Genomic DNA, 72,089 nt, shown 5'->3' with positions numbered 1-72,089 from the left:
GACCATATACAGTTCTGACTGCTGTGAAGTGGCTTTATATATGAAATGCTGTGTTAAAGACAAGTATTACTGTCTATGCTGGCATGCTCAGGATACCTCCTTCAATGAAACCTGCAGTAGTGCTGACCAAATTCCAATGTAGGATTTTTCATTTGTATAAAAAGTGTAGTAAAAGAGAGAAGAATAAATCATGATAATTTTAAATTTCCCATTGAATATTCCCCTTTAAATATTCTAATTCTATGATCCTTATTCATATTTGTACGTTAAAGCCATATTAAAATCACTTAGGGGGACTATAAAAACTCTGATATAAAAATATGAAAATCAATGATTCTCATCCTTGTCTATACATTAAAACCACTTAGTGGAGCTCTGAAAACTTTTAGAAATGCAATCTACTAAATAAATTATATATATGAGGGTGAGGTTGGGTATCACTCAGGGGTACTCTCCCTAGGACTTCCAGTATACAGCCAGAGTTGAGAATTACTGCTTTATAGAATAAACAAACAAACAAAACCCAGTCAAGGAATTATTTTGAAAATAATTTAAAACAACCCAAAATATTAGCTATGAAAAATTAAAGGAAATTAATTAAAATACACATTGGGTACATAGTTAGAATGGGAGAATTTCAAGAAAACTTTGAATAAAAAGAAAACCAACTGCATTTAGTTTTTCATTGCAAAAGGAAAATGTGTCATCTTGTATTGTAGACAAAGCTTAATAGGAAAAGAATGATTACACAAAGGGAAGAAACAAGAATGAAAAAATACATAAACAGAAACTATAAAATGGATTGTAAATCTTGTTAAGAATAAACTGGAGACTCAAATAGTTATTGATGTGCCCCACATTTCTGACTCCACACAAGCCTAAGATTAACAACAACAATGACAACAAAGAATGGTGGTATTTTTAAAGTTCTTGCTTCACTGTCTCATGCAAGGTCTAAAAGTGTCTCATGCAATGTCTCCCTTGTGTCCTTTTTTTTTCCCCTTCCCTCACCACCAACAGTTATCAGGTATGACCAACTATATAATCTACTCATTACAGCTGTCATTTGTTCCCTTTTCTATATTAACTCTCTATAATAGGATTCTGAGGCCATTTATGTTAATGACTGTGCACTGTCAAATTCTGCCATCTTGCACAGCCATCAGCAATCATACCTGTGCTACCTGGAAATCAAGCCACACAGAACAACTGTGTTTATTCTTTCTGCAAAACCAACTATACATTCAAGTTAAATCCTGTGCTAAATTGTCCTACCTCTGGCTTCTCTTCAAGTAAGACCACTCTACTCCCACTCCTCTGCATGTGGCACACAACACAGCTTCCGCACGCTAGCACCTAAACTCTGTGCCAATTCACAAGGTTCTTATGGCCATACTCTGGTTTCTGCCTACTGTCATGAGTACCCACCACTGTAAGCCAAGTGGAAAGGAACACCAAGGCCACACTAGCGAATCATCCAATATCCTCCATAGCTGAGCACTAGCTGAGCATTGTGAACCAGGAATACTCCCCAGTCTCCAGGTGATGACCAGTTGTAAATCCACCAAGTGTCACATCCCTGTTTACTTCAGCATCATTTCCCCTTGCCAAGAATTTTCCCTCTTGCATTCTCATATTTACAGTGCTCTGTTTCTTTTCCCTACCCTAATACCATGCTTCTCTTTTCCAACACAAACCCATTGACCATGCCCTTTGGAACTCCTGTTCCATAATTTAAAAGACTCTTTTTCTTATTCAGCTTTTTGCCTTTCCAAAGGCTCACTGAAACAATAGATTCATTTTTATATCCAAGTTTCTCTTTCTCTTCATTCTTTTACCTATTTAACTTGGATATATAATCCTTGTTCCCAGCACACTCTTATTTTTGTCTGGTAATTCTGAGATGCAGATATAAATTTACCATATAAATGAAAGTTGAATACAAAGGACTAGATGAGGTCTCCTAAGGAAAGGGAAAAATGCAAAAAGAAGAGAAAATGAGTGCATTTTGGGTTATAATTTGTAATTCTTCTATATTATATAAATTATATACACACACATATGGGGAGGGGTGTCTCTTTCTGTACAATGCAAGAATTTTATAGTTACAATGCCATTTATTAGTCAGCAACGTCTCTCTACAATAGGTTTATTACCACATTGAACAAATATGCAAACTATCAGATATGTTAAATAAATAGCCCTAAATAACACAACTATAACATGAAAGATTATTTCTCTGTGGCTTCAAAGATTCACACTTTTCCACTATACTCTGTACAGGAAAATTTGTGAACTAGTTTGTATATGTCTTCACTTTCCCACACAAGGTACATGAAAAACAAAATAAGTCTACCTGTTGAAAGACAAAAGCAGTACCAACCACCCATTCTTTCCTTTCCCCTTTTTGGTTACAGGAAATTTGCTTTTATAAGCAGCCATTCCCTCCCAGGAAAGTCATGATTTTAAGATCCTAGACTATGACTGTACTGCAATTAATTTCTACTAATCAGAATCAGAGGGAATTGGTGATATTAGCAAAACACTGAAATGGGAAACATGTGCCAACCAGAACAACTATAATCTACAACAAAGGCTAAGATCTTTAACTGGTCCCATTTATCAGCTCATATAGATAAAGATGGGTAAACCCTTGGTGGTTCTAATGTCCAATTCTCTTCTATAAGGTATAGGGGGTGCTTTAATATTGTTAACTTTACTACTAAGACCAATTTAGAAAAAATCGAAACCTAATAAAATTAGCCTACATGGATTACTAGTGAGGCAAAGCCTACTAATAAATAGATATAAATTACTTTTATGGCCAAGCCTCATAAATGATAAAAAGCAATCTCTGATATATTATGTACTATATTATTCTAAAATATACTCACTTCTTTAAAAATATTAAACATTATCCAGTTACTTAATGCTATGTAAAAATTATTGGGGTGCCTGGGTGGCTCTGTCAGTGGGAGTCTGACTTCAGCTCAGGTCATGATCTCATGGTTCTTGAGTTCAAGCCCTGCATCGGGCTATGTGCTGACAGCTCAGAGCCTGGAGCCTGTTTCTGATTCTGTGTCTCCCTCTCCCTCTGCTCCTACCCCACTCACACACTCTCTCTCAAAAATAAACAAACATTTTTTAAAAATTTTAATTTTTTTTCTTTTTTTTTTTCAACGTTTTTTTTTAATTTATTTTGGGGACAGAGAGAGACAGAGCATGAATGGGGGAGGGGCAGAGAGAGAGGGAGACACAGAATCGGAAACAGGCTCCAGGCTCCGAGCCATCAGCCCAGAGCCCGACGCGGGGCTCGAACTCACGGACCGCGAGATCATGACCTGGCTGAAGTCGGACGCTTAACCGACTGCGCCACCCAGGCGCCCCTAAAAATTTTAAAAAATAAAAGTAAATAAATAAAAATTACTCTAAAATTCAATGGCAAAAAGCAACCATTGATTCTGTGGCTGGAATTTCACATCAGCACAGCATAGTTTGCCTTTCCTCTACAATGTCTGTAGCCTCATGCATGAAACCCGAAGACTGGAACCTAAAATCTGTTGAAGGATAATTTATTCACAAATCTAATGGTTGATAGTGACAGTCATCTAAGAGCCTCAGTTTCTATCCATTGTGCCTGTCCATGTGGTCTCTTCAGATAGGTTGGTTCAGGCTTCCCCTCAGCACAGTAACTGGATTCCATCTCCATGTGTCCTAGCAGAGAAAAAGCCAGATGGAACCTGTAACATTAAGATCTAGCACTGAAATCACATAGAATTTATTTTCACCATTTTCTATGGAGACAAACACTATTCCAACCCAGATTCAAGAGGAGGGAACATAAATCATGGATTCAAGAATGCCAGTCACATGGCAAGAACAACATGTGAAAAGGGATATGTGGCCATCTCTGGAAATTACAATATGCTACAAACAAGGTTATGAATTTACAATTCACCAAAGAGGAGAAACTTCTTCATTTACTTCTCTTTTCTTCATCCTTTATCATTAGATATTCACAAACAATTAATTAAGAAATTTCCTATATACTAAATCACTTCTCTAATTATAAGGAATAGGTAGGTATTATAAAACTTGACAATAATAAAATCTCTACATTTTATGAATAAATACCTAATTTCAAAAAAAATTCAATTTGTGTTGATGTTTAAATCATATTATTTAACAAATCTGTAAGCTATCTTGTTATGAGATGTACTGTCATCTCTACTTAGGGGTCATAAATGCATTTGGAAGAAAATTAAGCCACCATTTCTTGAAAGATCTAAATCACAATAAATGTAGGAAAAAGAAACTACCAAATAACTTGTCAGTGATAATGGCCTTACATAATATCATAGTTGTGACACAGTGGTAAGGATATTTCTTTATGTTTTTTTTAATGTTTATTTATTTATTTTGAGAGAGAGGGAGAGAAAGAACCCCAAGCAGGCTCTGTACTGTCAGCACAAAGCCCAGCTTGAGGCTTGATCTCACAAACCGTAAGATCATGACCTGAGCTGAAATCAAGAGTCAGATGTTTAACTGACTGAGCAATGCAGGCACCCCTAGATATTTCTTTAAATTAGAGCTTATTTATAAAGACACCTTTAGGAACATATGCTAGCACTACAGAAAATTTATCGAAAAACTTAGAAGAGGTAATCTAGAGGTAGTACTCAACAATCCCTACCGTTTTATTGTCTATTTTTCCACATGAATTAATTCTATGTGATTTTATGTTATTATCAATCTTTCTACATTATTGTAGTTCTCATCAATTTACTTTGGCTAACACAATCCCCAAAGGGAACTATACTAGAATATATATTTCTTGTAGTTATGAGAACATAAATGGCCAAAACCTACTTTAAGAAAATAAACAGGCAAAAATGGCACTTTTGATTAGACTTACTGGCAATATGTATAATTCAATACACTGCCTTTTCCTAAAATAATTCGACTAAAATTTCTTTGGATTTACCTAAAAATTCTGAAATAGAAAACTGTTAACATAAAAAGGAATGTGTATCTTTACTCTCATATACAGACATCAATGTACAAGGTAAAAAAATAGGAGAAAACATCTGAGAATTAGATTAGGCTGAGATTTTTTTTAAAAAAACAGAAAAAACAAAATGTACAAAAATTGATAGAATAAATTTCATCATTAAAAAGTTTTGCTTTTTGAAAGATAAAACTAAGGAAAAAACAAAGCAAATTACAGACTGTGGGAAGTTTTCTTTTCAAATCCAACAATGGGTTTCTGTATAAGATATGTAGAGAGCTCTTACAACTCAAAAATAATAAGATGGCCTAATTAAAAAATCAAAGATATATACAGACACTTCACAAAGGAAGATAAACACTGGAAAATTTTCATGTGAAAAGATGCTAAACATCGCTAGCCGTCAGAAAAATACAAATCAGAATGACAATGAAAAACAACTACACATACATATACTAAAATAGCTAAAGTGAAAATACTCAGGTTTGGTGAGTATGGGGAATAAGTGAAACTTTCACACACTGGTCGGTGTCCAAAATGTTAGGCACTTTAAAAAACAATATAGCTGTATTATATAAAGTAAAACATACACTTACCCTACAAACCAGTAATTCTACTCTTTGGTACTTATCAAAGGCACATAAAATATATGTTTACACAGATGTGTATGTGAATACTCCCAGATGCTTTATTCATAACAACTTAAAGCTCAAAGCAACCCATATGTCCATCTACTAGTGAATGGAAAGCAAATTGTGGCTAAACATACTGTAGAATATTACACGGTGATCAAAAGGAAAGAAAGAAAAAAATGATACATACAACAACCTGGATAAATCTTAGACATTACGCTGAGTAGTAAAATATAAAATATTATGTAAGTCAATTTATATAAAGGGAAAACTATAGTGATAGAGAGCAGATTCATCTTCTCTGGTATGATGGGTATAAGTTGGTATCCACTGCAAAGAAGGAGAAAGCATTTTAGGGAAATGGAACTTATCTACATCTTAGTTGTGATGTTGGTGGGTACATGTTTATAGAGAGTTTCCCAAATCCGTCAAACTGTACATTTACAATGGGTCAATTTTATTGTATATAAATAATACCTTAATAAAAGTATGTTTTATTTAAAAAAAAAGAAAAAAAATAAGTCTATGTCACAATTTTGACATTATTCTTCCCAATCCCAGAGAAACAACCACTTATTAAATGGTTTCAGTGAAAATTCAGAGTATTTCCAATTGTACAACTTAAAAAAATTCAGGCCTGCATACAATAACTGTCCCTCCTTATTAACATAAATCATCAACAGAAGTTGCACAGTCTGTGCTTGTCATAAAACTCTATAGACATTAAAATCCAAGACTATTTTTAACAGCACTATTACTGGTAAGGTGCTAGAATACACCATGAGTTGAAAATTTTAGGCAACCAGTAGTATAACCTAGTAAATCTGTAATTTTTTAACTTGAAAATTTTCTCTGAATAAAAAGGAATGAAGATTATAAGTCTATTTTAGTCTTAATTCTATTATAGTAAGTCTATGTTAATCTTAATTCATATTTTGAATTAGAAACACTAGTTCTGGTTTCTTGAAGCACACTGATTTCCTGAAGCATATGAATTTCCAAGTAAATTTGATTATGATAGTTTTCTTTCAGGAAAACAGAATGTGACTTTAATATTTTGTTTCCCATATATTTTTAGTCACACTTATATATAATGTGAAAAATAAATATGTATTGTCTTATATAAATATAAGGCTGTTATAATTAATACATTTTACTAAATTTTTAAATAATTATTTTTAATGGCTTTCCTATGATACTATTTGATTTTACCAGGTTTTGATCAGAAAATTTATATATATATAGAAAGACTTAGTAAGATTTCTTCCATATAAAGCTTAAATGTGTAATTTTCAAAAAAACCCTGAGTTTTCTATTTGATATAGATTCCATAAAAGCAAATAAAAATTAAAAATAAGAAGCTTAATTACTTCTGTTGAAAATAAGGAGAGACTTTTCTTCCCTTCCTTTTCTTATTTACTTTAGAAAACTTGTAATTGAAAGTTCTTTTTTCTGTGTTTCATATGTATGCAAGCCTTTTTTAAAAGTTAAATAAGTCTCTCTCTTATCAGCTTTCAGACTTCAGAATAACTTTCTCTAACACTAGTAACCGTCTCTTTGAAGTGTAAACATCAAAGAAAATAATGTCCCTCTCTCCAAGTTTCTCTGGAAGGGTAGGAACCTAACTTCAGTGGGCACTCATTCTAGACTGCAAAATTACCTCCTGTCATAAAGATATGAGAAGTTTTTTGTTCTTTTAGATAAAGCCGACCAGCTAACATAGAGGTTCACCCCAATTACCAAGTGAATTTAGGATGAACTGTGTGTGACAAATGGTGCTGTCAAATCCTCTTAGTTGATAAGTAATTATTGGTTATCTTGAGAATATATATGTAATGGGTTGGTATGCTTGGCTACATTCAGGAGTGAGATTTCTTTCTGTCCTTGCAATACCTTAGAGATTGGCAGTGATGTGCTTGACATTCTGGTACACTGCTTATGCAATTTTTAAATTATTTTCTTTCTTCTTTCTGTACATTTGTCGAGAGGTATTCTGGGTTGGAAGGAGATTTTTTAAAACACTGTATGTCCCCAATAATTCTTAGCTATGATAAATTTTCTAATTTCACTATTTTGGTAGGCTTTAAGTAGACCACGTACCATAGTTTAGAAAACATACATATAAACAAGTGGTGCATTTCCTATTTTAATTTTCAATTTATGTTTTCATTTTGTAAGAAATAAATTTTTTTCATCAATCATAATATATTGTATATATTACACATATTTATAATGTTAATTTAACCCCATAATTTAATAATAACACATTATAGAATATATATATAATTGTATTATAGTAGATATATTATACATTGAGCAAACTATTAATTTGACTGCCAAAAATCATATATATATATACACATATATATGTGTATGTATATATATATATATATATATATATACACATAACTACAATTGAATTCATTTTTATTATTTAATTATTTCATTTTAGTTTAATGGAATGTTTTTTTGCCAATGTTCATTTTAACATTTCATTTTAAAATTCTATCCTTCAGTATGAGTTTTTAAAAATTGTATTCTTTTAGCAAAATTAAACAAACTTTGACCACTTTGACTTTTAAACACTATATCTGAATGTAAGTAGCAATAAAATCTTCTATAACAGCTTATTTGATTATGAGATCTTTTTCTTCCCCACCAGCATTTTTTTTCCCAAGAGAACCTGCCACTCTGGCTCTCAGGTATTATTAGATTTAACCTATGGGATTTTTATTGTTTTGATGTCAAATACTTTAGAAAGAAAAAATACATTCCCTTAGAGTTATTTTCTGATTTGAATTTTTGTTGTATTCTAATTGTTTCACTCTCTCATCATATTCACTATTTTGCATATATAGATATCCTTTAACATCTCTCCCTCATTTTTCTTTTATATGTGTGTGTATATGTTTTCTGTTTATATACTTACTGTTTACTCACTTACTCTTGTCCTTCTTTCTAGATAACTCCAAATAGTGTATTAGCAACTTGTTTTATCTTACTATTTTCTCATTATGTGTGTCTACATGATCTTTTTTTTTTTCTCATTTGTTCTTACTTTTCACTAATTCTACCTTTGTTTGAATACATCTTAACTTTCAGTGAAGAGGTATTCAGTGAAGAGGTAAATGTTGGCATGTTTTCAAAAAGATAAAATTAAGCAACGTGACTAGAAAACTCAGAGGGGAATAGGAGACATGCGTAAGGATGTCTACTGCAATATTCTTCTTCTTCTTCTTCTTCTTCTTCTTCTTCTTCTTCTTCTTTTTTTAGCAAATAGAAGAAGGCTACCTAGATGTTTATCATGGGGACAATATTAAAATAGTGGTTGTTATATGTGTAATAGGATACTACACAGTGATGAGAAGAAATGAACTATATGTAGATACTGAATGTAAACATGTGAAAAAAATAACATAATTTTGAATTTAGAAAGAAACAGAGATTTATAGCAAAATGTCTTTGTAAACTTATCAAAAACATAAATTAATAGTCCATATGGTCTTATAAATACACATATAAGAAAAAAAACATGGCAGTGCATTGAAAAAAAAACAGTTAAATAAGAAAGGATGTTTACGTGGAGGAGGAAATGGTACTGGGGTTGAAGGATGAAGGGTAAAGATAAAAACACAATAAATTAACAACAAAAATCATGAGTAAATAATATGTATAGCACCATGAAGCCATGAATTCAATCAAGTCAATTCTGTGCTTCTGGATACTAAGTAAATTAATAATCTACAGTAAAAAGTACTTTTTATTTGGCTTTATGCAATGCTTAGAAATTTTCACTTTAACTGTTAATGTGTGTGCATTTTCCATCAACTTTTATGAGCTGGAAATAGGAAACAAGTGTCTTACTGGTTTACCTATTACACCTCACAGCACATATTCTCAGCCTCCCTCACTTATAATTCATGTGGATAAGTGTCCTAGTGGCTTTTAATTTATTCTCTTCTTTACAGTCTAGATTCTTGTATCTGGACACCATGTGCCTAATAAGGTGTTTTAGTTGAAAAGTCTAAATTAATTTATTTGAATTTCTTTATTTTGAAGGAGCATAACTGTGTCCTCATAGTTCTCACTTAAACCATTTTCAAACACAAAGGCATTATTAATAAAGTAATAAAACTTTTATAAATAAAATTTAATTTTGTAACTATAAAGAATTCTAGCCCTCTTTGACAGATAACATTTAAATAAATATCAATTTTACAGTTTCTTCCCCACAGCAGCTGAAATTATTTTATTTTTTATTTTATTTATACACGTTTTTTTTTAAGTTTATGTATTTATTTTGAGAGACAGAGAGAAAGAGAGAGAGAAGAGAGTGAAGAGAGGGAGAGAGAGTGAATTCCAAGCAGGCTCTGTGCAGTGAGCGCAGAGGCCAATGGGGGGGGACTCAAAATCACAAACCACGAGATCATGGCCTAAGCCGAAACAAGAGTTGTACACTTACCCTATTGAGCCACCCAAGCACCCCTGAAATTATTTTATTGATGTTGTATATTAATGGATTCACCAAAAAACACCAAAATATACCTTGAATTGGGCAATAAAATGAGAATAATCTAAAATCTGGATTCATATGCCCTCATAAATTTTTACTCAGCACAAATGATTTATTCACATGAAAAAACCAACAATCAAAGAGATGATCATAAATCAAATGTATATAAGTATGTGAGACTGTTTCTGGGCTTTGCATTATGCTCCATGAATATGTTTTCCATATTCAGCACAGTTATCCCTGTGTCTTTGTCTTATCATATGTCTTTCCATGTTGACTTATCTACCCTTCTATTCATCTATACTGAGAAACCAAGTTTTGAGAGCTTGTTATTTAAGTGTCTCTTGACCATTTTTAACCTTTACATTTCCATGTAAGTTTTGGAGTCAGCTTGTCATATGTTACATACCTGTTCATACACACAAAAAACACTCAGAATTACACTGAATCTACACCTGAATTTGGGAAGAATTTATGTTTTTATAGAATGTTTTCAAAATCATCAATGTGTTATATCTTTCTACTAAGTTAGGTCTTTTTAAAGTGAATCTTGATAAAACTTTTACAACTTTTCTCATGTAGGACATTACACAACCTTTGCTAGATTGATTCAAATGACCTCATATTTTATATTAATGTATATGGTGGCTTATTTTATTTCATTTCAAACTGTATGTTCCTGGTAAAATATAATATAGTTGTTTTGTACATATCAATTTTGTATCCAGCTACCTTGCTGAACTGTTATTAAATGTAATGATCTCTTTATGAATTCCTTTGATCCCAGAAAACCTTATTGCTATGTTTTGTTTTTGGACAGGTTATATTATCTATATTTATACAACAATTACTCTGTTGGTTGCTTTAAATGTTTTCATATCAACATTTCTGAATAAAAATCATTTTCCTTCTACAAAAGAATGCTCTTTTTTTATAAGATGAATCTCACGGTGACAAATTCTGTTAGGTTTATGTATTTGTGGGAATGCCTTTATTTCTTCTTCATTTTAGAAACATTTATTTTCCTGTAGGAGAATTCTAGGTTGGTTCGTATTTTCTTCAGTGCTATTTATATATAATTTCATTGTCTTTTGAATTTCCTTATTTAGATTGTTTCCTTTTATAATAATATTTTTAGGTTTTTATTTAAATTTAGGAATTTATTTAAATTCAATTCAGAGTATATTCTAAGTATTGAAATTATTGTTGAACTAAAGCCTTTATTATACTGTATGGAAATATTATACTGTATTATATGAAAAATAGTAATTCATAATTGTTGTGGGTTGGTCATACTTTGCTAATCACAATATTTGGTATAATGATTTTGAATTCGTATCTTTCCTTTCCTATTATACATGTGATTAAAACTCATTTAAAAGCATTGTAACATACATAAAAGCAGAAAAAGAATTTGCCCAACTGCCATCTTCCACAGATAATCACTGTGTTTTTTTTTTTTTTTTAGTGATTTTCTTTCTAGCATTCAGTGTATGTATATTTTTAGAGAAAACTTTGATACTGCTCTATGTACAATTTTATATTTTTTTCATTCAATATATACAATTACCTCACGTTATTATGAAATCATTATTAGCCATAAAATTTTTAATTCTGCATAATATTCCACCAAATGTATCAAGTGTCAATCAAAAATTGTAAAGACGCAATAATTGAGCAAAAAATGTTTATTCAAGATCAAAGAATTGCAATCTTGGGAAGATTTGGGCAGCAAAACGATTAGTATGCCACCAGGGAACAGAAGTCAGAAGTTTTAAAACAAATAAGGAACCTTTTACAGACGTCGCTTACAAAGATTTTTGATTGGTAATGGTGTCTCAAAGCTAATCTTGGCTGAACATAATTGGTTCCTAAGGCTAACATTAAGCAAAAGTCTCTTACCAGAGCAAGTTGCACGTGTTCTTGTAGGATCCTTGGAATTTTTGTGACTTGGCCCAGTTCAGAAGTTCCTGGTTCCAACTGGTGAAGACATACATAATGTCCATCTCCTTAATGGCCTCCCAGCTCCATTTGATTCCACCTTTCACAAACACAACATAGTTAAGGAGTTACCTACAGGTGAATGTTCCGTTTTCTTTTTCCATTTTAGTTACAAGGTACTGTTATAATTAACACTTAGTATTTATGTTTTATAGGTTCCCCATCCCCCATATTCTGTCTTCTTTTTCCTTGGGATAAATTATTTAATTGAATTGTGATATTATAGGACATAAACATTTTTAAGGCTTTGCGAAGTTGAAAAAAGGCAATCTAAGAACTATGATTTTACTACAAAAGACATCCAGCAAATCCTCCCCAGGTTTTGGCTGTCCTGCTTGCTTTTCTGATTCACTACAGATAGAGTGGAGTCTGTTTATTTTATTGATGCCATCAAGAGGCATTCAGGTGGTCTGATAATACGTTTTTAATTTTATTGAGATTATTGTCAACGGACACGCAGTTGAAAGAAATAGTACAGAGAGATTTCCTATACGCTTAAGCTAGTTTTCCCCAGGGGTAACATCTTGCAAAAGTATGGTACAATTCTCATACTGATAATACTCTGTGAAACCTTGAATTCTGTTAATGATCTAATTCCTAACAGGTCCTGCATTATCATGCGGCAGGAGAGCCAAAGTCAGCATGTCCTTCTTCTGCCCACCCCCTCCCTGGAATGTACACTGTTCACCCCAAATCTGGCTATGAGCTCCTAACACACAGAAAATTACCAACAAGCCCTCCCTAACACAGGGTTTACTGGTTTGAAGGGGAAGATGTGGCCAACTCTAGAAACTGGAAAGCATAATTATCCATTTATCTGTCTCTCCACCACCCCTGAAGGCAGTTATCATGTGACCTTCAGGAAGCACTAGAATTCTGCTGAGACGTAAGACTGAACCATCAGCAGCAAAGGTACTCAGGTGCAAATATGGTCACCAGGAGGGCTTCCATCCAGGATAGGAAATTACTGCTAAAGTAATTAAACAGGGAGGCCATTAGACTGGGTGGCTCTAATGCCTTGGTACCTTTCCTAAGGAAACCAAAACCTAAGTCAGAGTCAGTGCACTCGAATTCAAGGAAGTGAAACTAAGGAACAACCCACCACAGCCAACTAAGCTTTCCCAAATAAGACAACCACTAAAGCTATAACCAATGAAATAATGCCCTTGTTTTGCTTCTTTACTTTCTCTATAAGATCCTTTCCCCTCGCTCCTGTCTATGCAGCACTACTAACCACTTTCAGTTTGACACTACTCAATTTCAACCGATGCATGTTCAAATAAACTACTGAAATGTTCTATTTAGCCTCAGTTTATTTTTTTAAACATCCAAAAGGCTTGCAACAGGTTGCACCAAGTATCTACCCTTTAGGCTCCTCTGGGCAATTTCCCATCAGACACACCTTCCCCAGGTTATGACACCAGCAAAATCCCTTCCCCCGCCCTGCGCAAGCAGGACCCTGTTATCGCATATGTGGCACATTTCAGGGCCACAGGTAAGTGAGGCCACACAGAACACAGAACAGCATGAGCCAAAGGGTAATCTTAGCTTTACCCCCGGATTTTCAAATGTACTGTAAATACATCTAAATGCATTGTTACACCTAGTTAAATTTATTATTACTATAATTACATGGTAAATTTAAGGTGTTACTTTTAAGACTTGTAGACTTCACGAAATACCTTAGCTATTCCAACATGCTTGATGTTGGAAAATTTGAGAGCTAGACAAGACCAGTAATTTCAGAGAATTATGTATCTCCCATTCAGCACATCCTTGTCTTAGTGTCCACATCCTTTCTACCACTCATAATCTTAGTGGAATAAATGGCAAACACCTGCTGCAAGCAACCTCAGCATCCTTCACAAAATTAAACAAGTGGCTATCAGAGAATCAGAATACACCTCCAGTATGCTAGGCTTTCTGATGGAATTTTATTTTGCCCATCTCCCCATTGCCATCAAATTTGTCACATTTCTGTTAGTCATTTAGCATATGGACCAGTAATAATGCTGCCTTGCTCACGACAAGCACAAATTTTAAATTAGTATTGTGGTCAGATTTGGTAGAGTAATTTTCTTTGAATGATATGTCCTTCTCACAATGAAAGTAGCAGTTTCTGGAAGTGCCAAATAACCTGTGAATTTAGTTAGTTTGGAAAAAAAAAAGTGGCCATAAAACTATTACAGTTGATAAGAATTCCAAACTACACACACACTAAGCTCATAAATTATCAGATGTCATGACGCTTCTTCTATTCATATGACCTCTATCAGGTCCTATCATTCCAGATAACAAATCTGGGTGCTACCTAAAAGTTTTAAAAATGAGTTGCTGTTGTTGTTGTTGTTGTTATGGTAGTGGTGAAACAGTTCCATATAATTTTTGATTGATTCTTTCCTCAAGATGCTCCATCATATATCCTCTTCGGTGCAACAACAAAACACAGAGGCAAAAGAGAAAGAACAAGTTTTCCATAAGAAGTACTCCCATGGTTATCAGTATTCTATGAATACTTTTTTTTTTCTGCAGAATGATGTCTTTTATTTTTCAGCCTTTACTTTTATGTTGTTTTATTGACATGAAAAGCCCAACTCATATTGGTTTTAGTGCATCAAGAGAGTCATTTTATATACAGACCACTGAGGTGTCTTGCTGTTAAAATCACTGGATTGCAGAAACTGTACAAACTGATGCAGAATATTGGAAGGATACGGCTGGCTTTATTTTCGAAGCTAACTGATACCAGGAATAGAGGAAAGTGTATGAGCACTTGGACATACAGGAAAACGGATGATATTTACAATCCAGACATTTTCACATAACAGTAAGGTCTCTCAAAATATGACCTCAACCTATGTGTCACTTCTCATCAGCAACTACCACACCCTCAGTTTCTAAGAATTGTTTTCCTGTCTATGCTTCAGCTACTGCACCTATTATTCCCTTTATTTGAAATGCTCTTTCCCTCATGTTTAGGTAACTCTATTCATTTAGTCAGTCATAGCTGATAATCCTGGAAAAACCAACCACAACCAATGCTGCTAGGAGAAAAGAGCTGTGTAGTATTAGAGGGGAGAACACCACAACTGTTTCTGCGGGGTGAGAGATAAAAAGCAGGGTTAATTGTATTTATCCAAGAACCAAACTTAGTTGCACAAACACACAATGCGTTTAGGAAAAGTTCAGTGCAGGATTTGTCTACCAAGGTTACACTATGTGGTGCAATGATAAAATGGATGAAAGGAAGTAGACTTAAACCATGGAAGACGAATGAAAAAAAAAATCTAATTATCAGGTTAATTAATCTTTTAAAGGACTATGGAAGATTTAAAGTGAGAAGACTAAAGATAAATTTTAAAATTCTTGCAAATACAAATCCACTTTTGGAGGAAAGTATCTTTAAGGAATTATTAATATTCAAACTAGTTTTAATTATCTATAAAAGTTAACTGTATCTTCAGGAATATAGTATAATATTGTATTGTATAGACATTTCCCTTACTTTGGATTTGTGAACAGATGTGTATGTATAAATTATAAAACTAAGATGTTACTTTTAAGACCTTAACATTTTATAAATTATCATGTATATAATACAATATCATCTCATATATGTACATATACATATATACAGTTCACACACACACACATACACACCTCTTCTACTTAATTATTTGCCTTCTGGCTTTCAGTGCTAAGGAAAAACTGATGTTTATGCTTATATGGTACATGCATGATCTGGCAAGTAGTTAAAAGCTCTCTTTCTGGAGACAAATCTGGTTTATTTCACTACTGTATCTTACCAGTTTCCTATAGCTATGGCAACAAATTACTACAACATTCTAACCAGAAAACAACGTTTCCCCCCCCCCCACACACACACACACACAGTTCTGAAGAACGTAAGTACAAAATGACTATCACTGGGCTGAAATCAATGTGTCGACAGGGCTACGCTCCCTGGGGACATTCTAAGGGAGACTCTGTTCCTTGCATCTTCCAGTTTCCAGGGGCTGCTAGCATTCCTTGACCTGTGGCCACATAGCTCCAATCTCTGCTTCTGTGTGTGTGTGTGTGTGTGTGTGTGTGTGTAAACTATCAATCTGCCTTCCTCTTATAAGGATACATGTGATTGCACTTGGAAAATCAAGGATAATCTCCATGTCAACATCCTTAATTACATCTCCAAAGACCCTTCTTTTTTTGCCATTTAAAGTAGCACCCACAGATTCCAGGGATTGAGAGGTGGGTATCTTTTGCAGGGGCGCTTTTCAGCCCACCACATCCACTAGCCACCTAAGTCACCTTTGGTTAGCTACTCAAACTCTCTAAATCTTGGTGTCTTTCTCTGTAGAGTGACAAAAATAAAAGTATTTATAGTGATGACTAACAAAATAATATAAAGCAATAAGTGCAATTCTTGACACATGATAAATATCAATAAATGTTGCCTATTATTGTCATTATTTCTATGTTTCATTGCTTTTTTTCATTAATATCTTAAAAATGTGTTAGCTCTCCACTATGGGGAGGATATTTCATTATTCCTAGTCCATTTTCTTGACAAGACATGAGTCTTCCCCTATTTCCCTGGCCATTCCCTTGGTTTGCTACACTCCGCTCAGACCCCACTGCTTCCATTGGTAACATCAGGTCTCAGGCTGTCAAAATAGAATGTTAATAGGAAGCTTTTTTATTTTTAATATTTATTTATTTTTGAGAGAGAATGCAGGTGGGGGAGGGGCAAAGAGAGAGGCGGGTGGACTATCCCAAGCGGGCTCTGCACTGACAGCACAGAGCCTGATGTCTGGCTCCAATTCACCAACTATGAGATCATGACCTGAGCCATCTGACACTTAACGGACTGAGCCAACCAGGCGTCCCCAACAGGAAGCCATTTTTATCCCAAGCGGGCTCTGCACTGACAGCACAGAGCCTGATGTCTGGCTCCAATTCACCAACTATGAGATCATGACCTGAGCCATCTGACACTTAACGGACTGAGCCAACCAGGCGTCCCCAACAGGAAGCCATTTTTAACATGAGTTTTAGTTAATGAATGCACAAATTAGTTCAAGATTTGCATCCAGTACCAAAGGTAATTACCTGAAATCCCACCTCATCAGAAGAAGTTAAACTAAATTGAAGTTTAACTATTCTACAAGATTGTCGTGTTTTTTTTTAATGTTATTTTTTTTATTTTTTTTATTTTTGAGAGACAGAGTGTGTGAGCAGGGGCAAGGCACAGAGAGAGGGAGACATAAGATCTGAAGTGGGCTCTACACTGACAGCAATGAGACCATACAGGGTTCAAACTCACAAACCATGAGATCATGACCTAAGCTGAAGTCAGACCCTCAACCAACTGAGCCACCCAGGTGCCCTGATTATTATGTTTTATAAGGGACGTGTGTGTGTGTGTGTGTGTGTGTGTGTGTATTCATATATATTTAGTTTATTTCTGTTTTGAGTTTAACAATAAATGCTTATTTTGTAAGAGGAAAAATAGAAAATAGTAGGAAATATGCATTATCAAAGAGTTAATCCTAAAAGGTTTCTATGAAAGTAGTTGTCCTGAAAGAGTTTTTAATCTTCCTGCATCTCTACATAAAACCCAACCCCATTCTAGGGTGCCTGGGTGGCTCAGTTGGTTAAGCATCTGACCTTGATATAGGCTCAGGTCTTGATCTGACAGTCGTGGAATCTAGCCCTGCATCAGGCTCCATGCTGAGTGTGGAGCCAGCTTGGGATTCTCTTTCTCCCTCCCTCTCTGCCCCTCCCCTGCTTGCTCTCTTGCTCCCAAAATAAATAAGTAAACATTTAAAAAACCCAACCCCATTCTAGGACCCCGCCCCCCGTCATTCAACTTATGTCATTCTTGTCTTTCAAGTATGCAGTATAATCTGTAAATTGATATTTCTTTGCATAATTATTTGATTTTCTCACTAAACGGTAGGATCCATGAAACTTCAGAGTGCATTTGTTTTGTTTGTTGTTATAACCTCAGTTCTTAGTTAATAGTAAGCACTAAATACTTCTGAACAAAACTGATTTCATAGCCTCCATCCTCTGTTCTATTCTTCCTTTATTCAATTGTCAGTAAAATTAAACTATCAATTTGTATGCAGAATAGATACTGGGTAACTTACAGAGAAATTTTAATACTTGTATAATGAATATGTAGATAATGAATTTGACCCTATAGTTGATTTTTTCATTTATTTTTACCACATAAATGATAATTAATTTTTAAGCATTTACATATTTAAACTACTTTACAAAATTAAACACCACATTTTTTCTAGATTATACATCAAATATTTTCTGAAGAGGGAATGTATGGCCAATACAATTTTAAGAAGCAAAGACAAAGCTGTTTTTTCTAAAATGTATTTTATTAATATTCCACAACAGAAAAAAAAAAGTAATGTTCATCTGTTAAGAGCAACACATTAAGCCTCATTACTAAATAAGTCATTTTAGTCACTATCCTTAATCATTTAGGGGGCGGGAAGGCTGATTTAAATTCATCCTAGTAATTAAGAATACTATTTTACTTTAACAGATTTTTTCATTACATACTTTTTGAAGAAGAAAAAGCCTTTTAAATTTCTACTGATGAAAAGAACACCTATTAAATATTTCATTATTTTGTATATAAGAAAGCCTGCAAGCGATAGGAAGTTAAGTAGATTCACTGAACTATAAAAGGGAAACAAATCACTTTGGTTAGAATGCTCCAGTTCTTAAAAATAGGAGAAAGTGAAATTCATGCTTTGGTTAACAATCTCATAATACGGAGAATTTACCTTTACAATTACATGAATGCAAAATAAATTGTCTAACTGTGTGCATATTGTGATACATGTGGGGTTATACCTAGATAAAAGTAATTTTGCTTTGATTTTCAACGGGTCTTCTCCAATAGCAATGACATTTGAATCATTATTTCTTATTTAAGAACTACATATGTAAGAAAATGCATTTCTCCAGAAGATGACCGTGTGTGTGTGTGTGTGTGTGTGTGTGTGTGTGTGCGCGCGCGCACACGCAAGTGCAAACACACAATCTAGAGAACTGTTTTTGAGGAAAAAATCAACTCATGAAAGCATATTTTAAGATACTGCGTTTCCTCAGAGTGTTTCCTAAGGTGAAATTCTGATTGATTACACACATATTTCATTTTATAGGAGAATATGGGAACTCTGATACCTGGTGAAGGAAGAGTACAAGAGCAGCTGCTGTGTTTGGGGGGAGATAAGAAATCGTAGTGACTGCCTGGCAAGGTCACCAGATATACATGTCATTAGACAACAGAGACTGATCTTCATCTGGAACAAAACAGAAAGATGAGTTTATAAACTACAAGGGTGATAGAAATTTGATGAGTGGAACTGTCATTTTTATTACACAAATGCAAATTGTTACTTCAGAACACAAAATACATTAACAGCTGAATTATTTAAATAAAATGTCAGAAATCCTATGCAGCACAAATTCTTCAGAAATGCCAAAATTGTAATATTAGTGTAAAACGTGACACTGGTGTTGAAACAGATGTTAGGGAAGTACAGATTAAAATTTTATTTAAAATTATCTTAATATAACATTTAAATAACTTATATGTAAGATGAAGGCACTGTATGTATCAAAAATCAAATTATATATTAAATTGTAAAAGGTCTCCAAAAGTTTTTTTTCTTTAAGTTTATTTGTTTATTTTAAGAGAGAAAGAGCATGGGCGGGGAGGGGCAGAGAGAGAGGGAGGGAGAGAGACAAAACCAGGTAGGCTTCACACTATCAGTGCAGCCCTACATGGGGCTCAGTCCCACGAACCACGAGAGCATGACTTGAGCTGAAAACAAGTGTCGGCCGTTCAACCAACTAAGCCACCCAGGTATCCAAGGTCTCTGAAAATTTTAAGGAGGAATAGATTTTACTTGCTTACAAAATGGGGGGCGCCTGGGTGGCGCAGTCGGTTAAGCGTCCGACTTCAGCCAGGTCACGATCTCGCGCTCCGTGAGTTCGAGCCCCGCGTCGGGCTCTGGGCTGATGGCTCAGAGCCTGGAGCCTGTTTCCGATTCTGTGTCTCCCTCTCTCTCTGCCCCTCCCCCGTTCATGCTCTGTCTCTCTCTGTCCCAAAAAAAGAAGTAAACGTTAAAAAAAAAAAAAAATGGGTGAAATGTGTCTCATTAAAAATTTTTAAATAAGTGATCTTATATTGATCATCTTAAACTAAATTTCTGTCTATAATCTTTTTCCATGGGTGATACTTAGAAATATGAAAACATTCTAATGCTGAAAAAGGACATATTATATAATTCTTCCAGGATGTACCAGGGCACCAGGAGGAACTGGAGTATATCTTAGGACAAAGCCAGGGAAGGCATAAAGAACAGTGCACAGACTTGGTGATTAAACCTCTGATGCGGTACCTACTTTCTGATGCTACTATTTTTTAGTCGTAGTTTTAACTTGTAACCTCCAAGGAAAAATTATTTTTTTAATACCATGTCCAATTTTCATTGAATCCTGAATAGTTGGTCATTAATTTCAAGTATATCTAGCATGCTTTATCAAAAGTGCTTTACTAAATTAAAAATGATAGGATTCATTTACCTAAAAATCTCTAGCTGGCAAGCAAACCAACTCAAATATTATCATACATTCCTTATGTCAGCCACCAAGGTACCCCTGTTTTTCCCCTATATTAGAAAAGTAAATGTGCTCAGTATCGAAAAAAATTGCAAACGGACAATAGACATTCCAGCTAGTGCATATTACCATGTTTTGCCAAACATGGGGAAAGAACAAGAAAAGACATTATAGTATTTAAATCAAAGAGTGGAACCTTCAGTAAAATTTTATATTTTGACAAACATTGTTTTATTGCTACTAGTAATGTAATAGTGTTGTTACTAAAGTTTATCCCTTGATATCTGCAGTTGTTTTATGATAAAAAAACTCAAATTTATTTGCCAAAATATAGGCATAATTTTTCAATTGAATACATTTTACAGATAATACTGATTGATATTTAAATCTAACGTTATTTTGTTTTCCTAGTGATAGTCTCCCTCATTTTTTTTATTTTTTATTTTAAACTTTTTTTTTAATGTTTTTATTTATTTTCGAGGCAGAGAGAGACAGAGCATGAGCAGGGGAGGGGCAGAGAGAGAGGGAGACACAGAATCTGAAGCAGGCTCCAGGCTCTGAGCTGTCACCACAGAGCCTGACACAGGGCTTGAACTCAGTCTGTAAGATCATGAACTGAGCCAAAGTCGGACGCTTAATGGACTGAGCCACCCAGGCGCCCCAACAGTCTCCCTCATTTAAAGTCTCAGAATACGGGGGGGAGGGGGCTGGGTGGCTCAGTCCATTGAGTGTCCGACTTCGGCTCAGGTCATGATCTCTCTGCTTGTGAGTTTGAGCCCTGTGCCAAGCTCTGTGCTGACAGTTTGAGCCTGGAGCCTGCTTCAGATTCTGTCTCCATCTCTCGCCCCTCCCCTGCTTACTCTCTGTCTCTGTCTCTGTCTCAAATATAAAAAATAAAAGAAAAAAACATAAAAAAAGTAAAAATAAAATAAACTCGCAAAATAGGGGGCGGTGCCTGGGTGGCTCAGTTGGTTAAGCATCAGACTTCTGCACAGGTCATGATCTCACGTTTCCTGAGTTCGAGCCCTGGTCTGTCAGCACTGAGCCCACTTCAGATCCTCTGTGTCCCTCTCTCTCTGCCCCCCTACCCAGCCTGCACTCTGTCTCAAAAATGAATAAACATTAAAAAGAAAATTTAAAGTCACAAAAGAGGTTAGTTTTTTTTTTTTTTCAAATTGGTATAGCTCAACATAAAATTTTTCAGTGTGTTTTGAAATTCCTGTAATTTTCTAAATATAAAAAGGGCTTTTTATTCCTTTATTCACTCATTATTAATTCATTTGACAAGTAAACAGTACACTGAAAGCCCACTCTTTCAGGCCTTCTTCCTCCCTGTGGGAACACAGCAGGGAATACCATTTATTTCATCCTACCAGCCTTTATACGATACACTGTAGTGGCTAAAAAGCCCAAAACAAAAGCATTCTTTACTCTCACTTTTCATTTTGATCCCTAGTGTATTTATTTATATAGACTTTTCTCTCAAAATTCTTTCTTTCCTCCACAGATTTGAGAATTAAACACAAAATCATTTTCTCTACACCCTCGGACTGTCATCATGACCAATAGCATCCATCTGAGGCCTCAGAAGGAGGAATATGAAAGCTTTCTGCATCTAGGTGGGAATTTTAATGCTCCATGTTACAATCCCTGTCAATGCTAACCAAGTTTACAATTCAGAGAACGGATACTTGTGGATTGCACTTATTAAGGAAAAAAAAACCCTTGCTCTTAGTGTCAGAGGGTTTGGAATGTTTGTCAAAGGTGCGCTTGAAACTGTATCTCTGTATTTGAGGCTAGAGTGAAGCTAGGGCGCTTGATGTTACCATAAAGTAATAGTTTTCTGTTTCTACGAGGAAAAAAATAAACTTTGTAAATTCTAACTATATTTATTATCATTTTGGGTAAGGGACCATGTATGTCAGCTGCCCAAACAGGCCAGGTCCCGCAGTTTCAGGCAGAATGCCACCACACTTAAGTGAGGATCACTATTCTGTACAACTCCGATTAGCTAAAAGCAACAAAGAAACACAACCTAAAACATAGGTTATACAGCCAGGCAGCCATGGGCTATATGAAGTATGGCTGATATTTCCACAGGTTAAGAAAGCAAAAGTCCTGTCTTGTTTAGAGTAAAATGAATTAAGAACAAATTTGTGAAGAAAGGGTGCATTTGAAAATTTGACTCTATCAGGGGAAAAGCATATATATCATGAACGTTATCTCCACGTACTCAAACAGAGCAGACTTCAAATCAATCATCTCTGAAGAAATGGCAACAGGCTATAGGGGAGAACTTAAATCTCAAGTAAATCACTTTCTATCTATCAAGGAAACATTAATGTTTGTTGTCTCCAAATTGTGTCCCAATCAATCAGCAGAAAATACTTCAGTTTATTGAATTCTGGACTAAGTCTGTAGGATTTGACTGGAAGATGTGACTTGTCCGTTTTGGAACAAGTTCCTTAAGGAAACGTTATATAAAATAAATAAGCCATAGGGATGTAATTTACAATGTACAACATAGTGATTATCGTTAATAATACAGCACTATATTTTATATTTGAAAGTTGCTAAGAGATTAGCTCTTAAAAGTTCTCATCACAAGAAAATAAATTTGTAACTATGCGTGGCAATGGATATTAAGTAAACTTAATATGGTGATCATTTCACAATGCATAAAATTGTATATGTATAAAATAAAATGTATAAATATAAAAAATATTTAATCATCATGGTGTACACCTGAAACTAATATAATGTTATATGTCGCTTATACCTCAATAGAACAAACAAAAAAAAAACTATAAATAAGAAACGCTATAAGGGGCATTCTCAAATCTAATGTGTTTTCCCCCTTGTTTTTCCCTTGTCACCAAATACATTTGGTGCCACAGTGTAGTGGAAATGTACAGCAATTGGAATTGGAACATTTCAGCTCATATGTAGTTCTGCCACTTTTTGTTTAATGAAGAATAATACTGATTGGTTAGAAATCACACTTATTCAAAAAGGAATAAGGTATTCCTAATGCCATGTGGGTTCCACCACTCATTTTCCTCATGTTCCAAATCTCCCTGTGTTCTTGTCACTTCACCCACACCACTGGGGTGAGAAGATATCATCTGAGTGTTATGTGGCAGAGGAGACAATGGTTCACTGACCAAAATCATCATGATGACTCCAAATGCCACAATGGATGAATGTGTAACCCATACTTACATTCCTGGGACTCTGGAATGTTTACTTTACAGCTCAGGGAAGCCACCCAGGGTGGAATGCCAAGGAAAAGGAAGATGCAAAAGAAAGTTTGCAGTATCTTTGCAAAGCTCAATCCAGGCAAGGTTTTGGGCTTTGCTACCTTTGCAGGGTAAAAGAAGAAGGGCCTGGTAAATATGTGTTGTGTAGATGTGGTTGGTGGTAGAGACAGGGTGACATGAGGGGGGTGTTTAGTTTCCTTGTAATTGAGTATCTCCACTTTTATCCAGGCTATCCTCCAGCTGCTGAATTTTTTTTTCTTTCCCTCCAAACACAGAAGCCAGTGTGAAAATCAGCCACTTCCTGTTCTTTTTCCTTCCAAAACTGAGAACTGGCAGGAATCTCTGGCTGGAGTTCCAGCAGTAACCAGATAGTCTAATCACTACTTTGTGATTCTGCGGCTCCTAGCTATGTGAGTGTGATTAATGAGAGCTGAGACTGACAAACGGTCACCTGCCCTAATGTTCTGGGTCTCATCAACTCAGCTCACACCTGTTCCTGCATACTTCCTCCTTCTCTCCTTCACTCATTTTTCTAGTTGTCTTCTGCACAGACTTTATTTATCAAGGCAGAGAAACAGATCTTACGTGTTTGATTTCAGGGGGGGAAATGACCCAGGGACCTGTTGCCCTTCCCTGAATATCAGACTTAAAGCTGAGATAAAATATCTATTTCTTTGAATCATACAGGAGTTAAACAAATGATGTCTGCCCTCCTTTATTCTCCATGGCTTTATCTTATTTGATTTCCTGAAATCTCAAGTTAGGGCTGTTTTTATTTACATAAGAATTGATTTGATTATCTTTTTTTTTTTTTCAACGTTTATTTATTTTTGGGACAGAGAGAGACAGAGCATGAACGGGGGAGGGGCAGAGAGAGAGGGAGACACAGAATCGGAAACAGGCTCCAGGCTCTGAGCCATCAGCCCAGAGCCCGACGCGGGGCTCGAACTCACGGACCGCGACATCGTGACCTGGCTGAAGTTGGACGCTTAACCGACTGCGCCACCCAGGCGCCCCTTGATTTGATTATCTATAAGTGTCTGTTGCTTGTTACTTCATCCATTAATTAAAAAAAAAAAAAAAAGTTGGAATTTAGTTGGTCATGGATGAATTATCCTGGTCCCTTGTGGTCCCTATAGCTTCCCATTTTGCCCATGTTTATCAGAAGTACAGAAAGAAGGGCTAGAACTTGGAAGTCCTCAATTTAAGCACTTTCATCTGAGTTATTAAAAGACTATATTACTTGTTTAATGTAAATTATCACTTATTAATATTACAGAACTATTTTTATGACTTAGAATTCTCTAGTATTTAATCCATAGAATTTTCTATTCTTATATGAAAACTATCACTGATTGTGAACTTACAAATATCATGCTAAGTGCTTTATAAGATTATCTAATTTAATTCTCATAAATAACCCAGGTGGTTATTCACTATTAGCCCCATTTCACAGATGAGACCAATGAGACTCACAAAGCAGAGATAATTTGCCCCAAGTCAACAGAATTTATGGGGAAGAATCTGAATTAAAATCAAGCTTGAACAACTCTAAAATTGTACACTTTATATGACAGAGTTTAGAAATATGTTTGCTTTTAAAAATTAATTGTGATTTTACTTAAATCTGCAATTAATTCTATGACTCTGTCTGGAATTTGCAAATGCTATTGGAACTTACTGACTTATAAAAACTGGTAAATCTAAAAAATACATAGGTAAGGCTATAGTGTGAGTGCCTGACATCCCTGAGGCACCCGCTTCACAGACATCCATCTCGAATAAACATATTGCCGGCTGTATAACACAGCTACTAGTAAAACAACTAGATAAGAACCATGCCACTCCACCCACAAAGTGGCCCTTTTTAGAAAGCCCTCTGTGACCTAGATAATTGACCACTGAGTGATCCTGCTTTTCCCTTCCTGTGCCCTAATTCTTGTTTTTATGTTTTAAATACACCAGTAAAGAGAAACTCAAAAGACCCTAGGCACCCCACCCTTAATTCCAGTAAAGACTGAAGCCCAGGCTCCCTCCTCCTCTCCTCCTTCTCCTCAGTCTTCCTCTCTCTACAGCAGCCTCTCTATGTGGCCTCTGAGGTGCCAAGCGTACCCTATAAGACTTGTTAGTAACAAACCATGTTTTCTCAAAATTCCTGATGGTTGTTGCTGAGGTGCATCTTTAAATCATAAAAAGAACCACAAGAGCCAGTCTAGACACAAGAATAGCTCTGAAAGGGGGAAATACTCATGGGAGCTCACCTCAAATAGCAGGGACCTAAGTAAGGATCCCAGGCATTCCCAGCCTTAGACAGACAAACACATAAACAAAGGGTATCAACTTCTTGTCTTTCAGCTTCTTTAGCCACAGATTGCCTTCCAAATGATAGCAAAAGTTTTTAAAAAATCAATTTCCTACATCACCAGATGGGCTCAAAATGAAATGAGAGTTAAGACTATTCTTCAATGGTATAATCTTGAGCAACTTTAAGCTAGTTATCTAGACATGGTCTCTGCCTCCCAGAATTTGATGAGACAGTGCAAGAAAATCACTTAGTATAGTGCCTGGAATATGGTGAGTGTTTAACAGAGGGAAAGCATTATTTTGTTTTAATTTTTTTTCATGTTTATTTATTTTTGAGAGAGAGAGTGACAGAGCATGAGCAGAGGAGGAGCAGAGAGAGAGGGAGCACAGAATCCGAAGCAGGCTCCAGGCTCTGAGCTGGCAGCACAGAGCCCGACATGGGGCTCTAACCCACAAACCATGAGACCATGACCTGAGCCGAAGTCGGACGCTCAACCAACTGAGTCACCCAGGTGCCCCAGCATTTTTTATTATCATCTCATTTTTATATTTCTCACAAAATAGGCCAACTTTGATAATTCAATAGAAAAAATTAAAATGTAGCACACTGAAAACTCTTCAAAAACACTATTTTGACAGAGCTATCTTTCTCCCTCCATTCTAAGCTGTTTAAATGGATGACATTTTCAATAGGCAAAAAAAAGTATTTCTTTTAGTTTCAAAGCTGGAAATTTCCCAGTTTCAAATATTTCAGAGTTGCTATTACAATTTATTAACAATTTTCACTGCAATATTTTTGTTCTGTTCTCAGAAAATACCAACTATGGTATTGAGACAGCCACATAACTTACACAGACATCAAAGAAAGACAGCCCCCCCCCCCCCCACCGCCCTTGGCACACCTCAGTGTTCCTTGTTCTCCTGTCCAGATCAAGCACATTATCATGTGAACTCTTGGAGTCTCCCATATCCTGGAAGATGAGAAAAAAGAAGAGAGATTGATGTTTGTGATGATAAAACAAGAAATGAAGATGGCTTCATTTCTTAAGACTTAGAACTGAACAGAAAAATTCAGTTGCATGTAATGTTTCCTGAATAAATTTAGATATTCAAGGGTTTGTTTGTATTGTTCTTCCCATAATTTCCTCTCGCTCTCTCCCACTGATGCACAGATCCGACACAGTCCAAGTGTCCAGAATGCATGTTCAGGTCATTCTTCTATTAGTAATTCATCCATCACCTCCTCCCTCACTCCACACACACAAAGAATGCCAAGGCATCCGAGATAATCACCTTGTGATTAGGCCAGGGTTAAAATATTAAAGATTTTCTACCCTTTAATGTCATGGTGTTCCCTATACAGTGACTTCAGTAGTGCTATGATTATAATTTTGTTAGGGCCGTTTACAGAACTATTATGCACAAATGAAAAGTTCTCACCTCATGAATATCTTTAAAGATGGCAAAGCAACCTTATAAGAAAGGAATCTGAAGGAAGATCATTGAGGGCGCATATCTCTTTTATTCTGAATAACTATACTTCAAAGTCAAAACAAGGACCACGGCGAAGAAGATTAGAGAATTCTAATATTTAGATCATTCTAATATTTAGAATATCTAATATATTCAAGAGAAATTTCATAATAACATGATTTGGTTTAAAGACCTCCACTTCTTTATTTGCTTCAATCAACTAAGTAGCAACTGAGAGCAAGGAGGAGGTGATGGGGTGGATGATGTGCACTAACTACGCAGACCAGTCTCTCTAATTGCCTTGGCCACTGCTTACTCTCGGCTGCCATGTCTAGTGATCTGTTCTTGTAGATCTCTTTCTTATTTTCTGAAGGTCAGGTGTCCCCTCCTGGTCAGCACATGGCATACCAAAACCAGCTCAGCCTACTCAAGAAAGATGACGGTTGGGGCATCTGGGTGGCTCTGTCGGTTAAGCATCCAACTTCTGCTCAGGTCATGATCTCATGGTTCATGGGTTTGAGCCCTGCGTTGGGGCTCTGACAGCTCAGAGCCTGGAGCCTGCTTTGGACTCTGTGTCTCCCTCTGTCTCTCCCCCTCCCCCTCTTGTGCATGTATTCTTTCTCGAAAATCAAAAATAAAAAAAAAAAGAAAAAAAAAAAGAAAGATACAGGAAGTCAATGTTAATGCTCACCATGTCAGGAAGGCCACACAGCTCTATTTGCTAATGGGAGCCTGAGTGTTCTGGATATGCCTCATATTCTATGGATTTGTAGCTGCATATGTCATATTCTGACCAGTGACAAAGACTCTCTCAATGACCAAAATTCAAACACGTTCCTCTGAGTTTTTTTTTTTTTTTTTTTAATCTTTGTCTAGGCCTCATCCACTGGCCTCAGTCAGTTGTAGCAAGAATCCTACTCGGTCAGTTAAATGACATTCCCCTCACCCTTGATACCTTACTACCCTCAATATCTTATGAAATTCCTTTTTCCTGTCTCAACATCTGATTACCCTGATATGCCTTCACTAAGAATCTCATTAAGTTGGGTTAGCAAGAATCCCTCTACCCCTGATGTCTTCTCTTAGTAAATTTCCACCCACCGACTCCCAACGCACCACCCACTCTGCTCTTAGACAATACCCTCCCAACTGTTGACTATATTCAGAGTCGAGCCTGATATCTCTCTCCACTCTTGTCATAGTCTTGACACCTATCACAATAGTCCTGAATAAAGTCTTCCTTATCATTTTAACTAGTGTCAGAACAATATTCTTCTTGAACATAAATTACATCCAAAGTAATATAAAACCTTACATAATTGATTATAACTTATTTACAAGTAATTCTTCTCCTTATCAATGTATTCAAGAACTTTTCAATACTTTTCAAAATGTGCTCATAATTTTGGAATACAGCAGGTGTTTATCTCTTCTGGGCAAGGTAGCCATGTATGTAGGCAAAAGGAGGTAAATATGTTTCCAAATTTAACTACTTTCAAGGAAAACATTTTTGTAAGCAAAGGAACATTTGTTGTTGGGAAAGCATATTCAAGAATAGCAAACAAAATTTTACTCCCATTAAAATGCAGCATGAGGTATTCTTTTTTTAAAGCTTATTTATTTTGAGAGACAGCACAAGTGGGGGAGAAAGAGAGAGAGAGAGAGAGAGAGAGAGAGAGAGAGAGAGAGAGAATCCCAAGCAGGATTCAGGATTCTGTGCTCTCAGCACAGAGCCCGATGCAGGGCTCAAACTCACGAACTGTGAGATCATGACCAAAGCTGAAATCAAGAATCAGACCTTAATTAAGCCACCCACGTGCCCCGGCATGAGGTATTCTTAAAAAACAAATCACTCATCATTCTGTGGGTTGTATATTCATTGCATTTTTTATTATTAGGAGGTAAAGGATACAGTGAATTATCACATAATTATAAAACCTGAACTATAGGGAGAGCATTTTTGTGATGCTTCTGGATACTATTGCATTCACTTTGATTAAGGCACTTACAGGAATAAAGCCTCAGGACCTCTTAAAATTATGTATTATAACCTTCAAAATCTTAAATTGAGAACACAACCTTTCATTAAAATGTAATATAACTATAGTAGAATCAAAGCCCATGTTTCATTACATTTCATGGAAACAAATGTGACCTTACTTTTCTAAAACTATATATTTGCATGTTTCATATACATGGAGGTTTTAACAATGTTATTAGTATATAAACAACACTTTATTAATCTTTATGCTTATTAAACCCTTGAAGAGTCTCAAAAAATACAAATAGAAAAACTTGATAATATTAGAACTAAACAAACATTTTTTGAGTTTATTTATTTATTTTGAGATGACAGAGGCAGCATGAGCAGAGAGGGACAGAAAGAGAGGGAGACAGAGAATCCCAGGCAGGCTCCATGCTGTCAGCACACAGAGTCCAACATAGGGCTCGAAACTACTAAACTGGGATATCATGACCTGAGCTGAAATCAAGAGTCAGACACTTAGCCACCCAGGCACCCCTGAACTGAAAAATCTTAAAACATGTGGAATTGCAGCAAATTGTCACAATAAACCTATGTAAATATAGCAGCAGTGTCAAAAATTATTTACGTGTTTATTTAATAGAATAGGTAATGCAATATACATGTATAGATAATACATGTGTATATGACACAAATTCAAATGTATGAAAAACAATAAAATAAAGTCCTTTTCATTCCTGTCCTTCACCTTCCACTTCCCAATTTCCTTCTCCAGAGATGCCTAGTGTCACTAAGTTATGAATATTTTCAGATAACAAAATTATCTAGCTATGTGCCCATGGACAAGTTACATTATAAGTCCACAACTCAGTTTCCTAAGCTACAAAATGGTGGGAGAATCTTAAATTAGGTAAATATTCTCTTTATATATAAATTACATTATGTCCTAATCACTATATTGTACCTTGTTTTGTTTTTCTTCCTTATACAGTATTATATGTCAATTATATCTCAACAAAGCTGGTGGAAAATAATACATGTTGATCAACTCAATTATGAAACTGTATCACCCTCAGACTTATAACATTTGATGGTGTTAACTGCCTTTAAAATAGAAGAGATTTTACCCATCTTAATATTTACAGTAGCTTTCCCTCCATTATTTTTCACATCTTCAAATTTAATTGATTCATTTTTCTGTAGACATACTAATACTAGTAAAGAAAGTTTTAACTTTCATATGCTCAAATATGTTTTCTGTTAAGAGACAGGAGAAAAGTAATATACAAATAATTAAATAGCTTCAAGAATCATTCTTGCTTAAAAAAATAATAACTCTCAGGAAAACAGAAATGGTCAGGAACTTTCTTAATCTGATAGAAGTATCTACAAAAAACCTAAAGAAAACATCATACTGAATGGAATATTCTGGGTTTTTTTTTAAATGTTTATTTATATTTGAGAGAGAGAGTGTGTGTGTGTGTGTGTGTGTGTGTGAGCAGGGAAGGGACAGAGAGAGAGGGAAACACAGAATCTGAAGCAGGCTTCAGGCTCTGAGCTGTCAGCACAGAGCCTGACACGGGGCTTGAACTCACAGTCCGTGAGATCATGACCTGAGCCGAAGTCGGCTGCTTAACCAACTGAGCCATCCTGGAATGGTGTATTCTTAATAGCTTTCCCCTTGAAGTAAAAAAGAGTATGACTCTTGTGCTGTTATCCCTTTTATTCAATAATGTAACAAAGGCCCTAGTCATTGAAAAAAGGTATAGCCATGGATGAACATTGGGTACTTAGGAATAAAACTCATTACTCTCAAGCGAATGATTACATATTTTAAAAATCATATGTGGGGCACCTGGGTGGCTCAGTCAGTTAAGCATCTGACTTAAGCTCAGGTCATGATCTCACAGCCCATGAGTTCAAGCCCCAAGTTGGGCTTGTGCTGACAGCTCAGAGCCTGGAGCTTGCTTCTAATTCTGCGACTCCCTCTCTCTGCCCCTCCCCCACTCATGCTCACTCTCTCTCTCTCCCTCTCAAAAATAAATAAAAACATTAAAATATATATGTAAGGAATGGAATATATATGTTATATATGTATATATATATGTATATATGTGTATTTTGGAATATATATAAGAGGTATATACAGAAAAATATTAGAAGCTAATAAGTGATTTCAGTTATATCACAGGATATAAAAGCCATTTTATTTCCATATATCAGTGTTCCAGTTGTTTAGTGCTGCCGCAAACTTACTGGCTCATATAGAAACAACCATTTTCTTAAATCCCAAGGTTTTGTGGGTCAGGAATTCAGGTAGAACTTGGCTAGGAAATTATTCTGTTGTGCAGAACATCAACCACAGTTTCTGTGGTGCTCTGCTGGTAGATGGACTAATCTGGAACATTCAAGACCAATTTATCCACATGTCTGAAGTCTTGATGGAAATGGCTATAACCCTAGGCTCAGCTAAGGCTGTGGAATACACAGCCTACACATGGCCTTTCCAAAATGACAGTCTAAAGAGCAATCAGAAAATTTGCATGCCAAGTCAGAACTCCCAAAAATAGCATATCAAGAGACAACAGGTGAAAATTGCCTGGGCAAGGAAAATGATAGAGAATCATTTTTATTAGCAAAAGCCATAAAAGAGCTCATCAAGACCCAAAGAGACAGGACAATAATCTCATATTTTCATGAGGTAACGGACACTACCAGTAACAAGAGGTAAACTAAGCCATGGGCCAAATACTATACACAGATTATCTCCTTTAATTCACCCAAACAATGCATTTCATAGATAAAAAAAAAAAAAAAAATCAAGGCACACACAGACAGAGGTTAAGTAAATTGGGCAAGCCTCAAAAAAAAAAAAAAAAAAAAAAAACTCATTAAAAACACAACCAAAAAAAAAAAAACAAGTTTAGCAGTATCTCTTTGAAAGAGAAACATATGATTTAAAGATTCCACATATAAATCAATGCAAGTTTCAAAATACATGTATAGATAAGAGTATTAATCTGTAACACAATATATTAAAAGTAAAAACTCTTGGGGAGCCTGGGTGGCGCTGACTTCAGCTCAGGTCATGCTCTAACTGTTCATGAGTTCGAAACACACATCAGGCTCTGTGCTGACAGCTCAGAGCCTGGAGCGTGCTTCGGATCCTCTGTCTTCCTCACTCTCTGCCCCCTCCCCACTCACACTTTGTCTCTCTCTCTCAAAAATAAAATAAACATGAAAAAAGTTAAAAAGAAATGAAAGTAAAAACTTTAGTGGCAAAATGAAAACTTGTAAAACAGCCATCGAAAGCAAAAAATCCACTTATTTATTTAAAGTACCAGTGAAGCAGTGGTATGAGGATATAGGTGAAGAAACTAATCACACAATAAAATGTCATAAATGCACCATATTTTTAATAGGGAAGAGTATGTGTGTGTGTGTGTGTGTGTGTGTGTGTGTGTGTGTTGTTTGCTTGATACAAAGAACAGGAGGGCAGGGAAATGTAGCTCTCTACCAAGAAAAATAATATATATACATGACTATAAACAGCATTCTAAAGACAGGTACACTGTGTTCAACATGATTTATATATTTAACTCCTGGCTTGAAAATTAAAATCAGCATTGGATCCATAAAAGCTGTTGTATTTTTCTGAGGTTTAGCACTACAGAAATTGTCAGTAACAACTTTTTTCTCAAGAAGCTGACTGGTTTGTAACTTTACGCAAATTTTCTACCTAGTAAATTCAGTATGAGGCAAGGAGCAGAGAAGAAGGAAGGTTTCATTTACTTGGATGTATATACATCATGGTTAATAAATTGTAACAAGCACCAGTAAGTAAAGAAATAGTTGCTTAAGGAGAACATAGGCAAAGAGCAGTAATCTTCCCCACTAAATGTACTTCATTAGCACAGTTCTCCAAGGGCCAAGAAATAATGAGACCATGACAGCCCTTGACTGTGAATGCTGCCAAATCTATTTAAAAACAAACGAACAAACAAACATAAATAAAACTACTACAACTGTAAAAAGCCCCTCCTATTACATGTGAAGAATCATTTAGAAATAAGTAATTTACATCTGTAAAAGTAAAAAGGACACTTCCACAACTCTGTGTAATTTTATAGCCACTAATTTATATGCACACATATACTTACTACTTAGGCTATATACATCCTTTTCAAAATAGGTTGAATTTTTTAAGCATACAAAAGACTGTATTTGTAGCTGGTGTGCACAGTAAAATGGGAATTTCTGAACACCCAAAACACTTTCTGAGATGAAGTATATTTCATAGGAAAGATAATGACTTGAGGATGCACTTTTGTTCAGCCCATTTAAACATTATGAGGTAAACGTTATTTCCATTTTATATATCAGCCGACTATGGTTCAGGAGGTTAAGAAATCGTCACAGTCTTGCTGTAGTGTGTATCTGAAATTTCTGCATTGGCTTGCTCAGGCCCAAAACACATTGTCTTCTGACTTTCCGTATAGGCTTTTAGAGTTGGAGAAAGATAATTTCTGGATCCTACTTGCATAAATTATTTTGAGCCCTGACCACTAAGTTTGATTAGTTTTCCAAAATAAGTCATTGCAGGTGGGGAGGTGGGATGTGGCAATAAAGTGAGCTATCAACATGAATTTCCTCCTTAGAAGAGAATGATTCAGGGGTGCCTGGGTGGCTCAGTCTGATTTTGGCTCAGGTCATGATCTCGTGGTTCATGAGACTGAGCCCCATGTCAAGCTCTCTGCTGACAGAACAGAGACTATTTGGGATTCTCTCTCTCCCGCTCCCCCTCTCTCTGCCTCTCCCTGCCACCCCCTCTCACTCTCTCTCAAGTAAACATTTTTAAAAACAGAACAAAATGATTCAGGGCCCCTGTAGCTAGTCTACAATGTGGTCCTAAGGAAAAAATGTTTTAATCACCACATTCAATGATAAATTAAAGAGCACTTTCTGTTTACATTATACTATGTTAGGGGCAGTGACAAACCAAAAGAAATAAACTACATTATGTGATTCACCGGAAGCCAACAATCCAATTCGAAGGCATTAAGTGAAATGTTAAATGGAGAATATTTGTGATCTAAAACTTCAAATGAGACTGTCTCGTGGGTTAATTTAGGAATAAGACTTTCCCTAAAAGTTACTGAGGCACAGAATTATTTCCCACTCCCTGCTACTTCTGCTGTGCGTATACCTGAAATCCTATGAAATCGTAGTGAAATCGTCCCAACCTTGTTCTCTTTTCTACTTTGCTTGTTCATTTCCCCCCTAACAATAATTAGGAGGTAACATGTATTAGCTTTTGAATCCTTAGAATAAACCCATGAGATTTCACCTAGTCCTAAAGATTTAAATACCATCACTGTGCTGATGAATGCCCAATTTATACCTTGAGCTTTGAGCCTTTCTGAACTCTAGACTTGTTTATTCAACTCCACTTGTGTGTTGAAAACCCATTTCAAACTTACCTTGTCCAAATATGACTTGTGATCATTCTCCCTCAATAACTGGCACATACCGTATATTAGATGTTTAATCCTTAAAACTATGAGATAGTTTCCATTAGGCTTCTCATTTCAAACTGAGGAAACCGAGGCAGCCAGGGTACAACACGTGTTGCCCATAGCTGGTAAGTGGTAAAGATAATTTGCAAACTTGTCTTCCTCCAGAGTCCATCCAATCAACCATGACACTATTGCCAAATCTCTTCAGCTCAGATCTACCTCCAACATCCATTCAAACGGGATCGCTGTTCTGGGTCTTGCCTACCATCACCCTGTGGCATACACATGTATCTCTGTTCAGATGTCCAACAGGTATTCAAACCGTACAGGTTATTTTTTTTTTCTTTTGCTCTTCCTTCAGTGATCAAATGTGCTGTATGTCAAGCACCGTTATAAACAATTTTAATGCATAATCTCGTTCACATCTCCTTCTATCCTTACAGCAAGTAACAAGACAGGTATTACATTTCTCATTTTATAAATGGAGAAACTAAGGCAGAGAATTTTAAAAACTTGCCAATGGACAGTAAGTGAGGTAGGTGGAAGCAACCTTTTCTGTCTCCAGCAACCACATTGTCTCAATTGCTACACTATACACCATGTCTTCTCCTGCTCTTCCCTGCCCCAGGAATGCACTTCTAGCCAAGTGATAGGCAAGCCAAGTCCCTAGGACTTATCTCTGATTTTTACCCTTTGGCCAGTTCAGTTATTCCCAACATGCAGTTGTTAAGCATGTCATTTCAGCACTACCTTCACCATATATCTCAAACCTGATTACTTCTCTCCATCTTCACTGTCATTATCCTCTTACATTCCACCATTTTTAAGCTCCTGATGTACATCAATAGCACATTCCACATATCCTAAAGTCCATTCTCCTTATATCAGCCTTATATCCTTATGATGAGTGGTCATTTTAAAACCAAATGAGGCCATGTCCCTACATTTCTAAGGACCATGGCTCCTGAAATTAGAATAAAATCCAAACTCCTCACCAGGGCTGACCATATCCCACAGAATGTTACTCTGGGTACCCTTGCATCCACTGTGCTTGCTCCAGTCACACTGGTCTTCCTTCTCTCCCTGGATGACACAAAGTGCACTCCATTTTAGAGTCCCTTATCCTGGATATCCAGAGTGCAGGCTCTGCCAATCTTACAGGTCCTAGCTCAAATGTCACCATCACCGAAGCAGCCCTCCCTCCTGAGCACACTTGTCATGCTTGAGGTCATAACCTGTTTTGTTTTCTGCATAGTTTGTATCTGAAATCACCACATACATTTATTTGTATGTTAATTTTCAGTTTTTGCTAACTAGAAGGAAGGCTACAGGAGGGCAGGGACTGCCTGTTGTCCGTCACTTTACGGTCAGCGCCTGGAAGTGTGCATGGCTCACAGCAAGCATTCAAATATTTTTTGAATAAATGAATGCCAAGAATTATCCTACTCTCTGAGTTTATATCTCTTATACTTCTGATATTTTTTTAAGGAAACTCATTTTACTCATTTTAGAATTTCACTTACATGTTTTTCAATTATACTATCCTTACTTGTTGTCTAATTATAATAAACAGTATAAATTTATTAAGGATTTACTGTGCTAAGCATTTGATATTAGTTTTAATTCTCATGGATAATCTATATAACCAATGAGGTCTGTGTTCTCATTTCACAGAAATAAAACTGATACCAACAAAAGTTAAAGAACTTGCTAAGGACCACAGACATAAACTATCAAGGCTGGGCTTTAAATGAAGGTTTATCTCATTCCAAATGTCAAAATCTTTGGGGGTGCCTGGGTAGCTGAGTTAGCTGAGTGTCCAACTCTTGATTTCGGCTCAAGTCACCATCCCAGGGTCATGCGATTGAGCCCCACATCAGGCTACTTGCTGAGCATAGAGCTTGCTTAAGATTTTCTTTCTCTCCCTCTGACCCTCTCCCCAGCTTGTGCTCTCTCTCTCTCCCTCAAATGTATATTGTAAATGTCAAGCTCTTTAAGCTTATCCAGTTATGCATCTGATTCAGGTAAATAAATGATAAAAAAAAAAAAAGAGAAACTGAGGAAAAAATAAAAACACAAATGTAAGAAATCAAGAGGAAAATAGTTCAGTTCTATAAGTGTACTAACAGAATAATGACTTATTTCGTTAAGGTGAGTGCCCAGTAAATTAATTTAATACAATAAGTAAGCTCTTGGAAATCTTAACAGTAACAGATGTTAGAGTGTAATTATATAAATATCTTCAAATATTTTAAATAAGTTATATTACAGATAGATACTAAGGTATTCAGGGGAACCAGGGTGTCTTAAAATTATATCCCTCACCCAAAGAGGCTGAAGTCAGGGAGGCCAGCCATACCTTTCTCTTTCAAGCCCTTTGCAGAGATGTTGGAGAAAGTTTACCTTGTGGATAGATGACAGGGATTTTAATTCTCAACAAGGGTGTTCTGCCTACTCAATTTTACCATATAATTATTATGTTCACATCAGTAGCCGCTGGATTCGCCCTAGTAAGTTTTAGAGTATCTCACATAGTTCGAACCAGCAGACTTTAGAAATGATCAAATCTAATTTTCAACTCTTATAAACACTTAAACTGAAATGGAGATAAATAAAAAATTATAATTTGTAAAGGGTTTTCATATCCACACGTGTATTACATTTTATTAATAGCCATTTGAACTAAAAGGTATGGCTATTTTCATTCCCAGTTTTACAGATGATTTAGGCCCAGTGTTGGGACTGGAAGGGAAAAGTCACATGAACACTAACCTCCCATCAACTGGGCTCCTGCAGTACAGGAATAAAAACAGAAAAGAAACAGAAAGTTGGTACTTCTTAAAGAGGATGCATAAGCCTTTTGTCTATAATATGAGTGAGATTCTTTTTTAAATCTAATGTACTGGAAGCTTTATGTATTTCTCTGAAAACAGAGACATTAAGAGATTCATTTACTAACTAGGAAACATACCAATATTGCTATATACCAATAGTGAAAATATTGACAATATTGACTAGAGAGACTTAAATTTATAAGAAAATTAATTCCTTGGTGCACCTGGGTGGCTCAGTAAGTTAAGCGTCTAACTTCAATTCAGGTCATGATCTCACAGTCCATGAGTTCAAGCCCCACGTTGGGCTCTGTGCTGACAGCTCGGAGCCTGGAGCCTGCTTTGGATTCTGTGTCTCCCTCTCTCTCTGCCCCTCCCCAGCTTGCACTCTGTCTCTCTCTCCCTCTCTCTCAAAAATAAATAAATACTAAAAAAATAAATAAAATTAATCCCTTCCTTTAGTTATAAGAATGAATAAAAATACTAGGAAAGCAAGCAAGTAGTATTTTTAAAAATTTTCTAGCAAGCAAATACTATTTTTCCCGATTAATACATATTTCTTCCTTGTTAAAGAATACTAATAAATAAATAAGAAAAAGAAAGACCCGGGGCGCCTGGGCGGGGCAGTCGGTTAAGCGGCCGACTTCAGCCAGGTCACGATCTCATGGTCCGTGAGTTCGAGCCCCGCGTCAGGCTCTGGGCTGATGGCTCCGAGCCTGGAGCCTGTTTCCGATTCTGTGTCTCCCTCTTTCTCTGCCCCTCGCCCGTTCATGCTCTGTCTCTCTCTGTCCCAAAAATAAATAAATGTTGAAAAAAAAAATTTTAAAAAAAGAAATTCTAAAACTAAAAGAAGACAATATATAGTTTAGTTCAGATAAAAATGGGACACAGAACTAGATTTATTAATAAGGAAAATAAGCCTATGAAGAGAGGGAAGAACAATTTCTGTTAAAAAATTAAAATTAAAAAATTAAAATATTTTAATAAAAATTAAAAAGTTCTGCAAAGGGGCGCCTGGGTGGCGCAGTCGGTTAAGCGTCTGACTTCAGCCAGGTCACGATCTCGCGGTCCGTGAGTTCGAGCCCCGCGTCGGGCTCTGGGCTGATGGCTCAGAGCCTGGAGCCTGTTTCCGATTCTGTGTCTCCCTCTCTCTCTGCCCCTCCCCCGTTCATGCTCTGTCTCTCTCTGTCCCAAAAATAAATAAACGTTGAAAAAAAAAAATTAAAAAAAAAAAAAAAAGTTCTGTAAAAATTTTCTGTTAAAAAAGGAGCGAAAGACGATTGCTAATGAGCAGTAGAATTGCACTGGGGTTTTCAAATTGGGGTAACTGGCAGTAGATATTTTAAGATGAAAATACCAATTAAAAAAAGAGAGAGAGAAAGAGAGAGCTAAACTGAAATGGATAGACATACTGAAAGGTTAGAAAAGCTTGAAAATGTTCATCAAAAACAGAGACCATTAAAAATTATCTGAACAAAGCTTAATTTAGCGTATTTTGTAAGACTAATTTAACCTGGGTCATTTCTTTTTTTGCCTCTGCAAATCATAAGCAAAACATGAACCGCTTCCCAAGGCTGATATGACATAACCACTGAAGAACTGCCTACCACTGAAGAAAATTCTAATATTATGACCAATCACTGTGAAGAATGAAGTCATGCTTTCTCACTAATGTAAGCGGCCTTACAACAATATATCTCTGAGCCTCATTCAATGTTTTGGTTTGAATGTTCTCAGTTTGCAAACCGTGTTTTTTTGTTTGTTTGTTTGTTTGTTTGTTTTTTGGTGTGTGCATAATAAATGTTTGCTAACTGCTACTTCACTGATTCACTATTTTACTTTGGATATTTCTGAACTTTTGACAGAAACATTTCATTATGTGCCTCACTTAAACCAACAGTGCTTCTATGTCTTTTGCTACAATCTGTGGGTTTTTAAATTTTTTTTTAGTTAACATTTATTTATTTTTGAGAGAGAGAGAGAGAGAGAGAGTGAGCAGGGGAGGTGCAGAGAGAGAGACACAGAATCCGAAGCAGCCTCCAGGCTCCGAGCTGTCAGCACAGAGCCTGATGTGGGGCTCAAACTCACTCACGGATCGCAACATCATGCCCTGAGCCAAAGTGGATGCTTAACCGACTGAGCCACCCAGGCGCCCCTACAATCTTTGTTTTAAAGTCTATTTTGTCTGACGTTGAGTATTGCTATCCCAGCTTTAATTTTGTTTATATTTGTAGGGACACTTTTCAATTTCTTCACTTTCAGTCTCAAATCTGAAGTGAGTGTCTTGTAGACAGTATATAGGTAGGTATTGTGGGTTCTTTTTTAATGCATTCGGCCATCCTATTAGGTCTTTTGATTGGAGCGGTCCATTTACATTTAAAGTAATTATTAATAATAGGTATGTACTCATTGCTCTTTTATTGTTTTCTGGTTGGTTTTGTAGCTCTTCTCTGTTCCTTTCTTCACTTGCTCTCTTCCCTTGTGGTTTGATTGTTTTCTTTAAGTTTTATGCTTCAGTTCCTTTATCTTCCTTTTGTTGTGTAAGTATTGTAGGTTTTTGATTTACACTCACCAAGAGGTTCATACATATCAGCCTATTTTTACAGCAGTCTGTTTCAAGCTGGTAGTCACTTTTTTAACACATTCTAAAAGCAATACATTTTTACACCTCACCACATATTTTATTTTTGACATTACATTTTACATCTTTTGTGTGTATACCCTTTATCTACTTATGGTGGCTATAGCTGACTTTATTACTTTTGTCTTTTAACTGTTATACTAGTTTTTAACTGTATGATCACTGACTTTACCATATATTTGTCTTTCTGTGAGCTTTTTTTTTCCTGTATTTTCTTATTTCTAGTTATGGCCTTTTCTATTCCACTTTAATATTTTTTCTAAGGCCAGTTCAGTGGTGATGAACTCCTTTAGTTTTTGGTTGTCTAGAAAACTCCGTATCGCTCCTTCAATTGTGAATGATAATCTCACGGGGCAGAGTGTTCTTGGTTGTAAGGTTTTTCCCTCCCAGCACTTTAAATATATCCTGCCACTCCCATCTGGCCTGCAAAGTTTCTGCAGAAATATCAGCATATAGTTTAACGCGGTTTCCTTTATATGCATCTATTTGCTTTTCTCTTGCTGCCTTTAAGATTCTCTCTTTGTTTTTAACTTTTGCTATGTTAATTATAACACGTCTCAGTGTACATTTCTTTGGATTCCTCTCTTTTTGTGACTCCCTGTGCCTCCTGCACCTGGACGTCTGTTTCTTTCCCCAGGTTAGGGAAGTTTTCAGCTATTATTTCTTCAAATAAGTTCTCTGTCCCTTTCCCTCTCCTTGTTTTCTGCAACCCCTGTGATACAAATGCTATCATGCTTGAAATTGTCCCAGAGTTCCCTTAAACTATTTTTTAAAATTACTTTCCCCCTTTTTCTTTTTCTGACTGGGTGATTGCCACTATTCCATCTTCCAGATCATTTATGCATTTTTCTGTATCATCTAATCTGCTGATGATTCTCTCTAGTTTATTTTTTCATTTCAGTTATTGTATTCTTCAGCTCTGAGTAGTTTTTTCTTATATTTTCTAACTCTTTGTTGGAGTTCCTACCGTGTTCCTCCATTCTACTCCCAAGTTTGGTAAGCACCTTTATGACCATTACTTTGAATCCTTTATCAGGTAAATTATTTATCTCCATTTCATTGTGACTTTCTTCTGGGTTCTTTTATTATATCTTGTTCATTTGGAACATATTCCTCTGTCTCTTCATTTTGTTAGATTTCTGTGTTTGCTTCTAGGAATTAAGTGGCCTTGTGTAAAAGTGTCTCCTGTGCAGATTGTGTGTGGTCGGTGGCAGGCTAGCCATATCTGGAGTGGGCAGAGGCTGGGGCGTTTCTGGGGCACACTGTGTCAGGACCTATGTGGCAGGATGGCCAGAGCTGGAGTGGGTATAGAATGGGGGGTGCTGAGGTGTGCCTCACACAACCACTGTGGTCAGACATCTGGAGCTGGAGCAACATGGGCCAGGGGTCCCAAGAGTTGGGACAACTGGAGCTGGAGTGGGTAAGTGCTGAGGGGTCCTGAGATGCTTCATGCTGGAGCCACCTTGGGAGGATGGTTGGAGCTAGTATGGGCAAGAGGCCTAAGTGTGCTTGGGTAGCCCTAACAGGGAGGCAAGAATGCCTGGGGGTACTATTAAGGTGGAGGGAGAACAAAAAAAATCAGTGCTTGCTGTCAACTCCAACTTTGGAGAGAGTCTCAAAAGTTTCCCATTCAAGTGGCAGATGTTCTAGGGTTAATAAACGGATTCCTGCACTTATAATATACTTGTCCTTTAAGCCCCTGATTTTTGCTGTGCCCAAGAGCAGGTGAGCCTGCACACAGGCCCCCTCAGTGATATCCCTTCCTACTGAAGGTCACTTTCTCATCATTACCATGTCTCCATTTCACCTACCCTTCTCTATGTGGCACCCTGCTGTTTGTTGTGTAGGAGTTACTCAATCAGTTTTCAGTTACCCTTCATGACGAACTGCTGTATATGTAACTGTGGATTCACTGTATCCATGCAAGGAGGTGGATTCAGGGTCTTCCTACACCAACAACTTGGACCTCTCCAAAGTGGGGATTCCCTCACTCCTCCCTTCCTTCCTTAGTTTTTATTTTAACTCCAGTATAATTAATAAACAGTGTTATGTTAGTTTCAGGTGTACAGTATAATGATTCAACAATTCCACACATCACGCAGTGATCATCATGACAATTATACTCCTTTATCTCCATCACCTAATTAATGCATCCTCCTACCCACTCCAACCATCAGTTTGTTCTCTATAGTTAAGAGTATATTTCTTTGTTTTTCACTCCCCACCTCTCTTGTCTGTTTTGCTCATTTGTTTAGTTTTTAAAATTCCACACATGAGTGAAATCATATGCTATTTGTCTTTCTCTGACTTATTTCTCTTAGGATTATACTCACTAGATTCATCCATGTAATTGTAAATGGCAAGATTTCATTCTTTTTTATGACTGAATAATAATTCCATCACACACACACACACACACACACACACACACACACATCTTCTTTATCCATTCATCAATCAATGCACATTTGGGCTGCTTCCATATTTTGGCTGTTAAAAATAATGCTGAAATAAACATAAGGGTGCATATATCCCTTTGAATTAGTTTTGTTTTTGTTTTTGTTTTTTGTTTTTTTGTATTCTTTGGGAAAATACCCAGTAGTGTGATTACTGGGTCTTAGGGTACTTCTTTTTTCAACTTTTTGAGGAATCTCTACATTGTTCCCACAGTAGCTGTACCATTTTGCATTCCCACCAACAGTGCAACAGGGTTCCTTCTTCTCCACATCCTCATAGGTGTAAGGTGATATCTCATTGTAGTGAATACATATTCTTTTCAAGTGCACGTGAAACATTCTTCCGAATGGATCACATGTTAGGTCACAAAACATGACTCAATAATTTAAAGGAACTGAAATCCTATCAAGCATCTTTGCCAACCAACAATATGAAACTAGAAATCAATTACAAGAAGAAAACGGAGAAAAAAGAGAAACAAAACATGCAGATGTTAAACAACATGCTACTAAACAATCAATGGGTCAACAAAGAAATCAAAGAGGAAATTAAAAAAAAAAATACTTTGAAACACAGGAAATAGAAACACAACCTTCCAAAATCAATGGGACACTGCAAAAGCAGTCCCAAGAGGGAAGTTCACAGCAATATAGGCTTATTTCAAGAAATAAGAAAAATCACAATTAAATATTGTAAGTTTATACCTAAAGGTACCACCTCCCAAAAAAGAGAACAAACAAAGACCAAAGTTAGTAGAAGGAAGGAAATAATACCAGAGTGGAAATAAATAAAAATCAAAACACTATACACACACACACACACACACACACACACACATCAAGGTACTAAGAGCTGGTTCTTAGAAAAGATACACAAAACTGATTTACCTTTAGCCAGTCCCATTAAAAAAAAGATGAGAGCCCAAATAAATAAAATCAGAAATGACGGAGAAGTTACAACTGACATCACAGAAATACAAAAGATCATAAGATAGTACTATAAACAATTATACACCAACAAATTGGAAAACCAAGAGGTAATGGATAAATTCTTAGAAAGATACATTATCCAAGACTGAAACATGAAGGAATAGAAAACGTAATAGACCAATTACACGAAAAGAAATTAAATCAGTAATTTAAAAACTCCCAACATACCAAAGTACAGGACTTTACAGCTTCATTGGTAAATTCTACTGAACACTAAAAGAGTTAGTATCAATTCTTCCCAAATTATTTCAAAAACTGAAGAGGAAGGAATGCTTCCAAACTCATTTTAGAAGTCTGGCATTATCCTGATACAAAAACCAGATAAAGACACCAAAAAAAAAAAAAAAAATACAGGCCATTATCCATAATGAACATAGATGCAAAAATTGTCAACAAAATATTAGCAAATGGAATTCAACAATACATTAAAAAGTATCCTACTATGATCAAGGGGGAATTATTCCAGGGATGCAAGCATAGTCAACATCAGCAAATTCATCAGTATCATACACCATAATAATAAAACAAAGGTAAAAATCATAAGATCATCTCAATCGATGCTGAAAAGCATTTGATAAAATCAACATCTATTTCTGATTTAAAAAAAACCCTCTCAACAAAGAGGATATAAAAGATAAAACCTCAATATAATAAAGGCCATATACAATAAACCCACAGCTAACATCATAGTCAATGATGAAATGCTGAAATTTTGTCCTCTAATATCAAGAACAAGACAAGGATGCCCACTCTTGCCATTATTATTTAACATAGTATTGGAAGTCCTAGCCATAACAATTAGACAAGAAAGAGAAATAAAAAGCATTCAAATTAAAAAGCAAAAAGTAAAACTGTCACTGATTGCTGCTGACATATTATACCTAGAAAACCCTTAAGACTCTACCAAAGAGCTATCAGAATTGGTAAATATATTTAGTAAAGTCACAGGATACAAATTAATATACAGAAATTAGTTATGTTTCTGTACAGTAATAACAAACTACCAGGAAGAGAAATTAAGACAACAATCACATTTACATTTTTCTCAAAAATATTAAAATATCTAAGAATAAATTTAACCAAGAAGGTGACAGACCTGTATTCTGAATTCAGTAAGACACTGATGAAAGAAATTGAAAATGACACAAATAAGTGAAAAGATATATCATGGCTATGTATTGTATGGGTTGATATTGTTAAAATGTCCATACAACCTAAAGTAATCTATAGATTCAATCCAATCCTTATCAAAATAGCAGTGGAATTTTTCACAGAACTAGACAAAGAATTCTAAAATGTGTACGGACCCCATAAGACCCCAAATAGTCAAAGAAATTCTGAGAAAGAAGAATAAAGCTGGAGGTATCACATGCCCTGATTTTGAACTATACTACAGAGCTATGATAATCAAAACAGCATGGCACTTGCACAAAAACAAACATAAATCAATGAAACAAAATAGAGAACTCAGAAAAAAACCCATGCATATATGGTCAATGAAACTATGACAAAGGATGTTGGGATGATCACTAGCTGTTGTATGGAAACCAATTTGACAATAAGTTACATTTAAAAAAATAAAATAAAAAATAAACTATGACAAAGGAGGCAAGAATATACAATGGGGAAAAGAGAGTCTCTTAAATGGCATTGGGGAACCTGGATAGCTACATGCAAAATAATGAAACTGGACCTCTATCTTATACTATAAACAAAAATAAATTCAAAAGGATTTAAAGACCTGAATGTAAGACCTGAAACCACAAAATTCATGAAAACAAACATAGGCAGTATGCTCTGTGACACTGGTCTTAGCAATATTTTTTTGAACTAGTCCCTTAATCAAGGGCAACAACAGTTAAAATAAACAAATGAGCTTACATGAAACAAAAGTATTTGCACAGCAGAGGAAACCATCAACAAAATTAAAAGGCAACCTACTGAATGAGAGAAGGTACTTGCAAATGATATATCCAAAAAGGGGTTAATATCCAAACTATATAAAGAACACATACAACTCAACACCAAAAAACATACAACCCAATTAAAAACAAGGCATAGGACTTGAATAGACTTTTTTCCAAAGAAGACATACAGATGGCCAATGGACCCATGAAAGATGCTCAGCTTCACTAATCAGCAAAATGCAACCAAAACCTAATGAAACAGTAACTCACCCTGGTCAGATTAGATATCAAAAGACCAAAAATAACAAGTGTTGGAGAGAATGCAGAAAAAAAGGAACTCTTATGCATTGTTGGTAGGAATATAAATTGCTGCTGCCATTATGGAAAACAATATAGAGGTTCCTCATGGGGCGCCTGGGTGGCTCAGTCGGTTGAGCGTCCGACTTCAGCTCAGGTCACGATCTCACGGTCCGCGAGTTCGAGCCCTGCGTCGGGCTCTGGGCTGATGGCTCAGAGCCTGGAGCGTGCTTCCGATTCTGTGTCTCCCTCTCTCTCTGCTCCTCCCCCATTCATGCTGTGTCTCTCTCTGTCTCAAAAATAAATAAACGTTAAAAAAAAATTGAAAGTACTACTTCCATATGATCCAGCAATTCCACTTCTGAGTATAGATCCAAAGAAAACAAAAGCACTAATTCAAACACATATATGTACCATTTTCTTATAACAGCATCACTTACAATAGTGAGATATGGAAGCAATATAAGTGTCTATTAACAGATGAATGAATAAAGAAGAGTAGTATATAATATACATATACAGAGAGACAGACATAATGGAATATTATTCAGCCATAAAAAATGAAATCTTATAATGTGGATGAACCTAGAGCATATTTTGCTAAGTGAAATAAATCAAAGATAAATATTGTATGATTTCACTTATATGTGAGATCTCAAAAATACAGAAAAGGAAAAAAAACAGACTCATAGATACAGGAAATAAACAAGAGGAGGGAGGACGTTGAGAGGTTGGTGAAATAGGTGAAGGGCATTTAGAGGTACAAACTTCCAGTGATAAAATACATGAATCACGGGGATGTAATGTACAGCACAAGAAATAGAGTCAATAACATTTGAATAACTTTGTATGGGACAGATGGTAAATAGACTTATCATGTGGATCAGTTCATAATTCATAAAAATATCAAATCACTATGATACATACCTGAAACTAATGGGATATTTTACCTCAATTACATTTCAAAAAAAAGAAATAATGAACTTTTCCCCCTCATTATGTTGTTGTATTTACAATGAATTTTGTTAATACCTGTATTTTTTAATTTAGCCTCAAAACAAAATCATTTTCAATTTTTTATTAGAAGGCAACCTTTTAGTAATAAAAATAAGATTCCCCATCCTGATTTATTGTTTGAGAACTGCATATTTACACAGATTTCTCTTAAGATGAATGTGAGGAGTCAAACATTTCCTATGGCACAATTTGGTATTAGACCATGATGGTGTCATGATTCCTTAGGATTCACCTTAGATTCACTGTCTCATATTATTCCATTTCCCTGTGTTTAGGTGTGGAGAGAAGAGGCTTCCAAGTGGAGAGAAGAGGCTTCGGGCTACTTGGAGAGAGAGGGAAGCGTGGCCATCATAGCCTGCCAATTGACCTCAGATGCTCCCAGTCCCAGCTGCCACCTTATTGTCACACTATAAGAATCCAAATGAGATCAGGAGAACTGCCCAGCTGAGCCCATTCAAGTCACAGAACCATGAGAGATATCAAAAGCTACTAGCTTTTTAAAATTTTTTTTAATGTTTACTTATTTTTGAGAGAGAGAGAGAGAGAGAGAGAGAGAGGAGGGGCAGAGAGAGAGGGAGACACAGAATCTGAAGCAGGCTCTAGGCTCTGAGCTTTCAGCACAGAGCCTCACATGGGGCCCAAACCCACAAACCACGAGATTATGACCTGGGCTGAAGTCGGACGCATAACCAACTGAGCCACCCAGGCACCCCTAAAAGCTACTAGCTTTTAATTTTTTAATTTTAATTTAAGATACTAAGTTCCAGGATCATTTGTTCTATACAATATATAACTGAAATAGATTATATATCTCAGCATTACAGTAAACATAATTACATTACTTATCCTCTAAGGTATATATTTCAGACTATACATAATAAAGTACCTATATATGCATACATATACAGCCAATTCTATTATAATCTGACCTAAGCAGTGCTAAAAAAAAATCACCAAATTGTGCAAAATCTTGCAATATAAACCACAAAGCCTACGTAAAACGGTGTTAAGCAAACATAACTCAGAAACTAAAAAATAAATCTAGGAACCTACTAATGTGGCAGCACAGTTTTGCACATATTAAATGATCAACAAATACATAAATATTACAATGAATATGGTACTTTACCTCTGAAAAGGCCCGAAGGTCACTCGAGGAGTGGGTGTCAGGAGAGTTGTGAGTTATTGTGACCAAAGGGCAGCTAAGGCACAGCTTGACTGGAAGGAAGTTAGATAGTCAAACATTAAACATTCCCTTAATTAAAAATATACATATACTAAATTTGCAATTTCCCCAAACCCATATTAACCATTGCATATTTCAGCTTTAGCTCATAATATACTTTACATGCATGAGATATAGTCCAGGAAAAAAAATTAAGACAGCATCCCTACTATCATTAAAACTAACTTTTAATTTCACCGAAATTACTCAGATATTGGCTATAATTTTCAAAAATACTACTTTCTAAAAAATTAGCTAAAAGAAAATGCCATATTGTACATCAACAAATTAATAACAAATCTCTTCACAAAAATGCAAGTGTTCTTCTAAGATATTTTAATATTTTGAAATTCTTTCATTTTATTTTTTTTTATTTTTTTTTTAACGTTTTTTACTTATTTTTGAGACAGAGAGAGACAGAGCATGAACGGGGGAGGTGCAGAGAGAGAGGGAGACACAGAATCGGAAGCAGGCTCCAGGCTCTTAGCCATCAGCCCAGAGCCCGACGCGGGGCTCGAACTCATGGACCGTGAGATCATGACCTGAGCTGAAGTTGGCCGCTTAACCGACTGAGCCACCCAGGCGCCCCGAAATTCTTTCATTTTAAAGATGCTAAAGAAAATGTTTAAATGATGAGAACCATTTAGAATCAAGACTTTACATATTTGAGGAGACAGTCTCCCATTTTTCCCATTAAACTAATTTAAATTGAAAAATAATTAGCATAAAAATAATTAGCATATCACAGGGATGGTAGATATTGTGGTAACTGGGAGAGGGTGAGAACAAAAAAGAGGTAAATTCTATTACAGTAAGCCTCTTGACATTTATAGTCCTGTTTTTAAGAGTTTCTATTAGTGTAGTCCTGCAAAGGAAAAAAAAAAAAAATGTATGTTCTATGTAAACTTTTGAGAAATTTTTTTTAATATAATTCATTGTCAAATTGGCTTACATACAACACCCAGTGTTCATCCCAACAAGTAACCTCCTCAGTGCCCATGACCTACTTTTCCCTCTCTCCCACCCCACTATCAACCCTGTTTGTTCTCTGTATTTAAGGAGTCTCTTATGGTTTGCCTTCCTCCCTGTTTGTAACTTTTTTCCCTCCTCTCTTCCCCCATGGTCTTCTGTTAAGTTTCTCAAGATCCACATAGGAGTGAAAACATATATCTGTCTTTCTCTGACTTATTTCACTTAGCATGATACCCTCCAGTTCCATCCACATTGCTGCAAATGGCAAAATTTCATTCTTTCGCATTGCCAACTAGTATTCCATCCCAATGGCCAACAGACACATAAAACGATGCTCAATGTCACTCATCATCAGGGAAATACAAATCAAAGCCACGCTGAGATACCACCTCACACCGGTCAGAGTGGCTAAAATGAACAAATCAGGAAACAACAGGTGTTGGTGAGGATGTGGAGAAACGGGAATGCTCTTGCACTGTTGGTAGGAATGCAAACTGGTGTAGCCACTCTGGAAAAGTGTGGAGGTTCCTCAAAAAATTAAAAATAGAACTACTCTATGACCCTGCCATAGCACTACTAGGAATTTATCCAAAGTATACAGGAGTGCTGATTCATAGGGGCACTTGTACCCCAATGTTTATAGCAGCACTTTCAACAATAGCCTAATTACAAAAAGAGCTTAAATGTCCATCAACTGATGAATGGATACAGGAGATGTGGTTTATATATACAATGGAGAAATTAACCAACATTCTGTTCTAATATTTCTTTTTAAGGACAAAGTATGAATGCCTGAGTGTTTAAGATTGGTTTCACTTGTGTCTCAGTACTCAAGTATTAGTGTTTTAATAAAGACATTTCCACTGTTAAAGGTGTTGTTCTCGAAATCCTTCCACATAACATTGTTGCTATATTAAATCTGTTTATAAAAAGGGAAGTAAAACTTCAGTCCTAACTAAATTTAAAATTCAAATGGTTCTCAGAGTAACTAATTGAAGTTGACATGCACTGTGTCAAATAGGAATCCCTATTATCTGTTACAGGATTCTAGTCTAGTGGCTCACCCAACAGAGGGTACTAGCTCAACAAACTTATCAAAGAGACAATTACAAATTTTGACAGAGATCTTAAGCAATTACAAGGGGTAGGACAGTGACTCTTTCAATGCTGGAATGTCTCAGAAGAGAAAATTACAAATAACTTAGAATGAAAACTGTGGGGTTTTTTCTTTAAGTTTTGTTTTACTTAATTTAATTTAATTGATATGATTTCAACTAACAGAACAAAATTAGTCCTTGGTCAATTCTGAAATTATCTCAGTAATTAAATTTTAGAGAAACAAAGTTGCTTAATTTATTTTAAAAGTTACTATACGAGTTATTATACTACACAAGTGGGTTATTTCTATTGGATTCGCCAAATCCTAGGACACAATTAACTAAAGTTAAATTTCAAAAAGCTGAAGTTAGCACTTCAGAAAATTTTAAGACAGGCGTGAAAGAATCAGAAAACCGCAGTATCTACTCCCATCTGTTTAGGCCCTTTGGAAAGAGGCCTCACAAGAAAAGGCCAAATTGGTAGTGATTATCTAATCTTTGTGATTATCTAATAACTTTGTCATTTGTGATTATCTAATGTTACTACATAACTTTGTGATTATCTAATATGTTACTACAATTAGCCATACAAGGTCTGTGAACCTGGTGAGACTCAGTGCAACAGAGTGTAAGAAGCAAAACCCTTCACCCAAGGGACTGGCTTTAAGTACCATTCGCAGAAGACAGATGCTAACTAAGCTGATAAGATGATGCCTAAGTGCCACAGCGATCCAGTAAGGTTTCTTGAATATTTTAACTTAATGGTTTCAAATTAGCTAAAGCCAACATACATATGCAAATAAACACAACATAAATAAACTTTCAGAATAATGTTTTCAACCCAAAGTACACCACGGAAGTCTCACCTCTTGGTCTAAATAAACTTAATTAAAACAGAAGACAAAAGATGGCTAAATAAAATGCCATTGTCAACCATATCATTTCAAAGCCTTGAGAAACTTGTTCGGACCGACGGTGCCACCTCCGGAGTCCGCATCGCAAGTCGCCAGGGTCGGGTGTCTGCGCGAGGGCCGGCCCCGTCCGTCATCTGGCGATTACCTCGGGCTGCAGCCGTCCGCGGGATCCTCCTTCCTGGGGTGGCCCCGCGGTCCGGGCGGCGTCCGGAGGCGACGCGGTGGCGGGAGCTCGGCGCGCGGGCCACTCGGGCTGGTCCCGAGCGCAGGCGGCGCGGGGAAGGGAGCCGCTGCCAGGCGAGCGTGGCGGGCGCGCCGGGGACTCGCGCGCTCGCTCCGACGCGCACCGCGTCCCCGCTCCCGGCCCGAGCGCGCGCTCGCCCGGGGAAAAGTTGGGGGTGGTGGTGGGGGCGTGAGCTGGGGTTGGAGGCGCCTCCGTCCGCCCGCCTCGCGTCCAGGTGGGCCCTGCGGATCCGCCTGCCTTGGCCTCCTCGAGGTGACCCCGGGCGGCCCGTTCTGACGGCCCCTGCTGGCCGAGGGTGGAGGCTGCCAAGGAGGAGCGTGGTAGCGCCAACCTGGCAGAGTGTGTGTCTGTGAGGGACGCGAGTTTGGCGACTGTTGGGAAAACTCAAAGTCAAGTAAAGTCCTACTTAAGGGCGTTCGCTTCCCACTCCTAGGACGGCTTGTGGGAAGAGGCCCAGTTACTTGTATGCTTCATATAATAATACTAATTATTAGTAGAGTATAGCTACTCTGCCATTTGGCCTCCACATAATGTACCTGCCATAACTGCTGTTCCCCGCGTGCTGTCACTGCCTTTCTGGGGTTTCTTTTACTTCTCTAATCCACACCCTACTGGACAGACCTACCGTTCTGCTAAGAATAGAACTGAGATTTTGAGTCTCGATCTGCAGATACAGCTCCACGTGCCTATCGCATAGTAGGCTGAAAGTCGATGATTTCCTTCAATGAATGAATACGCGAACCGATGACTGATGAACGTTTTCACATCTGAGATGTGACGTTTTGCTGTCTAGAAATGTGTTTTATTAGACGTCCTTACACTTTAATAAATTCCCATTTTGGTTCCAAGCAGCTCAGAACGTATAAATAACTTATATAATTTATATATTATATAGGAAGCAATCTTTAGTACTTTTTTTAAACAGATATTTGCAGGTTTGCTGCCTAGCAGCCCCTCCCTTTTGTGGGAACACTATCCGAATTTTGCTTGTAAATGATGAATCATCCACTCTCAGTCCATTTGCTTCAGGTGATGGCAACTCTTGGCCTGATTCAGTGCATAACCCTAACCTGCTTGATGGTCGTTATTTATTCCTCTGGTAACAGGGTTTATTTCAGAAATATGTCCTGTGCTCCAAAGCAGGCCTCTCAGAGACAAAAAGACAGTTCTGGAACTTTGTGACTCTTGCAAATTAGAGTCACCTAGCTCTAGAGATTGTGTAATGCTCAGCCACTGCAGGTCTGTTTATGCTAAGCTTAGAGCCCCTGTGAGGAAAGAAATATGGGATACTGAAAAATGGATGCTGATATGTAGAGGGATGCTTCTGAAGATACTGACTGTATAAGGCACCTGGTTCCTCATACCTTGCAGAGGTGCTCCCCCTGCACTTCCAAATAAGAGACAGTACGTTTCCTGTGCTGAAAAATGCTATAGAGATTTCTCCTCCACAAGTGAACATGTACCCCGGTCAGAAATTTCACCCACCTACTCTTTTGGTTGTTAAGTCCCTTATCTAGGGATAAATCCCAGCATGATTTGACTGGGGACATGCTAAACTTGACATGAGTGGAAAGAGGGGTTGGAAGATTCAGGATCTACAGTCAGGAGCCAGGCCAGTACTCCTGCGATGAAGTTTGGCAAGTGCTTAATCAAAGTAACCAAAACCTTTCAGACTGAATAAGCACGAATTCATTGACTTGGGGCAACTTTCTTTGGACATGAGATACAATATCCTAGGAAGGACCCCAAGGGAATAGGTGAACTCACTGCTAGCATGGCTCTCCAAAAGAGATAGCTAAGCCTAAGTCAAATGGATATGTGTCAGCCGCTCTGGCAGACAGCAGAAAAGGCACTAAAGGAGCTGAAGGAGGTGAGATTGCTGTGGTGAATATACTATTTGAGGGCAAAATGCCCGTCAGTGGATTATACGTCACTGGAAGGCCGGAGGAAACACTGTTCAATGAAGGTCATCAGGAATGTACTGGTGAGAGGGACACCAACATCACTAAGATGTGTAGTGGAGATTCTCCTCTGGGGACATGAATTAATAGCAGGAGAGATGTTCACAAAGCTGGGCTCAGTGATATCCGTGAAGATAATGATTCGGCCATGAGGCCAAGGAGGTAACATTTAATCACCAAGAGGCAGGAAGCTGCAATCATCATAAAGACCCCCAAGGTCAGAGGGCAGTCAAAAAGGTTTGACACACAGGGAGTTGAGATTGTAAATAGACCATGGTGTTAAGAAGAGAAGAGATCAACAGCCATTATGGGTTCTAGGTAATAGCCACAACCAGAAAAAGGCAATAATGGGAAAGCAGGAGATGGAAGGAAGTCACTGAAATAAAAAGGCATGATTCAAGTGTGCAATTTATTTCCCAGGAGGCTGGCAATTCAGAAACGCTGTTACAGCTTTTTTTCTGGCACTGGGATCCATGTACTTGAATTCCCAACAGACTTGGAAGTATGAATTTGATGAGGGGGGATATATCATGGGGTATGAAGAACATGGTATTCTTCTAAACCATTGTAGCCAGCATGCCCTCTGTATCAATTAAATACATAGAAATACCATTAACTAAACAGCTCCCTGTAGTTCGTCTTATTTAATTACCTCATGCATGAAAAGATTATCGTCATCACTTAGCTGGACTTCTTATATTGCAAACTCTTTGACTTTGGTTGAATGAAACTATTAGTAAAAAATATATCTATAGAAATGACGTCCCTTGAAAATCATCCATGACTATCACAATTTCAAAAGTGGGAAGAATTCCCAATTTTGTCAAAACTATAAAAACAATGTATTCTGGGGGTGCCTGGGTGGCTCAGTCAGTTAAGTGTCCGACTTGATTTCAGCTCAGGTCCTGATCTTCTGGTATGTGGGGTCAAATCCCACACTGGGCTCGGCACTCACTGACAACAAGGAGCTTGCTTGGTATTCTCTCTCTCTCTCTGTCTCTCTAGCTCTCTCTCTCTCTCTCTCTCTAGCTCTCTCTCTCTCTCAAAATTAACAAATAAACTTTAAAAAATGTATTATGGGGCGCCTGGGTGGCTCAGTCGGTTGAGCATCCTACTTTGGCTCAGGCCATGATCTTGTGGTCTGTTGAGTTCGAGCTCTGCGTCATACTCACGCTGTCGTACTGATAGCTCAGAGCCTGGAGCCTGCTTCGGATTCTGTGTCTCCCTCTCTCTCTGCCCCTCCCCCGCTCATGCTCTATGTCTCTCTCTCTGTCAAAAATAAGTAAACATTAAAAAACTTAAAAAAATAATGTATTATGGTTTTGAGATTTAACTTGTCATAAAATACACAAATTTTCTTGAGAAGAAATTCATACCATTTTGTATCTGTAGTGTCATTTCTTAACAGCATATACCTACACTTCAAATAGAAACTCAACTTCTTGCAATATGCTATCTCAAAATTGTGGAAAAAATAAAAGTAGAATAAAGGTAGAAAGAAAAATCTCTTCAAAAATAGATGCCTGTCTTGAATGTATAGCATCCTACAAGTTCAGTCTGTTTTTTTTTGTATAATCATAAGTCTCATAATAAAATATTCATTATTAGTATTAACAAATTTTAAGTAAGTATGAGGTATTTTAATTAGCATGAAATTAAAAAAAAATAATAGCCAAGTGTTGTAAATTTTCAAGCAAAACTGGTCCATGTGGCAGTACAAATTCATACTTCCATTTAGAAAAGAACATGACAAGAACCCCTGGGTGGCTCAGTCAGTTAAGTTGCTGATTCTTGATTTCAGCTCAGGTCATGAAATCACAGTTGTGGGATTGATCCCTGCATCCTGCTCTGTCCTGGGTGTGGAGCCTGCTTGGGATCTCTCTCTCCCTCTCCCTCTGCCCTTCCCAGTCATGAGCTTGCTCTCTCTCTCTCTGTCTCCCTCTCTAAAAGAAAAGAAAAGAAGAGAAGAGAAAAGAAAAGAAGAGAAAAGAAAAGAAAAAAAGAAAAGAAAAGAAAAGAAAAAGGAAAAGAAAAGAAAGAAGGAAAGAAAAAAGAAAAAGAAAAGAAAAAAGAAAAGAGAAAAAAAGAAAACAACAAGATGGGGTGCCTGGGTGGCTCAGTAGGTTAACCATACAACTCTTGATCTCAGCGTAGGTCTTGATCTAAGACCACATTGGGCCCTGTGCTGGGTGTGCAGCCTACTTAAAAAAAGAAGGTGACGGGGCGCCTGGGTGGCGCAGTCTGTTAAGCGTCCGACTTCAGCCAGGTCACGATCTCGCGGTCCGTGAGTTCGAGCCCCGCGTCAGGCTCTGGGCTGATGGCTCAGAGCCTGGAGCCTGTTTCCGATTCTGTGTCTCCCTCTCTCTCTGCCCCTCCCCCGTTCATGCTCTGTCTCTGTCCCAAAAAATAAAAAATAAAAACGAAAAAAAAAAAAAAAAAAAAGAAGGTGACAATGCATATTTTAAATTATGGAAAAATCTTTTTGATCTAAGTCAATAATTCCACTCTTGGGAAAGTACTTTATGGAAACACTTTAAAAGAAGAAGAAAAAAAATTAGATAAAGTAGGAAGAAGAGGAAGAAGAGGAGAAAGAGAAAAGACAGAAAAAGAGAGTAACGAAGTGCAGAGAAGCATATGGCAGCAATAAATATAACAAACTTATAAATACAATTAATATATAATATATTGAAATAATTAAGCAAACTAAAATACTACCATTTGAAGGAATATTATGCTTCCATTAAAATAATCCTAAATATGATTTCAACATTAAAAAGTATATCTTATATAATGCTAGATTGTAAAAACATGGGAAGTAAAACTTGGTGCAGACTATGTTCTCAAATATTTGCAAGACCAAGTGTAATATGAACATATCTCGATGAAAAAATATTTTTTTCTCTTTTAAAATGTTAATGTTTTAATGCTTACATTATATTTAGTGTTGAAATAGTTAGTTTTATTTACTGATTATTAAAATATGTTAGAGAAAAATTAATTTCTTTGTGTTGTTCATAGTTTTATGTCTTGCTGACTTCATATTTGCTGTTTGAATGCCTTAGCACCATTCAGTGTTATGTCTAGTAGTTGCAGGATGGGGTAGTTTTTGTGAATCTAAACTATAGATATGTAAAAATCCAGCATATCACTTAAAATCAGATGATCAGATACATTCTCTCTTGTTTTCTCTCTTTCTTGCTGCCCATGCACACACAAACATGAACAAATATATACTTTCTATCTGTCTCTGTCTCTCTCTGACTCTCTCCATACCCTCCCACACACATGTAATGTATATGAATATTGATATGTGTATGGAGTGTATATATGTAGGTATAGATATAGGTAGCAGTAGAGACATAATTTGTTCATATTTCCAATAATATCTGTGGCTCCCGGCAAGGAATAATATACACAATAATAAAGCTAGTTAAAATCTTTAAAAAATTATTTGTAATTTTGTAATGTTTGAAAAAGGGAAATACACAATGAAAATAATAAATTAATTTTTTATAAAACTAACTTAAAAATTAGATAAGGGATTTTTAACTTCAATATGTACAAGGACCAGGCCAATAACATAAATAAAGCTGATGAGTTTTCACATATAGTCTGCAACCAGTTTAACAAGGACAATAGAAACTGAGTGAGAAAATAGACCCAGGGCACAAAAGAAGCCAGGTTTTGATATAAATTTTTTTTAATTTGACATTGGAATGTTTAAAAAAATTAACACCGTGGTGTTCTGGGTGGCTCAGTCACCCCATTCCATATGTTGAATCCTAACCCTCCAAAGGGCATTAGGGGGTTTAGATTTGGAAGGTGTTTAGGTCATGAAGATGAAGCCCTCATGAATGGGATTAATGTTTCTGTAAGAGACCCCACTGATCTCTCTCAGCCCTTTTGTCTGTATTGCAGATACAAGAAGTCTGCAATCCAGAAGAGGTTATTCATGCAACCATGCTGGCACCCTAACCTAGAACCTTTAGCCTCTAGAACTGTGAGGAATAAATTTCTGTTGTTTACAAGGTATCCAGTCTGTGTTTTTTTTGTTTTTTTGCTTTGCTTTAAAAAGTTTTTTTAGTGTATTTATTTATTTTGAGAGAGAGACAGAGACAGAAACAGAGTGTGAGCAGGGAAGAGGCAGAGAAAGAGGGACACACAAAATCTGAAGCAGGCTCCAGGCTGTCAGCACAGAGCCTGATGTGGAGCTCAAACCTGTGAACCATGAAATCATGACCTCAGCCAAAGTCAGATGCTCTACCACTGAGCCACCCAAGTGCCCCCTCCCCACTGTGGTATTTTGTTATAGCAGCTTGAGTGGACTAAGACACCACCATATCTAGTTTGTGATCTCTGATTCTAGTTCACATTCCTTTACTTCAGAAATTTAGATATAAAGTTTGTGAAATAAGTTAAGCTCCAAGAAGCTAAAACCTAAGAGCTGAGACCACAGAGTTAATTGGTCTCACAGAGCAGCGATGGTAGGTACCCAAAGATCCTGGATTGTCAATTCCATACAATATATTTGTCTACTAATTAAAAATTCTTTATCATGCCAAGTTGAAAAAAGCAAATGAAGTTTTAATTTCTATGTGAATATTAGAATTAAAAAAAAAACATTTTAGGATGCCTTAACATTCAGGTATACAGAATATACAGATTATTGTTCTCTCGGAAATACTGCAGATTCTCCTACTAGGCTTCTAAAACTTTCTAAATGCAATCTCTTAAACCCTAATTTCTTTTAAGGATTCAACAACAACAAAAAAGTGTGAGGCATTCTGCCAGTATTAAAGCGAAGACTTTTTTTTTAATTACAATTAATTAAAATGGAAATTAATTTTGCCCAGTTGATTTGCATTTTGCATGCAAATGTGGAAACTTTGCCATCCTTTAACATCCTGATAGCATTGGCATTTGAAACAATTTATTTAAATAAAGCTTTTTGTTCTGCTTTGCTCATTTTTCAAATGTCGCCTCCAAGCATTGGGATTTCAAAATGTCGACCTCAGTGTCTCTTGGAGTTCTCAGAATAATAAATGATTTGCAATATCATCTATATTTAAAATTTTCTTATGAATAATTGGTCACATTCTCCATGCCAACCCTAAAACAGCACTTGCATTCTGAATTCTTTTCAACGTCATCTTTTTTTTAATTCCTTACTCCCTTTTATTAACTTATTGCCCTGAATTTTGCCAATCAACTCAATGGTACTTTAATTTGTCAAGATTTCACTAATGACACCGCTATCATAAGCAAAATATGCTAAAAAGATAGATCCTTTATTTGTGTCCGCCTGATTGTCTACTCACTTTTCCTTCTTTTAGGCTTTCCCTTTTGCAGCCTGTTTTCTAATCTTTCAAGAATTTTTGAAATATTGTTTGATTAACTCATTCTCTGCTTAAAAAGAAAGCAATAATCCTCATTAGTTAGAGTGACATCTGTAAGTCCTTTATTCTTACAGTCAATGTTCTTTACATTTTGCCCACACTTCACTTAAATGCTAATTTAGAATATCTAGAGAACCATTTTCCTATTTTGGAGTCTCTTTTAGAGAATTAGAATCAATTATTTCCATATATTAGACCATTTTATTTATTATCTTTTAAATCTCATTGTCCAAGGTGCTCCTTTGGGTATTTGTTCCCCAACCTGGACTTCCCAGCATATCCTTTGTCACATATGGCAGGATAATTTGTTGACACATGAATTTACATTTTGCTATGTGTTTATTTTCACTTCACTATTCCAAACTGGTTCCCAAACATACACATTCTTGACTAAGAGGAAATTTATTTTTCCAAAGAGAAAGAGGAAACTTGTCATAGAAATGTTTTCCTAGTTTGTATTTTTTTTTTCAGAAGGCCAAACAAGGATAGAGCAGGTGGGGAGAGGGGTGGGGGGGAAGAAGAAGAAGTGCTTATATGTGACAGGAAGCAGATTAGCAGGTAACAAGAGTATGGCAGAACTCTGCTTACTTCCTAGTACCCAGAACAGGTGGCCACACAGCAGAGGGCACTGACTTGAATTTGAATTCTGGTACCCTCAGAAGAGAGAGCTGACGTACAGGGTTCCACCAGAAGCAAAGATTCTTGTGTGCGAACTTGAGATAGAAGTATTCACCTGCAGTCAATGTACCACATCTGATTTGAATAAAATGATTATAAATTTTTGCATATCTAACATATAAAGTAAGATATACCCCCAAATCATCCATCTTCCAAGACTTAATTTAAATTCACATTGTTATAAGTTTTTCCTGAAATCCTCACAGTTTGAATCATTCCTTCTCTTCTATATTGATGAGATTCCTTCTCTTCTACATCTATAGATGCTTTGCATCTAGAAAACACACAATATTGAACTTAATAATTTATTCCTATTTAATTTTTGTTCCTGGTGGTCATACTTTTCCCCATGTCCTCTTTGACATTTAGAACATGTATATATTTTACAAAAGATTCTGTAGTACCTTTCCAATGCAATTAGATTACTTGAGTTTTAAAAGAGAGTGTTCAGCTCTCAAATAGTAATTATGATTTCAACAACCCCAATAGTATTTCAATCTTCTTCTGAGATAAGTGACAAGTGAGAGGAGTAGGTTTTGTTCTCTAATCCCTCAGAGTCTCAAGTGCACCAAGATTGCCTGCAATTATGTTGAGCAATGTCGCTAGCTAACCTTGGCAGTTTCCGACTTTCATAATTTAGTATGCTTTACCTGAAGTGACCTCTAAGTATGAGATATGTCACAATCTTATATACAAATAAATCCTCTGTGACTCAGCTGATATTCTTATAGGGATGTTCTGTTCCATTTGGTTGAGTTTCCTTGGTGTCCCAAATTTTTGTTATGTTGGAACTGGAAGTAAAAGTACAAACTTTGGGAAAACTCAAATGAAATTTTGCCATCATTTTTCAAAGAAAATGCATTTTTTTTTTCATTTGGGGACTGAGGAGCGTGTCATTTTCTTCTGTCTGGCCAGAAAAAATGACAGACTTCAGCAAAAATGAAACTCCTATGTCAATGAAAGTTTTCCTCAGTTCTGCATCATCCCATAATGTTGACTAACTCTGTTCTTTGGGAAGTTTATCAGAATTCAGATCTGACAGGATCTTAGACTTGAGGTGGATATATCTTGTTTAAATCAGTGAAAGTAAAGAGGTAGAAGTGAATACTAAATTATTTTTTAACTATTCTGATATAAAATAGTCACTTTGAAAATGTCTTAAGTCATAAAGAAAAAATACCATATATTCTTACCATATACATTTAATATTACCAAAAGAAGCAAGCATATTTTCAAAATCCTAATGTACAACCTGATTACAAATACAAATCAATTTTTGCAAGTTCAGTTGATTTTTACAATGTAATGCCTTCCTTTAATTCCTTCCTCTGGATGTCCAGTTTTATTGCTGGGTCCTTCAAGCCTCTATTTTTAGACTAGTAATTTCCCCAGGCTCTGCAATAAATCAGTATTTAATTTAGTACTTAGGTGTTCTTCCAGGTACGTAGCTCAGTATTCAGGTGTCTCACAGCAGGTAGGAAGGTGTTTGTCTTGTTGATAAGAACAGCTTTGGGGTGCCTGTGTGGCTCAGTTGGTTGATCGTCTGACTCTTGATTTTGGCTCAGGTCGTGATCTCACGCTTTGCAGATTTGAGCCCCATATCAGGCTCCACATTGATAGTGCAGAGCCTTCTTGGGATTCTCTCTCTCTCCCTCTCTCTGCCCCTCCCCTGATTTCTCTTTCTCTCTCAAAATAAATACATTAGCTTAAAATATATATAAAGAACAGTTTTGTCTCTGAGTGCCATGGTTTTATTAAGTGCCTTCTGCCTCCATCACTTGCCTGGCCTTTAGCTTCCTTTTTTTGATTCCCCCATAATGCCACACTGACCCCTAACCTTTTTTCAAGTACACTGAAGTTACCTTCTTCCTACATCTCTGTCCCCTCAATACTTGAATCTCAGGCCACTTACCCAGGGTCCTCTGTTTCTTGTGTAGCAAATTTTTAAAAAAACTGTTATCACTTATTTTTGGTTGCAAACTTTACCCCGCAGTCCAGCTGAATTTAAGAAGAAGTTAAGGGAAAGGTAAACTAAAGAAAGGAGAGTAAAAGCACAGAGGTAACAGGATATGAGAGGAGACCAGGGGCAGCAAAAGCTATTCCCAGATACAAAAGTCATGGGTGGGCACAGCACCATCCCACACTGAAGCAATGGTGATCTTCCAGGGGGTGCTTGCATTCTAGGCACCAAAACTCCACCAGCTTTTACAATGTTCATTTGTCCTTTTACTTGGCCAGAGACTGCGTGAGACCCACAGAGCCCCCTCATAACAGATGAAGAAATGAAATCATATGTGGGGGTCCAACGTCTGTCAAAAACAAGATGCCACAACTGCTGTGATCCTCCCTTGAAGGTCTTATAAATGTGTTTTCTTCTGTAGGTAGTTTTTCCATCAGTGCCACTATGACCTATGAGCTCGCCAACCTGGCATGAAAAGTCAAGAATCTTTTGGTGGTTTCAGAATCCTTATGTTAGAATGCTTTCTCTCTGATGTTTATGACCCAAGTGTTTCTGCTGTCTTTGGAACTTTATCAGAAAGTAGTTCAAAAGGAAACAGTGTAAGGCTGAAGTATACAACAGAGAGTTGGACATATTTGGAATCAGTTCAGAAACCCAGAATAAAAGCTCCAGGAAGTATCTATCATGTGCAAAATGCCCGCATGTTTTATTCAGGCTGCCACCATAGTCAGCCATCTTCTTTGGATAGTGTTCTACCCCCAAGATTCCAAGTCAGCATAGTACACATTACTATTTCCTCAGTGGGGGAGTTGGATCCCCAGGCCTAGGTTCTGCCATCTGTGGTGAACTGTTAAGTTATCTACCCAGCTGGGTCATGGGATTTAAAAAGATTTGCACATTCCTTGGTCATGAATCTTGGTTTTGAGTTCATTAAGAAGTGTAGGATACAACGGTATTTTCTACACTAAATTGTTATTTGAAGGGTGGATGGTATTAGAGTAAAAGTTTGGGAGTGGTGGTGGTGGGGAAGACTATTTTATTTTGTTGAATTGGAAAGCATGTGTGGTATAAATGGAAGTGAGGCACGTTGAGTCCTAGAGGGCATTTTATTTTATTTTAATATAATTATTGTCAAATTGGTTTCCGTACTACACCCAGTGCTCATCCCAACAAGTGCCCTCCTTAATGCTCATCACCCACTTTCCCCTCTCCCCACCCCTCATCAACCCTCAGTTTGTTCTCTGTACTTAAGAGTCTCTTATGGTTCACCTCCCTCCCTCTCTGTTTGTAACTATTTTTTCCCCTTCCCCTCTCCCATGGTCTTCTGTTAAGTTTCTCAGGATCCACATATGATTGAAAACATGGTATCTGTCTTCCTCTGACTTATTTCACTTAGCATAATACCCTCCAGTTCCATCCATGTTGCTGCAAATGGCCAGATTTCATTCTTTCTCATTGCCGAGTAGCATTCCATTGTATATATAAAGCACATCTTTTTATCCAGTTTGTCAGTTGATGCCTGGGAGGCATTTTTATGTTCACTGACTTGGATTCTTTTAAATATGTTTCTAGGTTAGATACCCTGCCCCACAGCTCTCTTCTCTCTCCCTTATTTAGGGAGGAATTATTCTTTGTGGAAAAATCACAGAGAAATTATATGATTGATTGATAAAAAATAATAGCTGCCATATAGATTATTGAAATTTTACTTTTATTAGAGCCAAACAGAAACAAAACGAAGTGAAACAGGGTCTCATCACTGTGTTGTGTCTCAAGTGCCAAGTTCTCCAGCTAGTTGCCTTTTCTCTACCTTTCGGAGTCTTCTGTCAGTTGCTTTATTCATCGTACCCAGGGTTTTTGGTGTAAGTACTAGGAAGACTGAGGTCAAATGTGTATACTCCATTCTGTTCAGAGCCAGGAGAGCAGTTATGTTTTATAGGGGCATAAACACGAAGAAAAGGCCTTCTTAAACTCCAGTCCCTGTCTCTTCAAGAGAGTGAGACCACTGCACACTGGGTTTAGTTTCTACTTCCTACCCCGTGGTTCAGAAACTGTCTCCAGGCTCTAAGGTGGGGCAAACGCAGCCTCAACTCTTTGCTTTTCTCCTTTCCTTTGTCATAGTCCTCCCTTGCATGTTGACAAAATACGAAATCTTGTTTTCATATATTTGTCAGTTTTTCTAGTTCTTTTTTTTTCTTTTTATCCATCAGAAGGTAATTCTCTCCAGTTAACTCTTCATGGATAGAAGCAGAAGCATTCCTAACTAGTGTCACTTTAATTAAACTTATTTGCCAATCCTTGACTTATGAATGCTAGCTCTCATTTTCATAGACCCTCTACTTGAAGGTAGGGCTTTGATTCTGTCATAGGAAGCATTAGGAAGGGAATTACAGATGTTTTTGGTCAGTGCTTAATTTAGCATTGCTGTTTGTTTGAGGGTGGCATTTGATCATTACCGAGCTACAGTACCACATAAGTTTCACCATACGCAAAATGTTGTGCCTCTGAGTACACTTTCATACCACTGTGACAGACTTCAGCCAGCAGATTAGAACACAGTGGGTTGTAAATCTGGAAATACACTTCAGTGAAATGAGAAAATTCAGCAGATGATAAACATTTACAGTTCCTGTTCATGGTATGTTTAGTAGAAAAACAATTAAAAATCTATGGAAAATCCCTTTCTGTCATTCTACTTTCTTTTTTCCCAGGCCACATAAAGTCTAAATCAGTCAAAGATGGGTACGAAAATTTAATTTTAATATTTTTATAATTATAATATTGTATGTTACTATAATTATACAATTATTATAATTATAGCATATATTATTATAATTATAGAATCATTATAATTATCTTTTCACTTTCTTGGGAGAGTTATAGAATATTTCTAAAGGTACCACGTCTACCTATCTTGGGCAGGTGTTTTTCATAGTCCTGTTTTATGTGTTTGAATGGAAATGGAGATCATTTTTATGGCAGTGAGTGTTTAGAAATACATAAATGATTTTTTTCTTGTGCTTGCAAATATGCTAGGACAGATGATTAAATAGCGACAGTTTTTCACACTAAATTAGAAAGAGGATCAATTAATTTCAGTAATTATATCAAATTCTGCACAGACAGCCTTAATGCACTTATTCTGCTTTTAATCATCAGCCCCATTCACATTTACAATGTTTGCAGTACAGTGTAAAAGAAATAGCATGGGCTTTTAAGATGAACATAATTGAGTTTAATTCTTGGCTCCGTAACACGGCTCACAAGTAAGTCAGACAGCATACACACACACACACACACACACACACACACACACACACGTACACACACGTATGCTCAGAGAGACCTGTATCTATTAGTTATGAAAAATAAGCGAGATAATATATTAAAGTAAAGTATATTCAAGTACCCTTTTTAGTGAGCACATTGTAATTCTTATACCTGTTAGGTAATATTATGAGCATTATATAATTTTATGAATTTATAAAGGCTAAAATATAACAGTTTGGGTGATTCTAGAAACTGGCAATTTCACATAATTTCACTTCTAAAGGCCTATAATGTATCTTTGAAGATAAACTGAGATATTAGTGAAACCCTAAATTTATTCGGCCTTCTTTCCTTTGCTGTGTACAGTCTCCTGCTGCTGTCCTCTTTTGTCATGACTCAGATGTCACGTTTACCCAGCAGAAATGAGCATTAGAACACAAAATTGTTCATATGTTCACTTAATCCTGCAAATATTTATTGAACAACTATGAAGATTATAACAAACAGATGTTGATGCCTTGCATAAGAATGGATCTGTTAGAATTTCACTCTAATTCTGTAGAATAGATGCAAGATCATTTCTCTTAAATATCTATCATATGCTAGGACTTTTATATAGATTATCTCATTTACTTCTCTATTAAGCACTGAGAGTAGTTTTCTCACTTTCTAGATAAGGCAACCAGCTAAGAGCTTAAGTTACCCATTCAAGGTCATACAAGCCGTGTGACTTAACCAGCTTACGAGGCTTGTTTATATTTGGAAGTATTACAATATTATATAGACTATGTAATTCTTATTACCGCCTCTCTCTTTACAAATGAATATGTTTTAATTGTGTTCCTCTAAAGTGTAAAGATTTTGGAGGTATGATCAACACAGGTCTTTGCTTTACTCAGCAGAAAGATTCTGACCAGTAGCTTAAACCCTGAAGGAGCATTTTCTTCCTTTTCATAGATTTAATAGCAGTCTTTTCTCCCTTGATGTCCTTTTCTAGTGATGTACAGGCATGGTATTTCTTTTATAGATAACAAACACGAGATCAGAATGTGCAGAAGTAAAATAAATGGCGGACGGGGATCATCTGTTGTCCGTAGGCAGCGCGATGGCAGCACTTCCTTTGCTTTACTGCAGACTTGACAGGCATCCCGCTCCCTGAAGGTGCAGCTAGTGAGCTTTGGTAGTGGCTGCAAAAGCAGCTTCCGGCGATTAAATCTCAGTCTTTTCGTCAGGAAACTGCCTGTGATGTCTTTTCTCACAACTACTTATGTCTCATTAAAAGCCTTCTTTCTTCTCTGCAGATTCAAATCTGGCATTGCAAAGGAAAAAAAAATGCTCACATGGCATGTTCTGCTGTTCAAGTTCCTTACCTTTATATTTGGATTTAAAAATGTTGATAAACTCATTAACAAAGGAGGAAAGAGAGCAAATATATTTCTGAAAACGTTGACGATTGCACATGGGTTGCAATTTAGCATTTCTAAATTGTATTGCTCTGTTTTCACTGATATTTTCTAAACAAATAATTTATTTCAAGTAGCTTCTTAGCATGTGTATTGCTGTGGGTTGTGCAATGTAGATCAAACTGCGTAGAATTTCTTAAACTTGAAATCTAATTTACATAAGCATAGGCAAAAAAAAAAGTGTAAAAATCTGAGTGCATTTATTTGGGTCATAAGTACAGGTTGTCTGGATGAAGATGGAGTGTTAAAAAGATGTGAAGACTGAATAATATTCAGATATGTTAGTTCTAGGGGGAAGCTTTTCCAGGCCTGAAGCATCATGATTCTAGATAAGGAAACAGAGATAGAGTAGGACGGGGTGTACTAATTTAAAGAAACACTAGGTCACATAAATTTTAACATGCATCTCCCCCTCATTTTTTTCAGTGTCCCTACTCTGCCCTCTTTCCATTGATAAATGGATGTGTGCTTCTTCTCAAATGAATTGCCTCCAGGATATTAATAGAGACACGTGTGAAACGACTCTGGAAAAAAGAAGCTCGTCCACCTAACTAGAGGCTATGAAAGAAAATAATTTGTGTGCTCACACCTACACACCCAGAACCTAGGGGAATTGTGGCTATTAAGTGATAATTTGATTGAGAAGGACTATGTGTCCTCAAATATGTAAAATTTTCCTGTTCTATATTAATTCTTATGAGCAAATCCATTTATCCTTTATAATGCTGATACTGTGCTGGTGGGTTACATGTCAGCTTCTCACCTTAGCACTGAGTAACAGATTGCTATTTCCTTAAGCAGGTAATTTCAGTTGAGGAAAATGTGCATTAGTGGAATATTAAAAACAAAAATTTAATTGTGCTTGATAAACAGAGACTGAAATAAACCATACTGAGAAGCTTCGGCTAGCCCCAAAGCAGTATGAGAATCCTGGGCACGTGGTGGATACCTGTGAAAGGACAAGTAGCAAAATTGTGTATGCTTACTTCTCCGAGTCAGGCTGTCCAGCGTACGGCTGTAAAAAATACCTGAAAACAGCACTCCAATTGGGAAAAAAAATGTTGCCATTAATTCTTCAATCTAATTTCCTGCACTATTCTTTCTCTCTTCATTTATGAAGCCAATTATATTTAACTTACTGCTTGGTATCACGCAAAAGTCGGTGTTCTGCTTTTTCCATAAACTGTTTTCTTTTTATTCTTCAGATTGAATCATTTCAATAGGTCGCTCTCTAATTTCAAATTTATTTTGCTCTCTCTGATTTGTGATACACCTGTTAGGTAATTTTTCGTTTTAATTATTATACATTTTGGTTCTAGAGTTTCCATTTTTGTTTCGTTTTGCTACTTCTATGGATTCCACCTTAAATGGATTATTGTGATATTTTCCTTTGGTATATATAATAGTCAAAGAACTTATTGAACTTAAAACCCCAAAGATATTGTGCACATAAGCTATACCTGTTCAGTCCTTTCAGCTGTGGCTTCCTACTGAGAACCTTGAAGTTTCCACATGCATGCAGAGTTTCGATGTAACCTAACAATTTGGGCAGGGTTCACATGGACATTTGGGGGCTCCTTCTGTTACAACTCATTCCTTTATGGATTCCCTGCTCAACTCCTTGCCACTCTGCTCATCTCTGAGCTTCATCTTCTGATACCTTAAGCCAAATTCTGAGGCTTTTTTTGCTTGGGTTCTAGGTGTACTGAGCAACTTGGGTTGTGGAATGCTCTCAGAAAGATCATATATTATTAAGCTCACTCAGTGTAGTTCCTTTTGTCAAGGGTCAAATGCTCTCAAGTTTCTGCCTGTGTTTTGTCATTTCCTAGTGCTCTCAAATGTTTCTTTTTATTTATTGTAGAGTATATAATTGTTTCTTCTGCAAAGGTTGGTCTAATACCAACCCTCTGGTATTATCAAAATCCTTCTCCTTACCTAATATTTCCTGATGTGGATAAATTCTATTTATTAACCTTCAAACAATTAACATTAATGATAGTGATGACTAACACTAATGTATTTTATATTTATTTAGTTCTGTAAATATTTTATATTCTTTTACCTCTGTTATGCCATATGGGGATATACATTGTAATAAAGACAAATAAAAGACAAAAAAAATTATATATTTATCTTTATAGTATTAAAAAGGACAGGGAAAGCAAAAAAATGATTTTTGTTTAAATCATGAAACCAAAAAAATGCCAGAAGGATAGTAGTTGAAGAAAATCTGACATTTAATCTTCTAAGCCTGCTAGATCCCCTGTCAACTCCACTGGGAACCTATTTAAAATACATTCTCATCTTTGTATTCAACCATAAACCTTCACTAGTGAAATCATTAGTGATTTGTTTGTTTGTTTTTTTTTTTTCTTTTGTGGGATAGGTTGGACTTAAAAAAAAAAAAAGGTAGACCTAATCAATCAATAATGGAAGTTTAATATTCTTTGGACAACACTGTGAAATTTTCTATGTTCTCAGAACATATTTTTATGCTTGTTACATGTGAGAAACATTGGTAGGGTTAGTTGTTTTATAGTTAGTGTTTTTGCTATTTTAGAATTCCTCAGTTGAATACATCATTAAATAAAATTTATATAAGATGGAAAACTTATTTAAATTGCTTTATTGAGCTCAGCATGTGGTATTCATTCTCGGGAATTTAAATAAAGCTTCCATCTGTTCTTTTATTCAGACATCTCTGATTAAATTTTCACACAAAATACAGATAAACACAATATATGCAAGCAAGTTATAAAAGTTCCATTAAAAGTTCACGTTCTCATTCAAATGTAATTTTGAAGTTGAAACTCATTACTTAAAAGTTTTTCTCACAAGAATGGGATGTGATTTTGTTGAATTTCAAAGCAGACATCCTGTGATTCCAAGCTTTATAGGGTGCCAACAAGTGGTTGCAGAAATACAGTGTTTGTTATTGTCCATTAAGTATTTTCTAAAAACTTTTTAAAATTTTTTTAAAGAAGAGACCTAGGAAGACTTTGTTATATTTGGAGCTTATGGTTTTGTCTTTTTAAAAGTTTTTTTTATGAGTTTTGAATTTCAGGAACACCAATTTATTGGTGTTTTAGCCTAAAATAGGAAAGAAGATTGTCTTTTTTATATTTTGGAAAACATCTCCAGAAAGGCTTACAGTCTAAGAAATAACCTTACTGATTTCAATCATCCTAATTTATTTTAAAATGATCAATTATTTTTAAAAATCAATAAAATAAATTTCAAACATAATAATGATATCTGCAGTTACTTACATAGTTTACTTCTTAATCTTACAAAGTAAATCTGTAGTAATGTTTATTTTTTAATTTATTTATTTAAATTCAGGTTAGTTAACATACAGTGTAGTATTGGTTTCAGGAGTAGAACCTAGTGATTCATCATTTACATATCACACCCAGAGCTCCTCCCAACACTTGCCCTCCTTAAATGCCCATCATCTATTTAGCCCATCCCCCCACCCATCAGTTCTGCAGGGGATAAAAATCACATTGTTGAAAACATGTAACTGGTCCCAGGTCTTATAATTCAAAATTTGGTAAGTTGGAATTCAAACTCAGTCCTATTTAAATTCAAAACCAAATTCTCCTTCCATAATTTTGTATTGGATCTCATATTAAGCACAATATCCCTCCTTTGGCAGATTGAGTTAAAGCAGAATACAAAAAAAAATTTAAACAGTTGTGTTTCTAACATTCTTCTCCTTTCCAGTATTTTGCAAGCTTATGCTGTTATTTCTGTTGACGAGAGAAATGGAAAAAACAGAGAGAAGAGGCAGATCCTGGATTTCTTTGTACTTGCCTGGAATCTCCACTCTGATTGGGAGATAGGCATCTGGCAGTTTTCTGTATGAAAATGTCAATGATTTTTTTTTTTCCTTCATCTTTGTTAGTACTCCAACCCACATGACATCTCTTCGCAGAGTTGAAATTTTCCAGGTCCAGTCTTGTAAAGGACAGGATGATTTGGTATCACAGTAATTTTGGCATTGTCACTTATCTGAGCGACATGCCCTGCAAACTGTGGCCTGTAAGAGAGCAGGCTTTTTTTTGTAACTAATGCAGTGCAACCATTGATATTATTGATTCCTTTTGAGCTTTTGGAGATTTGTGTGTGGAAAGTAACATTTGCAAAAATAGTCACAGAATAGGAGTAGAATACATGAAAATTTAGATAGTACAATAATCACATAGAACTGATTTTATTAATAACATAAAAAAGTATATATTGCAGAGTGGGTTTTGCGTTTCAACATAGGTAAGTTGGAATACTACAGATACAGCTTAAAGTGGAGTCACCTACTAAAATCCTATTGAATGGCCTTAATTCTGCTGACCTTAATTCCATCTTCCCTTTATGAGTGAAAATGGTCTCACTCTCTCTGATCCTTGCCTTATCATCAGGTTCAATTCTAAAAACACACAACAAAAACAAAAACAAAACCCCAAATTGGTTATTTCTAAAATCTTATTACAGACAGGCTTTGACACTAGCATTAACTTGAACATTCTAGGATTAAAAAAAAAAAATCATGGGGTGCCTGTGTGGCTCGTTAGTTAAGTGGCCAACTTCAACTCAGGTCATGAACTCGTTGTTTGTAGGTTTGAGCCCCTCATCAGGCTCTGTGCTGACAGCTCAGAGCCTGAAGCCTGCTTGGGATTCTATGTCTCCCTCTCTCTCCACCCACTCCCCACTCACGCTCTGTCTCTCTCTCTCAAAAATAAATAAAAATTAAAAAAAAATCATTTGAGGTTCTGAATTCATTTCCCTTTCTTCCACACCATCAGTTGGATGTCTTTTCTATTGGGAAACATACCCATATAACTCAAATAACAAATTTAAGACTCTCTTATTCCTAAAATAATGCTTTTGCTAAATTCTGTTTAGCTGATATCTTTAAATTAATGGTCCTTTTCACTCTCATCAGTTATAGAATGTTACTGTTCTTTTATAGCTAACTGATTCCTCACTTAGTCTCTCTGTTTCCTGAGGAACTGATCCAGGAAGATCATAAATTTTTCCACTGTGAGGAATTAATTGACTAAAGAGTACATCAGTCTAGAAAGCATGCCTGTCCAGTTCTGCTGTTGCTTGTTTGTAAGAGTTATGACCACAGTACAGAGATACTAGGGAATGATGTTTGTATTGCAAACACTCCAGCACTTACTAGCTTTGACTAGCTAGGTTTTCTCATGTGTAGACATTAAGTATTAACATCATTTACTCCTAACTAGTCTGAAATTATTAAATGTGATGATTTACGTAAAATGTTTAACCAATACTTGGCACGTTGAAAGTGTTAAATAAATGTTAGAAAATCCTGTTCCTTTGTTATTGCTAACTATTACTTTGTTATTATTATTATCTCAAGTTCCAAAGTTTCCCCTTTCCAAAAAACCCTTAGGA

At 36.4% G+C, this 72,089-nt stretch overlaps 1 protein-coding gene across 1 annotated transcript; it reads right to left on the bottom strand.

Annotated features, from left to right (window-relative positions):
• Positions 1–11,832: 11,832 nt before the first annotated feature.
• Positions 11,833–54,070, bottom strand: LOC147581800 (uncharacterized). Its single transcript, XM_086702959.1, has 6 exons — positions 53,870–54,070; positions 52,566–52,729; positions 51,842–52,311; positions 48,618–48,706; positions 19,370–19,488; positions 11,833–12,194 (listed from the first exon to the last, which is right to left on the bottom strand). The coding sequence occupies exons 1-6, from the start codon at positions 54,068–54,070 to the stop codon at positions 12,164–12,166; spliced, it is 1,074 nt and encodes a 357-aa protein (XP_086559085.1). The 3' UTR covers positions 11,833–12,163.
• Positions 54,071–72,089: the final 18,019 nt, after the last annotated feature.

This window comes from Puma concolor, chromosome B1, assembly GCF_028749965.1.
Source record: "Puma concolor isolate L17-30 chromosome B1, mPumCon1.1.hap2, whole genome shotgun sequence".
NCBI classification, from domain to species: domain Eukaryota; kingdom Metazoa; phylum Chordata; class Mammalia; order Carnivora; family Felidae; genus Puma; species Puma concolor.
Note: the sequence above shows the minus strand (reverse complement) of the source record. Positions and strands in the feature narration are given on the sequence as shown.

Bases quoted from the DNA above. Each gene is read 5' to 3' on its own strand.
- LOC147581800 (XM_086702959.1), bottom strand. From the start codon at position 54,070: ATGTTACCTCCTTGGCCTCATGGCCGAATCATTATCTTCACGGATATC. The intron at 52,730-53,869 runs GTATAATCCACT...ACACATTTCTAG, and splicing joins TCCTCCGGCCTTCCAGTGAC to ACAGCAAAACGTCACATCTC. The intron at 52,312-52,565 runs GTAGGTCTGTCC...TTTTCCCAACAG, and splicing joins GTTCTATTCTTAGCAGAACG to TCGCCAAACTCGCGTCCCTC.